This window comes from Tripterygium wilfordii, chromosome 15, assembly GCF_013401445.1.
Source record: "Tripterygium wilfordii isolate XIE 37 chromosome 15, ASM1340144v1, whole genome shotgun sequence".
Lineage (NCBI taxonomy): Eukaryota > Viridiplantae > Streptophyta > Magnoliopsida > Celastrales > Celastraceae > Tripterygium > Tripterygium wilfordii.
Genome location: NC_052246.1, coordinates 11,415,949 through 11,486,084, shown reverse-complemented (window position 1 = coordinate 11,486,084; position 70,136 = coordinate 11,415,949). Strand labels below are relative to the sequence as shown.

The 70,136-nt window shown below is 36.8% G+C and overlaps 9 protein-coding genes and 1 non-coding gene across 13 annotated transcripts; 5 read left to right on the top strand and 5 right to left on the bottom strand.

Annotated features, from left to right (window-relative positions):
- Nucleotides 1-1,746: 1,746 nt before the first annotated feature.
- On the bottom strand, nt 1,747-2,495 carry LOC120016446 (mini zinc finger protein 2). The gene has a single exon (XM_038869225.1). It carries the CDS (start codon nt 2,349-2,351, stop codon nt 2,058-2,060), a length of 294 nt encoding a protein of 97 aa, XP_038725153.1. The 5' UTR covers nt 2,352-2,495; the 3' UTR covers nt 1,747-2,057.
- A 5,529-nt stretch (nt 2,496-8,024) lies between these two features.
- LOC120016445 (myb-related protein 306-like) lies at nt 8,025-9,352 on the bottom strand. The gene is made up of 3 exons (XM_038869224.1): nt 9,180-9,352; nt 8,948-9,077; nt 8,025-8,852 (listed from the first exon to the last, which is right to left on the bottom strand). Exons 1-3 carry the CDS (start codon nt 9,310-9,312, stop codon nt 8,186-8,188), a joined length of 930 nt encoding a protein of 309 aa, XP_038725152.1. The 5' UTR covers nt 9,313-9,352; the 3' UTR covers nt 8,025-8,185.
- A 13,008-nt stretch (nt 9,353-22,360) lies between these two features.
- LOC120016442 lies at nt 22,361-25,921 on the top strand. Its single transcript, XM_038869222.1, has 6 exons — nt 22,361-22,588; nt 22,692-23,002; nt 23,087-24,147; nt 24,759-25,172; nt 25,265-25,497; nt 25,609-25,921. Exons 2-6 carry the CDS (start codon nt 22,884-22,886, stop codon nt 25,861-25,863), a joined length of 2,082 nt encoding a protein of 693 aa, XP_038725150.1. The 5' UTR covers nt 22,361-22,588; nt 22,692-22,883; the 3' UTR covers nt 25,864-25,921.
- A 496-nt stretch (nt 25,922-26,417) lies between these two features.
- Nucleotides 26,418-26,489, bottom strand: TRNAM-CAU. The gene has a single exon. It is a non-coding gene; the product is annotated as a tRNA-Met (tRNA).
- A 532-nt stretch (nt 26,490-27,021) lies between these two features.
- LOC119979895 lies at nt 27,022-27,873 on the bottom strand. The gene is made up of 2 exons (XM_038822516.1): nt 27,835-27,873; nt 27,022-27,750 (listed from the first exon to the last, which is right to left on the bottom strand). The coding sequence occupies exons 1-2, from the start codon at nt 27,871-27,873 to the stop codon at nt 27,022-27,024; spliced, it is 768 nt and encodes a 255-aa protein (XP_038678444.1).
- A 3,725-nt stretch (nt 27,874-31,598) lies between these two features.
- Nucleotides 31,599-37,501, top strand: LOC120016441 (DExH-box ATP-dependent RNA helicase DExH18, mitochondrial). Of its 3 annotated transcripts, none has more exons than XM_038869219.1 (4): nt 31,599-32,122; nt 32,215-34,679; nt 35,769-35,833; nt 37,050-37,501. In XM_038869219.1, exons 2-3 carry the CDS (start codon nt 32,269-32,271, stop codon nt 35,821-35,823), a joined length of 2,466 nt encoding a protein of 821 aa, XP_038725147.1. In that variant the 5' UTR covers nt 31,599-32,122; nt 32,215-32,268; the 3' UTR covers nt 35,824-35,833; nt 37,050-37,501. The 3 variants fall into 3 exon arrangements, with proteins under 3 accessions (XP_038725147.1, XP_038725149.1, XP_038725148.1); XM_038869221.1 differs by having other exon boundaries at nt 37,043-37,501; XM_038869220.1 differs by having other exon boundaries at nt 31,599-34,679.
- LOC120016440 lies at nt 37,435-44,483 on the bottom strand. Of its 2 annotated transcripts, none has more exons than XM_038869218.1 (13): nt 44,239-44,483; nt 43,433-43,926; nt 43,188-43,254; nt 42,374-42,778; nt 40,850-40,980; nt 40,665-40,773; nt 40,395-40,540; nt 40,187-40,260; nt 39,950-40,067; nt 39,658-39,794; nt 38,390-39,495; nt 38,018-38,286; nt 37,435-37,873 (listed from the first exon to the last, which is right to left on the bottom strand). In XM_038869218.1, exons 1-13 carry the CDS (start codon nt 44,245-44,247, stop codon nt 37,807-37,809), a joined length of 3,132 nt encoding a protein of 1,043 aa, XP_038725146.1. In that variant the 5' UTR covers nt 44,248-44,483; the 3' UTR covers nt 37,435-37,806. The 2 variants fall into 2 exon arrangements, with proteins under 2 accessions (XP_038725146.1, XP_038725145.1); XM_038869217.1 differs by having other exon boundaries at nt 39,658-39,806; nt 44,239-44,482.
- A 2,943-nt stretch (nt 44,484-47,426) lies between these two features.
- Nucleotides 47,427-47,933, top strand: LOC119979894. Its single transcript, XM_038822515.1, has one exon. The coding sequence runs from the start codon at nt 47,427-47,429 to the stop codon at nt 47,931-47,933; it is 507 nt and encodes a 168-aa protein (XP_038678443.1).
- A 3,959-nt stretch (nt 47,934-51,892) lies between these two features.
- On the top strand, nt 51,893-54,271 carry LOC120015951 (40S ribosomal protein S9-2-like). Its single transcript, XM_038868480.1, has 3 exons — nt 51,893-52,029; nt 52,709-53,090; nt 53,821-54,271. The coding sequence occupies exons 1-3, from the start codon at nt 52,002-52,004 to the stop codon at nt 54,002-54,004; spliced, it is 594 nt and encodes a 197-aa protein (XP_038724408.1). The 5' UTR covers nt 51,893-52,001; the 3' UTR covers nt 54,005-54,271.
- Nucleotides 54,272-63,634: 9,363 nt separating this feature from the next.
- Nucleotides 63,635-70,073, top strand: LOC120016211 (ABC transporter B family member 19). The gene is made up of 10 exons (XM_038868869.1): nt 63,635-64,200; nt 64,300-64,354; nt 64,468-64,643; nt 64,898-65,098; nt 65,313-65,572; nt 65,671-65,987; nt 66,085-66,308; nt 66,413-67,232; nt 67,325-67,566; nt 68,628-70,073. The coding sequence occupies exons 1-10, from the start codon at nt 63,952-63,954 to the stop codon at nt 69,834-69,836; spliced, it is 3,753 nt and encodes a 1,250-aa protein (XP_038724797.1). The 5' UTR covers nt 63,635-63,951; the 3' UTR covers nt 69,837-70,073.
- Nucleotides 70,074-70,136: the final 63 nt, after the last annotated feature.

Genomic DNA, 70,136 nt, shown 5'->3' with positions numbered 1-70,136 from the left:
TGTTCAAAAAGAGTCCAATATATATGTAAATGCTCAAGACCTCGTCTTACCCTCTTCTGATAACTCTTCTATAAAGCTCGTTAATTTATCCCTACCTATCTGAATGATCGGTCTCAACTCGGGGGAAAAACGGTAATAGACAAAAAAAAAAAAAAAAACCATCTATTCTGATTATATATTTATTCGAGAAATTGCTTAACTAATTCCATATGTCTAATAAAAAGAAAAACTTTCTTCTTCTAACATTGCAGAATCTATCAGTTGAGGGAGTTAAATGATCTTTCTCGATTGCTAGTGCAAACAAATAAGCATCTCTTTTTTGTTAGATGTATCGACTTTTGAAGTTAACGTAGTTTTGCATATAACAACAAGAAGTGTAGAAAGATGTTTTTTAAGAATTGAATATTGTCAAGATGGATTTGCGTAATCAAATGAGTCATCATTTTTTAAATGATTGTTTTGTATGTTTTTATAGAAAAAGAAAAGTTACTTGGAACTATTACTAATCATGTTGTAATAGAGTATTTTCAGAATATGAAAACCTGTAGAGAACAATTGTGATAAATAAAAATGTAATGTTTTATTGTTTGAAAATATTACTAGTGATCATTTTCGTGCCATATGAATAATCCCAAAAAAAAATTCTCCGCTACTTAGTTGTGCTCCTGTGAGTTCAAATCCTAGAACTAATGCCCTTCCCCTAATAATATGCTAAATCTTTCATAAAAAAAAAGAAAAAAAAACAGTTTTTATTATAAACCAAAAGCTGTTTGTCAAACATTCAAAATCATTGCCTGAATAGATCAATATAGCCTGTATAGGTGATCAGTGACCTTCTCTAAGGAATATATATATATATATATAGTTTCTATCAAGTGCAGGTTAGGCCTGACAATAATTAACAAATTAATCTATATATAAACATTGTACGCATATATTTTTGAATTGACAACCACCCAATTCACTGCAACCTATACCTGAAATTTGTTTTCTCCACATTCCAAAACCTAACTTGAAACAAGATTCACATGCATGGCATTATAAATATCTATTGTAATTTGGTTTCATGAAGACAAAATTAACTAACAAAAATATCAACAATTAATTGTATTCCTAGCACAGCATGATGTATGATATATATATATACCTTTTAGATTAAGTGTTATTTAATTCTTGCTTTAGTTGTTGGTCTCCATTTAACAAGTTAAATCAAAAGAGACGTATGATTGAATTATAGCCCGTTTAAAGCTTTAATCACTCTTTAATGGCGTCTCTCTTTTTTAAAAAATTTCCACAATAACAACCAACATGATTAGATATGTGGGCCTGTACTAATCTTGAGTTAACACAAAATGATCCTTCATTGAAGATATAACCACCACAATTAGGACCATGAGATAGATTTATCTTTTGTTGAAAAACAAAAGATTGTATTATACATATATACAATGAGGTTACGCATAGATATACCTTTTTCCCCACTACAATTATGAAGCTTCTTTAATGGCATATATATATATAGAGTTAATCAATTAATTATATATCACAGAGGCTTTTAAGTCACTTGATCAAATCATGATCATCATAAAATATATTCTTGTTCTTGCTTCCTATGCTTTCAAAGAGAATTTGGATCAAGAACCTCTAGTTCTTTTGCTTTTTTTAAGAAGATGATTTTTAATAAATTACTTTCAAAAGGATTTGCACATGAAGCTGAAAAATAGCATCATAAATTAATTAATTTCATTACAATCAAACATAAAATATAATTACCATATTTCATCATCATAATTCAATTCCTTTGCTCCACTAATGATCTGGATAGATATAGCCTAACACCACTGAATTTCAACTCAATCATCAACTTAATTTGATCACAAATCGCAATTTCATCTGTCTTTCTTAATTACCCCGGCTGCCGGGGATTAATCTTCGCCATCAAACCCTAAAAACTATTACTGTAAAACAAACTCACAAATAATTAAAGTCAAAAACGTTATAAATATATATAGACTTCCAGTTGAAAGAAAACATTAATTAAAAGGTAGTTCCTTTAATTAATTCCCATTTGAATTAGGAGAAGAGCATTCACAAACCACTTCAGTCTCTACTTCCCTTCTATGGAAGTTCCTGTGACAATCACAAGCAGCACAGGTGAGTGCACCATTTGTTCCTTCTTCTCCACTTGCCATGAATTCTCTGCACCCATCAACAGCATATCCTCCGACACCAGCCGCATGATTCTTTTGGCACTCCCCATATCTCACAGTCCTGATTGTGATTGAGGATGATGTTGTTGATGCATTTCTTGATGGTTCTTCTCTCCTCACTACCACTTGACGCTTCCTCATCTTGTAACAATTAACCCCGAATTGATCTTCTTGATCTCTCCTTGAAAACCCTCAAATACTTTTCCTAAATTCTCAACCTTTATTGATAACCCTGAATCAGAAATTGGCATAAAGTAGAGAGAGAGAGAGAGAGAGAGAGAGAGAGACTTGTATTTGGTTTTGAGTGAATTCCAAGCCCTAATCCTGAGTATATATTTATAGAGTGTAAACCAAGTCCTTCAATGCTTAATTTTTTTTATGTTTTGGACTTTTAACCTAACTCAATCTATAACTTTTGACTCTAGTTAGTTAATCACACACATGAGTGATCAACTAACCTCTTGATGTAGAGGGAGGCAATTCAAGTGCTGAAATTGTAACTTTGTTATATGTAGTTTCAAATCAAATGTATCTATCATTATTTTGACTATAGTATTTAATTTGTAATTGTTATTATTCACTGATCGCTCTAGTACAATAATTTGAATTATTGTACTAGTAATAATCACTAGAATGGTCACTAGGAACAAACACCCAACTGGCTTATTAATTACAAGTCATTAGAATATTAAAGGAAATGATTCCCTGCAAAAACCCTAAAAATGATAAGAGAGCTTTTGTTTTCAACTAAAACTGTGATTGGTTTAAAATGGAATGACCAGCTAAGCTGACATTAAATCTAGACCTAATATATACTGTGGCCCTAATTTGCTGATGATAAGGGGGAAAAAAAAAAAAGAAGCTCTTGTGGGGCACATTGATACGATGCCAACATCATTTGTCTACCAATTCACCTAAAACTGTGTATGTATAAATGTATATATGTGAGTGTATATATATATATATATATGATTTTCTAAGCTTACCAAACCCATACGGATCAAATGTCTATGACATTAGAGGACTTTGAAAGGTAGATAATTAATTTGGACTAACAAAGACAAAAATAAACAAAGCTCGAAAAATAGAGTATCAAAATCAAAAAGGGTGCATCTACATGTATTTGTTTTATTTCTTTTTGTTTCCGTGCCTATTGCAGCCAACAATACTATTACACTAATACTACTTAATCTCATAATTAAGTATGTTATCTAACACGAGACAAAACGTTAAGTATGTTACTTTTGAATAATTAAATTTTTTTTTGAGGCTCTAGGAAGAAAGTTGGCAAAAATATCCTCTTTTTTTGGCGAAAATATCCACTAGCAATTGGACTTGATCTCATGGACAATTCTCTTTTCTCTTCTTTTTGTCTGGCAAATATTCATTAACAAAAGAAGATGTAGATTGGGAATAAAATATAACCCATACATGATTTTCCCCCAAACAACCAAATGCATCTCTCAAAGAAAACCCAAGAGGATAAGTATAAAGACATAGGGAATGTAACACAAGGCAACGGCCCTTCTGACCTAGATCTAGGTCACCCGTGCCCAAATTAACGTAAATCTCCAATTGGTGAATCTCCAACCATATAGTGCAGTAGACTTGCTAAAAATGATTCATTGACATTAGGCATAGTAGAACTAGGTTGCATATATACCCATCGGCCGTTCATCGATATCCACCATTGTTGGATGCGATGGGTCATCAAAACATATCTGAAGCTAGATACACTGCAAACATACCCAAGAATACCCTTCTTTGAAGAACTTGTTACTAGAATGGCGAAATCGCATCTTCCCGAACATAAGCCTTCAAACACAAGTAGAGTTCCAACAAAACATGCTTATCGGTCAGAAAATTGTTTCATCGAGAAACTATAGGGATATACCCTCCGAAAATAAGCTAGAGAAATACGGAAAATAAATCATTTAGCTGAGAAACTATAATAAACTAGAAAAGAAGCTTGAAAAGAGTCAAGATCTATGTAGGAGGAGGTAGTCAGATCATCGACAATTCATTTGAACTTACCAAACATTAGACCCATGGAAAATATCTTTGATATTAATTAATATCTGCTAATACATCTGGCAGTACAAAAATAGTTATATAATATCGTGCCCCGTTAAAGTCTTGTCTGGTTGCATAAATAACCTTTTAATTATTTATTGAATGAGGTGTGTGAGTCTAACCAATTAGACCAAATATATAATACCCGTCCCTCTACACTCTTAACACTTTATCTGTTTTGGGTTAGTTTATCATGGCCCACATAATTTTGTCTTCCTAGGTCTAGGAACAGTCTATACTAGTTTGAATATAGGGAAAGCATGTACTAGTTTAGAAGTTTGGCCTCTATATATTTTGTACTTCACATCTTCCGTGGATGATGTGGGACAAGAGAATTAGCCTCATCGTCACTCTGTAACTCGCCTAACACCACCAAGCTTAACACCGTGGAGACTTGTTGTCTCGTCCACTAGAGCTGGGTGCTAGAGACTCTCCCTTAAGTACCCAAGTCCTTGTACACGCCTATAGATGTTTGTGGGTGCACACACCTTAAACCCTGGGACCTCAGTTCCGATACCATCTATAACAATCTTCCCCTCTGTACTAGTAACACTTTGTTCGTTTTGGTTAACCCATACCGGTCTGCACGACTTTGTCTTCCTAGGCCCAACGCCAGCTATACTAGTTTGAGCTTAGAAAACGTGTTTATTGTTAGTTTGAAAGTTTGACATGTTATATTATATACTTCACATATTCCCTCGGGTGATGTGGGACAAGAGACTTAACCTTATCGCCACATGGTACCTCGCTCAGTACCACGAAACTTGACATTATAAAGATTTGTGGCCCCGTCCACTCGAGTCGGGTGCTAAAAGTTATGCTTTGATTAAGAGAATCAAAAATCCGTATTTGTAAATTATATGATGATTAGCGCACTAACATGTTTGGAGTTTTTATAAAGTAACAATTTTGTTGAAAATAATGTTCAAAATCTTGTTTTGTTGGTGAGGAAAAAAAATCCATATATTACTTATAACTCCAAGACCCGAGGATTTGCCTCCCGAACAGGCCTGGCCCATGACTTTTTTCCCCTTCTCCCTTGCTTGGTTTTCTTTTATTTATGTATGTACTCGCACGTATATTCCCAGCGATAAAGAATACGCCTTTTTTTTTTGAATTATCGTGGAGAAATATGTTTATTATTAGAATCGAATTTTAGACACGTATATGTCTAATTCAATCGATTGGCAACCAAACCATCTCTTATATATAAAAGCTTTTACATCTTATAAAAACGAGCTTCGAACAGTATTAGAAACATTTCACTCAGACATTTGACGTGAAAAAAGACCAAAAAACAAGTGTACCAATATGACCCCAAATGGGATTCAAATTGATATACGTTAAATCTAATCGAGGAAAGTTTGTGTTGATTGATGCAACATGACTTTACACTAGTGCCCATTCTGGAGGGCCATCACAAAATTAATCCAATGATTCATCACATTCTTTCCTTGAAAAAGGAAATCTGCATGGACCACATTCATATAGTTTATTGACATGATCTTGCAAAATTTAAGATATATTGTTTCTTTATTTCATCCTCTTTTTCTTTGTCTCTCTAAAAATATCTACCATGGCATAAGGTACTGATTTCAAAATTTACTGTTTTTGGTCTGGTTGGTTTAGAACTCATGTTTAGGGTTTATCATGGGTCATGTAGAGATGGTAGTCAAAATATTCAAAAGTCGGTTGATCGATAAACTGACTATGGTTATGGGTCAAAATTAAACATCAACAATTTTTTTAACAAATATGGATCTAAACTAAACTAAGTCCAACGATAAGAAACATACCCAACCCAAAGGACCCAAAACTAGCCCAAACCCAAATAGTGAAATCAAGGCTCAAGCAAGAGTCAAGTCGACAGCCGAGTCAAGCACGAACACGAAGCACCTCTCTCACTCTCTATACAATATGTGCCCTAGATTGAAATCAAATCACAGTATGTTCTTTTTTAAAAAAAATCCTTGAGTTTATCTTTCTTTTTTGAGTCAAGTATTTGTCTTACAATTACTTTGTTACAACAACAAGTGTATCAATATCAGTATTGCATACAGTGTAATCCATTAAACAAAAGGGTCGGATGTACCCATCAACCAACTAACAATGTCAGCTGACAACCATTACCCAACCCATAAAATCGGGCCGATAATGATTTTACATTTGAATCAAGATCAATTGAATTATCGATCAATAATCAACGACCCGACCCATATATGGTAAACGACACTCAAGTTCATGTTCTCCACCGTACCTACGTCAACTCCATTAAATGTTTCTCATTATTGTCAATACACTAAATCACCTTTCAAAATCTTTGTGCAGATGAACAGCAAGCATTGTGTGCTGTTTCTTGTTTCTATGTCCTTGGACCTCTCATTAACTTGGAAGCCACCATCATATATAATTTCTAGTTTTGTATGCCTTTATAGGTGTAATGGTAGTAGATTGAATTTAGAAGATGGGTTTGGGGAGGGGAGCACAAGACAACCAATCCTAAGCTGGCGACCAACTGCGACAACAATGTTTGGCGCATCTCAGGTAGTGGTAGTCGATAAGCTTGTTTTCATCATGGAAAAAAAAAAATTAACATGAATGGACTAGTCATATGATTACAAAACAAAAACAAGAAATTGAATTGAGGCCCTAGCTATCATATAACATGTCTGGAAGTCAAGCTTGTGTAGTCTGAGATCATGCATTCCAGCAACGACAGCTTCACTTCAGACCTCATATGTATCTCGTGTCATTAGGTTTACGTATTTGCAATAAATGATGCATGCTTCATGCCTGTGACTTGACCTATTAGGTGAGCCCTTATTGCAAAACAACTTCTCTCACAAACCATCATAGATTATAAAACAATATAGAGAAGTAATCGTTAAAAGAAAGAGAGAAGAAGATCATAAGATTTATGAGGTCCGACAATGTGGTTACATTCTCGGGGTTTGTAGCTGTTTTCAATATAAAAATTTTCTTAGTACATTCGACAAGGGTTTTCAACCCTTATATATCAACTACCTAAATACTCGAAAAATACAATTTTACCTACGCTCCTCCCTCGCACAATTTCTCCTTTCCTCAAAGGTTTTAGATACTAGATAATATTTTTAATATGAGCTATTGTTTCACATCTTTCAACTAAAAACAAAACCCCAAATCACTACGTTGACAGGCTATAATTCATCAAGATATTTGCGTTTTTGTTATAGAAGAAATTAACATGCAGGGATTAGTCATTTGATTACTTAACAAACACAAACAAAAACAAAAACAAAAAATCGAATTGATACCTTAGCTATTATAGTACATGTTTGGGAGTCAAGATAGTGTCGTCTCCGACAATGCATCCCAGGCTTCCATCATGAATTGCCACACCTCATACCTAATATATATGTCATGTCACTAAATATATACATATATTGGCACTAAATGATATATGTCTGTCTGTGATGTGGCTTGTTTTATGAGGTGGGATCTTGACTTTTGTGACTCTCTACAGTGGGTTTGGTTATGCTTTGATATGGAGATATGATGTAATGTGAGGACAGGTGGCAAGCATTTAATGCACTAAGATTGTACACGTGTTAATCTTGCCCACATTTTTCTTCTTTTTGACCTACAGAAGTCCACAAAGAAAAGTAAAAAAAAAAGTCAAATAAATAGCTCATGGTGCTCATCAATTTCGCTAACAATCCAAAAAATATTAGCAATATTAGTAAAGTAATTAATTTATTGATCTCCATCAAATATTAATATGATTCATCGTATTAACACTTCCATTCTACTGCTATTGATTAATCATTACCATCTCATCAATGAAGCGACTATAATAATTAATTAGCTTAATCTTCATCATCTAATCCCCCAAAGAATCCCAAATAAAAGCAAAAATCTCTTCAAAAAAGATCAACATTCTCATCTAACTTAATATCACTGAAGCAATCTTTCCCTTGTGAGCCTGTTCCTTCATCAAACAGCCACTTCTCTAGCAATGACAGTGGTTCTTGTGAATGTGGTGGCTTGCTTTCATCTTGGAAAATAGTAATACTGGCCTCATCAGGAGACAGAGATTGTGAAAGATCAGAATTTGAAGAATCAAAAGACTCAAACCCAAATAGTGACTCAAAAGCCTCTGATGATTCCATCTCATTTTTCTCCTCCCTGCCATAATCCATCTTGGGTTTGTTCTTGTTGTTGTGTGAATGCTGTTCATCAGTGAGAATTGATGATCCACCAGATGATTTTGGAGAATCTCTCATCCAGCCTTGAAGCAACTTTGCTATGTTTTCAGTGCTTGAAATATATGTTGATGCTTGATGTCCTCCTGGTTGTTTCAAGTCAGGGGACAAGGCCTCACAGAGTGCTTGTTTAGCCATTTCAATATCAGTTTGGAGCCTCCTCTCCCATTGTCCTCTAGAAACTGAATCTGGGTTCGTTAATGATGATCCATCTCTAGACTGGCCTTCTTGGATCTTCTTCAGCTTCTTCTTCAAATGGGTATTCCAGTAATTTTTAATGTCATTGTCTGTTCTCTGTGGAAGGTAGGAAGCTATTGCAGCCCATCTGTAACACATTCATTGCCCTCAAAATTAATTAACTCTGCAGAAAAACAGTAAATATTGAATCACAATTTGGTGATGAAAGATTGGATTCTGTACCTGTTACCCAAAAGGGCTTGGAGATGGATTATCATTTTCTCTTCTTGTTCTGTAAAACTCCCTCTTTTGATGCCTGGCCTTAGGTAATTAGTCCATCTAAGCCTGCAACTCTTGCTGCATCTAAGCAACCCTGCAAAGTAAAACCCAAAAGACTTAATAAATTGTTCAAAGAAGAAAAGAGAAAAAAAAAAAAACCCCCATAAAAGCTGAGAGATTTAAATAAATTAATTACCTGTAATAGTGGGTACAGCTCTCCAATTGCCAGGACCATGTTGCTGAATATAAGAAACCAGAATGATATCTTCTTCAGGAGTCCAAGGCCCTTTTTTGACACCAATCTTGTCACAACAAGGTGGCCTGCCCATTTTTTCTTTTTTTTTTCAACAAGGAGGGTATTCTCTTCTCTTCTCTGCTTCTCTTTGTATTTTCAAACTTTGGAAAAAGAAGGTTAGACTAGCATATGCAAAGCAAGGGTCAGTGGGTCTTCATATATAGAAAAAAATAGAGAGAGAAGGGACGCTGACCCAATCGAGGATTGATGAGGAAAAGAGTCAAAAGATGACAGCAAGAGCATTTACTGATAAGAGGAAAGAAAACCCAAAGTCAACTCAGGCTGGTGCTGCCATTGCCTATACCTCTCGAAACCGCGTGGGCATTCAATGTGGGGAGGGGGGGCGGGGAGCAATACTATCAAGGTGTGCAGATTTAATGCTGCCATGAATAATGTGCTCTTTCAGCTAATCTTGGTGAAAAAAAAGGCAAGCTGGTCCTTTTGACTTCTGTAGGTTTCTCTCAAAGAATTTATGACTGGTTAATGATGGTGAAAATTAGTTTTGGGTTCAATCATGTTTAGGAGCAGATAATAATCAAGTGTATGACTATGATCAACTAATGTACTTCATTTTCTCAAAGATCAAGTGATAAAATTGTAAGTTTTTCGAAGAAAGTAGATAGATACACCCATGGCCATGGCGTTTCAGTCAATTATATGCAGTAAAGCATTGATTGATGCTTACACGGTAACATTGAATGCAAGAGCATTTGTAGCCTGTGCATATCTTTATTTTCGCAGCAGCAGCAGCAGCAGCTACTGTGGCACTCGTTGAGCTACGACTGGTGATATTGACTAAATGACAAATTCTCTTATTTATACGTACTTAAATTGCGCAATTAAAATACATACCTATATTTTTATCATTGATTTTAAACATGGGGAGCCCAAAGTAATGAACCTCACTTATCATTTCATTCATTCACACCCTTAAAAAGTGATACATATTTTAAGTGTGCACAAAAGAATTTATGTTGACTACATAACTATGCAAAAAAAGTCAGATTTTCATTTGTGTGAATGTTCAAGTATAGCAAAGTATACAATTATGTGATGTGTGGGGGAGGTGTTGAGTTCGATTCTCATTAGAAACAATATTTTTATAGTCAAGGGCTAAGTTTTGGCCCAACTACTTTGTTGTCAAGTGGAAAGCTTTGTGCCGAGGGTCTGACAATCCGATCCCACCTTTGTACACGAAGGCCTGACAGTGCGAGTTTATGCTCATATCGGATGTCCAATAGACTAATTTATATGATATTGTTATCGGTTACAAACCGGGTGATGTGTGTCAAAGATTTTGCGATTCTTTTTCACTAATAAAAGCTCAAACTTTGTGTTGGTTTTGTTTCCCTAAAAATTGTCGCCACATATAGAGACTATTCCTGCCTTTATCAATTTTTTTATTTTATTTTATTTTATAGATAATATTTATTAAAATTTTCAGTCTAATACACATAAACAATATTATCTGTTTTGGGTTGTCCAGTTCTCATTGATAGATCGGGTCTGCACAACTTTGCCTTCCCAGGAAGTCGCTCATCCCAATAATAATCTCACAGACCCGCACAACTTTGCCTTCTCAGGAAGTCACTCATCCCAATGGCAATCTCGCAGAAGCATGCTTAACTGCGTAGTTACTACAAGATGTTGTGCTCTAAAAAAACGCGTTGGTGATGGTTAGGAACTGCAATGTAATAACTTACTATATGTGTTCTAACAATATTTGTTGTCTAGGGAGATGAATGGACACTAGAGTAGAGCACGCATGAGAAAAGGAGCAAGAAATGCCGGACTCTTAAAATTAGGCCCTTATTAATGGGCTTGAGCCCTAAATTTATCATCCTTAAATTATGCGTTTAGGGAGCAATGATGAAATGGTCCGTTTCTTGCTGAATAAATTAGTCCCACCGCATGTTAAATGGGCTCTACGGGGCCCTTTTCAGTAAATGAAATATATATTTAATTTAATGACCAAATTGAACATGGATCTCTTATTCTTACAAATTAAATACTCACGTAAGAGAAATAATTGACATTTTTCCCCTTCACACACGACGTACCTAAATAATGCTACATTAAATTTCATGGGGCCCCATACACTTCTTAGTCCCAACGATTAAAACTGCCATATTGGTTGTCTCAAAGAAAAACGAAACCGACTCACCGAGAGAGGCCCACCAAACACATGGACCCCATTCAGGATACGTTTTACGTTCGAAGTTTGGTAAGAGGCCATGTGCCCCTCTCTCTCCTCCAGTCATCCATGTGTAGCTACTTAATGCCTTCACCTACCGAATGGGCCTTAACCCTTAAGCATATTGTCGTCCTTTTGCCATATTTGTCGGGTCAGATCGGGTTGGGTGTTAGATCATTCACAGCAGACATTTTTAACAAAAATTACAAATGTATAGTTTTTACACTCTTTTTATAAATTTTCAGTTTCTCAAAAAGTAAATCCACACATAAACACTCTAAACCATTTAAATATTTATTTTTACAATCATTTTAATTAATTTAAAGTTAATACATTTTACTACTATTATAGCCTAATGGTTAATTAACATCAATATTAATATTATAATAATGTATAAGTTAATTAATATTAAATAAATTGTTGCCTCACCTTTTTGCAATTTGTCTTTCAGAAGAGAGAAGATGCTCATCAATATTTAATCAATAAATTTGGTTCAATTTGCTACATGGACACCATATACTTCTAGTTTCAATGTAACGAACACTTGATTTGACGTTGGGTTTACTGTCACTGATATGGGCTTCATTTTCAAAAAAGAACGAAATTGAAACTCCAAATTTGGAGTCCAGTTTGAGTTTGGCGTCATTGCTGTGGATGCCCTTAAGAACTTGGATTCGGGCAATCAATCTAATATACGTGTTTCATTCATCACGCTCTCTCAAATTCTAGATTCTTTTTGTTTGAAAATCATGAATAACTCAGATAACACTCATGTGTATGGTATCTCATAGAGATCTTGAGTTGAGCTTTCCCAACCCCTCCCCTGTAATAAAAAGAAAAATTCTAGAAATTTTTTTTAAGGGTCCCGTTAAAAAAAGAATAAAACAGAGGTGCCATACTTATCGGTTGTTTTTTTTTTTGGCCCCATTATCACAACTGGTGGCATTTGCATTAAACAAAGAATTAATAATACATGTGGTAATTGCAATTAATTGGGCCAAGTTAGGTTTACATTAAGCCCAGGGACTTGTTGGTTTGTGAAAGCCCAAAATAGTCCATGCCAGCCAGACCCTCAAGGCTACGTTCCAACATCCATTGTTAAACGAAGCTCTCATTCATTCTACCTAGGCCCAGCCCAAAAGTAGCTTGAATTGAAACCCAAGTGAGATTATACATATTTGGGCCCAAAATCTCTCATTCATTCACACTGCTATTTTGTTAAATACAACACCATGGGTTTAATACACTACAACATCGAAACCACAACTTCATAGCCAACTTCAATTAGCACATGAAACATTTGAGATGAATTGAATAGTCGTGACAGAAGATATGAGAACATAACATGAGAGAGGGATGTGGGTTTTTGAGAATTTAAGCTAGATAACCCATGACAACCAACTTTCAATTGGCATACGAAACCTGTAAGATGAGCTGACTAATCATTAGAGAAGAAATGATAACATAACATGAGAGTAGGTGGTTGTCCGAGAATTCAAGTTAGATAAGCTATAAATTACTAAACTCAATGCAACAGAAAAATTCAATTATTGACAATTAGTAAGTTATAGCGTTATATTTAACAAAAATAACGATATATAGTTGCCCCTTAATAATAATAAAACTTGAGAATTAGGCTCCAATTTGTAGTCAATTAATAGTGACAGTTTTTTTTTGAAAGGAAGTCTGTATTTTTATTAAACACTAATTGACAGAAGATTTATCATTACAACTTTCTTGAGCCAAGTAGGCTCAAAAATTAATAGTGAAAGTTGTGGTTTAAAGTGTTGATAATCTCAATTATCTCTAATTTAAATCTTCTGCAAGAACATATAGAAGAGAGGGTGTAATTTGACCAGGTTAAGGTCAAAAAAGGAGGGTACGACTTCATCCCAATAGTCAATAGAACATCTTTGGAGGTGTCGACTCTTGGAGGTCAAAAGAACTTTCCAATCCCTCTAACCCTCCAAGACAATGTCACATTAAACATTAAAGATCAACATTATACAGTAAACCCCAGATACGTGAATTACTCTCTCCGTCCTACACGCATTAGCCAATTAGAAGATCTCAAAGTTGGAAGAGTGGAATAATCTTCTTATCATTTCAATATGTCGTGATAGACTAATTATATACAGAGAATAATGAAATATTTTACAGAGTGATTTTAGGAACTAATCATTGACTTTTTTTTTACAATTAGACTCCTATAATCTTGCTGAATCTTTGAATTGACTTCTTGCTTGATATTATACAGCTATGATCTTCTTGCTTGATATTATTGACTTCTTGCTTGATATTATACAGCTGTGATTTGACACTCCCCCTCAAGTTGGTGCATATATGTCTTTAATGCCCAACTTGCTAAGTGAGCTGTGAAAGATTCTGCCTGTAACTGCTTTGGTGAGAATATCTGCAAGTTGATCTTCAGATTTGACAAATGGTACCTCAATGATCTTGGCCTCGAGTTTCTCCTTAATGAAATGTCTGTCAATCTCAACATGCTTGGTCCTATCATGTTGCACTGGATTATGTGAGATGTCTATTGCAGCCTTGTTATCACAATACAATTGCATTGCTCCTTTTTGTTTGAACCCCAATTCTCTCATCAAATTTCTTATCCAGAGTAGTTCACATATTCCATGTGCCATACTCCTATATTCTGCTTCAGCACTTGACCTAGCCACCACGTTCTGTTTCTTACTACGCCATGAGACTAAATTGCCTCCCACGAAAGTAAAGTAACCAGATGTTGATCTTCTATCAGTAACTGAACCGGCCCAATCTGCATCTGTATACCCTTTCACATCAAGATGAACATGTTTTGAGAACATCAATCCTTTCCCCGGGGCAGATTTAAGATATCTCAGAATTCGAATCACAACATCCATGTGAGCCTCTCTCAGTGCATGCATAAATTGACTTACGACGCTAACAGGATATGCTATGTCAGGTCTTGTATGTGATAAGTAAATCAACTTACCAACAAGACGTTGATATCGTTCTTTATTGGTAGGTACTTGTTCAGCATCTTCATGAAGTTTAAGATTCACCTCCATTGGAGTCTCTATTGGTTGGCAGGCTAACATTCCAGTTTCGGTTAGAAGGTCAAGGACATATTTTCGTTGTGATAGAAATATTCCTTGCTTTGAACGTGCCACTTCAATGCCCAAGAAATACTTTAGTTCGCCGAGATCTTTCATCTCAAACTCAGCTGCTAAATAATGTTGCAACGCTTCCTTCTCTTCTGGGTCATTCCCTGTAACTACCATGTCATCAACATACACAATGAGTGCAGTTATCTTACCTTTCTTATGTTTCAAGAAGAGAGTGTGGTCAGAATTGCATTGTTTGTAGCCAAAATTCTTCATTGATTTGCTGAACCTTCCAAACCATGCTCGGGGTGATTGCTTCAATCCATAAAGAGACTTTTTGAGTTTGCATACCATGTTGCTCTGACTTGGCTTCATCTTGCATCCGGGAGGAGGGTCCATATAGACTTCTTCTTCTAGGTCTCCATGTAAAAAAGCATTTTTTACATCAAATTGATGTAAAGGCCAATCTAGGTTGGCTGCCAATGAGATAAGTACCCGAATTGTGTTGATTTTAGCTACAGGTGCAAACGTCTCCCAATAGTCAATTCCATATGTCTGAGTATACCCCTTCGCCACCAGTCTTGCTTTGTATCGTTCAATTGCTCCATCTGCTCTAAATTTGATTGTATAGATCCATCTGCAGCCTACTGTTTGCTTCCCTTCTGGCAAATGAGTCATCTCCCAAGTAGAATTCTTTTGGAGAGACTCCATTTCGTCATTCATGGCTTGAGTCCACTTGGGATCCTTAAGAGCTTCCTGCACATTACTTGGAATAGATACAGTGGATAATTGACACACAAATGATGCATATGACGGGGATAACCTATGAAGAGACACATGATTAGCAATAGGGTATTTAACACTTGAAGTTGGATCAGGTTCATATTGCTGTTTAGGAATTCCTCGGTTTGAACGAGGAGGCAATTTATAACTTGAATGACTTGACTCAGGTAGGGAATCAGAGTTAGATTGTTCAAGTACCTGTGTAGGGTTTTCAGGACTGGACTGATTGACTGGCAATGGTACTATAGGAGAAGTTGTATTTAGGACACTATCTGGATTCGTAGCTGGTTGTTCTGGCATTGTTGTAGGATTGGCATGGTTTGGGTCAATCTCCTCTTGAATTTGATTTTCTGGTCCTTGCTCTTCGTCCCTCATGGTTTGACCTACTTGAAGTTGTTCTTCCACAGGATTAGTTGACCCATCAATATTACCATCGGGACACTGGGAAACATGGACAACTTGGTTTTGAGTATCTTCTGCAAAGATAGAGTTCTCCCCCTGCAGAGGATGCTCAGAAGTGTTCCTTGAGTAATAAAATTCACTTTCATTGAAAGTAACATCAGATGTAACATATAAGGTTTGTGTAGGTGGATGGAAACACTTGTAGCCTTTTTGAGTGGTAGCATAGCCTACAAAGACACAACGTAATGCACATGGGTCCAGTTTGCTACGTTGGTGAGTATGTAACTGAATGTAAGCAACACACCCGAAAATCCGTGGTTCAAGGTTTGGTGTAGGTGGCACTGTGAGAAGGTTGGTCAATGTTTGAAATGGAGTTTGATATTGGAGAGTACTGGATGGTATCCGATTGATGAGGTAAGCTGCAGAACAAAGAGCCTCCCCCCAAAATTTGTGGGGCATATAAGCCTCGAATAAAGATGCACGAGTAACTTCTAGGAGATGGCGGTTCTTTCGTTCTGCTACACCATTCTGCTGTGGCGTATAAGCACATGTGGTTTGGTGAACAATCCCTTGTTGGTTAAAAAACAAAGAAAGATCATTGTTGACATACTCTCTGCCATTATCTGACCGTAGTGTTATGATCTTCCTGTCAAACTGTGTAGCAACATACTGATGAAATTGTTTGAATTTTGCAGTAACTTCGCTTTTCTGTTTCATGGGAAATACCCATGTCATCCTGGTGCAGTCATCTATAAAAGTCACAAACCACTTAAAGCCACTAATAGTGAGAACTCTTGATGGTCCCCAAACATCTGAATGGACAACCATGAAAGGTATAGAACTTTTATTTAATCTCAATGGGTAAGAAACACGATGACTTTTGGCGAAAATGCAAGTTTCACAATGAAAGTCTGATAAATCAAATTGAGAAAATAAATCTGGAAATAAAAGTTTTAGGTAACCAAAGGAAGCATGTCCTAGTCGCTTGTGCCATAACCAAATCTGCTTTATTCTGTCTGACTCTATACCTCTTACATGATGCACACGACTCAATCTGCTACTGCAATCATCTGATAGGTCCAAATAATACAACTTTCCCTTCCTAGTACCACATCCAATCACGGCCCTGGTGAGTAGATCCTGAAAAAGACAATAAGATGGCCAAAAACACACAGTGCAATTAAGGGAATCAATAATCTGAGGAACAGATAACAAATTATAGTCTAGGGAAGGGACAACCAAGATGTGATCTAGGTTTAATGAAGGCGTAAGAGAGAGGGACCCTTCTTCCAAAACTTGGGAAGTGGTTCCATTTGCACTAGTAACATGAGTTTGAGATGATGATTTTGTGGAGTGTAATCCAATTGAGCTAGATGTCATATGGTCAGTAGCACCAGTGTCAATAATCCATGATCTATTATAAGTAAGTGAAGAAGTACCTGAGGTCGCCAAAGCCTTGGATTCAGATGTACCTGATGGAAGTTCAGAGTCTTTCTCCTGGGATGGTCCAGCAGAGACGAATGAAGCCCGACTTGGTTCCTTCTTTCGGCCTTTATGAACCCATCCTTCTGGATAACCAATAATCTCGTAACATCCTTTAATTGTGTGATTTTCAAGACCACATTTTGCACACTTCATTGGAGTTCTGTTACGAGTAGCACCTGAATTCTGAGAGCGAGATTGCTTATACCTTGTGGTAGCCAAGGCTACGGTTTCAGATGTGGAATCTGCTTCAGACATAGTGCCTTGACGATTACTCTCTCTTTTAATATGTGCATATACTGCCCCGAGTTCAGGTTTAGGCTCCATCCTTAAAATTTCTCCTCGGATTTGATCAAAATTATTGTCCAAACCTGCAAGAAAAATATAAACTCGAAGACGGTCAATCTCCTTGCGTCTTATTTCCATATCTTCTGGGTGTTGCATGTTGCTGGGGCTTAACTGATCAAGTTCCTGAAATATCTCTGTGAGATCACTATAGTATGTTGCAACTGATCTACCATTCTGTTTCATCATAAATGATTGTCGATGTAGATCATAAATCTTTGCCTCATCAGAACCATCAGAGTATGTTTTCTTGATGGCATCCCATACTTGCTTGGCTGTATCATAACGAATGAATCGTTTCATCTGACTGGGGTGCATGGCATCAACTAGCCAACTCTTAATTTGACAATCTGATGCACGCCACTTGTTGTATGCTGGATCTGTAGCTGCAGGTTGGATAGTATCACCGGTTAGGTGACCATGTTTTTCTCGTCCAGCAATTTTCATCTCCATGACTTGGTGCCATAGAGAATAGTTATTTTCATCTAACTTTATGCCAGTTGAGAAGTTGGAATTGTCTCCTTGTATGGTGACAATATGAGGGATTGAATTTGATTTGGGAGAGACATCTTCACTTGTCATGATGATGACTCAAGAATGAGAAGATAATGAGTTTCAACAGACTGTGTTTGGTGATGAATGAATGAGTAGGGTTTGATTAAGAGACGGCCAGTATCGACTCCTCTGATACCATCTCAAAGTTGGAAGAGTGGAATAATCTTCTTATCATTTCAATATGTCGTGATAGACTAATTATATACAGAGAATAATGAAATATTTTACAGAGTGATTTTAGGAACTAATCATTGACTTTTTTTTTACAATTAGACTCCTATAATCTTGCTGAATCTTTGAATTGACTTCTTGCTTGATATTATACAGCTATGATCTTCTTGCTTGATATTATTGACTTCTTGCTTGATATTATACAGCTGTGATCTTCTTGCTTGATATTGTTGACTTCTTGCTTGATATTATACAGCTGTGATTTGACAGAAGACCTTCGGTCCATGAAGATGACTCTAAAAAAATTTGTTAGACGTGTAAGTTAAACCTAAAGTGTCTTACCATTAGCAATAGTTAATCGATCTGGTTAACTAACCCAGCCTACTCGCTTGGAATTCATTCCCACTTAATTTGCTTAAGAAACGTGTGTATATTTGACCATTTTTTTAATTGTACATACTTGTGGGACCCAACAACACCCCCATATTTGGTCCCACACGGTTTTAATGGTGCGGCCGCTATGTGTTAATCCCATGGTGGGAATTTGGTGATGCCACCATATGGTATGAAGACAGTCGGTGTTAAAAGATAATAAAAGAAAAGGAGTTTATAAAATGGAAGATATGTAATTTCCATATCCTATATAGCCATATATGATAATGCACATTGCAGATGCAATTAGGACACTTCTGCTATTATTGATAATATATATATCAAAAGGATTTCACGATATCATGGATATATTTGTTAGAATTCCACGTGGATTAGATGTATGGATATAATACCCTTAATAAGGACAAGTCCATCCTTTCGTTGTTAACTAGGTCTTTTCCCAAGTTTGATGAGTTGGGTTTAGCCTACTTGATGAGTTTGGGAGGAACAAACACGTGAGGATAATCTAATGTATCAACGGGAATCGGAGCCTTAAAACGGACAATATAATTGATTGTTTGGTTTGTGAATTTCTAATATGATATCGAAGCAATTCGATCCAATTGGACATGTCTTCTACTCCATTTGTTGGGTCTCACATAACTCAACCCATAAGTTTGGGCGAGTGTTAGATCCCACGTCGATTAGATGTGTGGATATAATACCCTTAATAAGGACAAGCCCCATCCCTTGCTAGTTAACTAGACCTTTAAAAAACCAATTTCCTGATAAAAACCCTAAACCAATTTCTTAACTGATAAAAAAAAACCAATTTCCTGACTGATAAACAACGCACAGTGAAAAATCCTCCAAATAAGAGTACACCAACAAATGTGTAAACATAAATGATAAATTAGAACTAAAGAACACACAACAACCAACACCAAAGATGACACATTGGGTTTGTTGTATTGCAATAATTTAGTTCATGTTTTCTTCAACTAGTTTGTCTAAGACAAGTTAGGAGACACAAGTCACCCCTAAGTTTGGCCCAAAAATCAGCACTATTTTTTTAAAAAAATTCAATCTCATGATAAATAATTTATTTTGTTTTCAAACACAATTCCTTCATAAAGACTTGTCTAATTTCTTATTAACTTAATTAAATCCTTGGTGGGTTCCTAAGTCAATCTCTCTGAAAATGACCACTACTACTAAACAAAACAGACAATGCATGTACCCACCAAAATGTCTCCTTGAACATTCAAATTAAGCCAAAAATATTATTCTTTGTAGGGCCGTATATATACATACACACACACGATAGTTCTCACATGCGAACCTTCATCTATGAACGTCCGCATCTGATGGCTAAAACAAGGGAGTCTCAGAGTGGGGTCTAGTTTGTGATTTCTGTATTAACATTGATTTGTGTGAAAAAATATTGAAGTCTGTAAATGGATGTTCGCATATGAGTCTCACTCTCTATATATATATGTATTTATATGTGAGCTGTGCATTTTGAATCATATAATATTGAATGACTTGACATTAGGAGGGCATGAATATAATTAACTAAGAACAAAAAGGTCAAATTGTGATTAATTATCATGTAAGGAGTGGTGAAAGCGAAGTGTCCTTAATTAAGTGGGTTGTGTACAAGTAATCACATGTTAATAACATGCACATACTTTTGCTTTTTTCATATTTCTTGTGTGGCTCAACTTGGTGAAAGGGGTATGAACGAATGGTTTTACTTCAAGTATGAGCATATAAATGAAAGTATTATAAATTTGGGTATTAACATTTGATTTATTAATGCGGTTGAGTTTAATTATAATCAATAATTTATGTTTAGGATCCACAAGTTTTGGCGAAACTTTTGTATTGAAAACTTGAAGTAATGGTAAAACGCTCACTTTCATGATAAGATGAGAAATTGACATATTTCCAATGTTTGAACTTTGAAGAGTTTGCTTACGCAAGAAGGAGGTAAAATAATTTATTTTGGAGCTTATAAAATAAGTTAGTCTATAAGCTTCAAAATAAGTTGTATCAACCGATCCAGATATACTAGTTTATAAGTTTCGATAAGATAATATTTTATATGTAACATTATAAACATTTTAAAATAATAATATTAATTTTATTTATATAAAAATATTTTGTAATAAGCTAGCCTCAATTATAACTTTCACAAAAAATTTGATAATTTATATGTTAACTTATTTTTCATAGTTTATAAGTTTTGCCAAACATAGCTTAGGTGTTTTGTTTTGTTTTTCCCCATTTTTGGTTATGTGAATTTCATGGTCATGTTAGGTTATGGTTTCTTATAGGACCTCACTTTTCTTTCAATCTTATAATTTTTCAAACATATATGGTTTGTTTATGATAATAAGATATTTCATATAATGTCCACTTAGTTCATATAAATATATAATGTCCACTTAGTTCATATAAATAAGGATTCGAGAGCTCTAATATAGTGGAATAGATAATTTTATTTAGGAATCTATTTTATTACCATAATCTTTTCTCTTTTTTTTTTTGGATATTACTTTATGTCCAACTACTCAATTTCCAATTGGAGAAAGAAAATCCGGATTCAAAAATTGCTTTTAATGATTTTAAAAATTGTAATTTTAGGTAGATCAAAGCATAAAGAAGGTTGATCACATGCTTCCCTTTGATATTATACCAAATTCAAACCATACCCAATTGGATTCTTTCATAATTTGACTCTTATATGAAAACAAGGAAAGAGTTGTTGAAGAACAAGAAAATAAATCTTCGTTATTAACAGATCAAACAAACATGGCCTCTAATAAGAGACGCTAATAAGTCCCATTACATACATAGGAATGGAAAATATATCATCTTAATTCGAAATTTTTTAGCTATTATTTGTTAGTTTAAAATTTTCATCAAGCTTTTCCAAAGTTGTGTTTTAGAGCCTATAATAGGACCCTAATTAGGCAAATAAAAAATGCCTAGCAAATGCAATGGTGAACTTTTGCTTGGACATGGGAGGCAAAAAGAGATATTTTATTGGCCCATTAAAAAATTTTGTGCTCCAACAAGGCCTATTTGTTGGCCTCTTTTTAATTGCTCCAACATGGGGGCATGGAACATACAATGCCTCATGTTGGCCCAAAATGGGGCCCCCATCTCACACATAAATATATTTTTACCTTTAAATTAATATTAGGTCACACCTTTATTACTCAAAAATCATGCCACAAATTTACATGATTGTATAAATATGAAAAGCCATCTTATTTTCATTTTCAACCATATCAACAAAACACGTTTCTAATATAACCACATCATCAAAACACAAATCCTCATACATTATCCATTTTCCAAGAAAAAAACCACCATTGTGATTGAAAATGCAATGGTTGTAATTTAGGAGGGCATTTGCTATCCCTTTTAATGGGTCATGGGAAAATTAAGACTCTTAAGAATTAGGGTTTGTTGTAACACACGTTTTAACCATTGAGGCTTAAACCTAATTTCCAATGTAGCTTCCTCCTTCCTTCTTATGTCAATTTCTTTCTCATTTTTTCTTCCAAAACCCAAGTTCACAGCGACCTCAATTGGGCTAACACCCATTTAGGGTTAGTTTGTGTCAAACCAACCTAAAAGGCTAAGACTTTCCCCCACAAAAAGAAAAATCATGAAACACAAAAAACATAAAAATAAGGAAACCAAAGACGTAAATGTTCAATTTAACCCAATTTTGTTCTTATTCTCTCTCTTGCAATGACAAAATGCAGACACTTCAACTGATCAAAACCTCTTTCCCCTCTCACTATATCTAATCACATAACGGCCTCTTCAGAATTTCCAGACTCTTAAGCAACCCCCAAAAGATGAGTTCCAAAGCACAACCAAGTCGCTGGCATGTAGTTTTCTCTCCTTAATTTCTGCTCCAAAATCTCTTAATCAATCTCACCCTAATTAGGTGGGATTTCAATGCATATCGTTGAATATTGTTTTGGTTTTCAGGTGACATGTCCATTTACAAACCCGTGAAGAAGAATTCAACGCAGGAATCAGAGATTCATGAACCTTTTTGCTCTGTTTCTTGTTCTGGGTTTTGCTTCGATTTGAATAAACCAGAGTCGATGGGTTAGAAGAATAGAATCTATAGATACCTTAAACGAGTTTTCACTAAGCAACCTTTTTGGGTCGGTGAATATGTGTCGTGTTTCTGCGTTTGTCTATCAAAAGATGTCTCTTTTTGCTTGCTCCGTCGGGGTCTCTGTCAATGCTCTGTTGTTCATTCTGCTCGGTCTCATCAAAAAAATCATGTACAGGTACTGGAATTAACAATCAATTTGTATATTTGATAGTAATAATTTGATTTTTTCTTAATTGGGTTTTTTTCTTTTTGTGTTGAGATTTCATGGTGACGACCTTTTGGGGGAGACAAATTCAAATTGCTTAGAAAATGGTTCTGAAGAAACCGGAACAGAGGAAGCAGAACCAGAAGTTCATAAACTTGAGGATTCAAAAGAGAGTGATGAAGTCCATGTAAACGAGACACCCAAATTCGTCTTCAAGTTTCTATTTCCAAATTATGAGGAATTCTGCACAAAAATCAATACCGGAAATGGTGATTCTGTTGTCTCGGATTCGGTGTCAGAGAAGCCCATGGAGGGAGCAAATGAAGTTGCTACCAGTACTGGGACCAATGGCTTCTTTTCTGATAAGAAATTTGTGCAACAACAAGAATCAGAAGAAAAAGCCAATGGTGACGATATAAAAGAGAATTCTGTTAACTGTGAAGAATCTGTGACAGAGAAGAAGGAGGAGGCTAAAATAGCACAAAAGGAATCTCTTTCTCTTTCAGGGGAGGACGATGCCGCCTATGAAGAGAAAAACTGTTCTTGTAATGATGATATCTCGGAAACTAATCAGTTTCTATTACAGGAGGATTTCATTGCATCTGATTTCGACTCGGATTCGCCAACTTCAAGCCAATTTATTGGTTCAAGCAGTGATGGGTTCCTGTCCGATACGGAATTCGAAGAATCTTCTGAGCTTGATGAGTTTTGTGGAGTAGATAGAGATGTAATGGAGGAGCTTAATAAGCTAGAAGAAGAGTCTTGTGTTGAAGATAAAGGCAAAGGCAGTACCGAGAATTCGAAGGAGTTAGAGTTTCAGAAATCATCGGCTAGTGATTCTGAGGATTCTAATGATCTTGAAACATTGTGGGAACACCAAGATTTGATAGAAAAGCTTAAAATGGAGCTTAAAAAGGTTAGAGCTACTGGTCTTCCTACAATACTTGAAGAATCTGAGAGTAGTCCAAAGATAATGGAAGATTTGAAGCCGTGGAAGATCGACGAGAAGATCAATCATGAAGATACAATGAGTGAGCTTCACAAATTCTACAAAAGTTACCGGGAACGTATGAGGAAGTTCGACATCTTGAATTACCAGAAGATGTATGCATTAGGTCAGTTCTTCAATTTCTTTTTTTCTGAACCCTTTTTGTTCATAATCATGTGTGTGCCATTAATGAACTCAAATCATAATTATGAGAAATCTCTTCCTACTAAACTAATCAATTGAGATGAATTAGCATTACCTACATTCTGTAGTCATTTAGAAGTTATAGACAAGGACCCACTAAATCTCAGTGTGTGAACCTAAGATATACCTCATAAAGTGTATTGCTTTCTGTTTTCTTAGTGTTTTCTTTTCCAAGAAAATAACTTTATACTTCCTGCACCAGCATATGATCACAAACAGGAAAATTTCTTCTGTCATTTCTTGTTCAGTGGGCTATCAAGAGTGCCTTCTGATGTGTATCCATGTTATTATTTGCACATATAGTTTGTCCAAGATCTCTTATAATGGCCTATAATTTAATACAGTTATCCTATAATGGCATCACTTTACCTAAATTTCATTATAAAAGCAAAGCATATGTGTTGAAGAAAGCTGTGATTGTATACATACATGTATATATAAATGTATGTTGGTGGTCTGTTGCATCCATACTGATTTGTTTCATGATATTTTATGTTTCATCTAATTCATCGTGCGTTTTGTGACCATCGATAGGCTTTCTTCAGTCAAAGGATCCGTTTCAAGCCATGTCGAGCCAAAAACCGTCAGCTCCTGCAATGAAATCGCTTCTGTCACAGAACTTCAAGCTATGCAAACCAAAAAAGTCTGATATTGATCCAACCATGGATTTCATTAAAGAATTGCATGGTGATTTGGAAGTGGTGTATGTTGGGCAGTTGTGTCTTTCATGGGAAATCCTTCATTGGCAATACGAGAAGGCGCTAGAGCTGTGGGAATCTGATCGATATGGTTTACGCAGATATAATGAGGTTGCAGGTGAATTTCAACAGTTTCAAGTACTTCTGCAAAGATTTATAGAGAATGAACATTTTGAAGGGCCAAGGGTACAGAATTATGTCAAGAATCGATGCGTCTTTCGTAATCTGCTTCAAGTTCCAGTTATAAGAGGTGAGAAATTTTTATGACATTGTTGGCAAGCAATATTTAAGACAAATAAAAAACACATTTTGGCTTATGGCAAGCGTATAATTTTGTTGCAGAGGACATGAAGGATAAGAAGGGAAGAAGAAAAGGAAGAGATAGCGACGCCATTTCAGGTGACATGCTAGTAGAGATAATGGAAGAAACTATAAGAATTTTTTGGCGATTTGTTCGAGCAGATAAAGATGCACATACTGTGATTCATAAGCCGCGAAAGGGAAGTAATCTAGTAGAACCACAAGACCCTGCAGAGTTAGAGCTTCTGTACGACGTCCGACGTAGTCTTCAAAAGGTATAAATGGAACATAGTACTAATAATGTTCAATTTTTCTTGCTCTCCATTTGGTGCTAAATAAACAATGCCTCACTCTAGTTTCAATGGTTTTTCTGCACAATTATGCAGAAGGAGAAGAAGCTTAAAGACATATTGAGAAGTGGAAACTGCATACTGAGGAGATTTCAAAAGCAAGAAGAGGACAGTTCAGATCAAGTCCTTTACTTCTTCTCACAAGTAGATATGAAATTAGTGTCGAGGGTTTTGAACATGTCGAAGATAACACCAGATCAACTTCTCTGGTGTCGCGGTAAATTAAGCAAGATCAGTTTTGTTAGCCGGAAAATGCATGTAGAACCATCATTCTTGCTATTCCCAGTTTGATAAATAGTGTTCAGCTTCAGTCTTTCTATATCGTTTATAGAGGAAAATTTTGGAATGAGGCGCTTCTTTTGTTTTTTGTTTTTTGTTTTTGGTAACGTGGAACCCACCTATCTACACACCACACAACTGACTGATAAATTCCGGACTACATGAACTATATTTCCTCCTAAAGTGATCACAAACTATAATTTGTTAAATGGGCAATAAATTCATGTTTGTATATACACTTCTCTCAGTTCTCTGTTATAGAGAGACCAAATACCAAATATTTATCTTAATGACTGTTGAATAAGGGATTAGGGAGTCTAGACAGACACAAAATTAATTAGTAGAAAAGTAAGTTTAGATATATAAAACACTCTTTTGAATTATTAAAAATTAAAATAGAATTACTGCTCCTAATGCCCTAAAGAGTAAATTCTATGTAGTGGACCAAGACTAACTTTCTTGACACTAAACGCTTTGGGCTAGCCCAGCATTATATATTTATAACAAGACATTAAATGGGCCTTAATCCGGCCCGTAGAAAAATATTGTAAAAAATTAAAACAGCGTATCAGAGGCAGGTTTCGATCCTGCGACCTGTGGGTTATGGGCCCACCACGCTTCCGCTGCGCCACTCTGATTTTGATGCTAATGGTTCCCGTACATTAAAATATATAATTTACCATAAAAAGCATAGGCATAGGGAAGGATACATATTGTTGACATTAACCATGTTGGGGCTGACCAACATTGGAAAACAAAGTTACGCACACAATCTCAATCTTTTTAACAGATTCTCCAGCACATGCAATGGAATCTCAGATTCTTTAAATACGAACAAAGTTCATACAAAAGAGATTTTTGGCCTGGACCTTCACCAGTATGTGTGGCAGATACAATACAACAATGCTACACATCCTAGCAACATTCATCCCAAAAACATCTCGACATTGTACACAATGTCGAGATGTTGTTGGGATCATTATCATTTTCCGATACAATACATACAATACAAGAATATCTGTACGTAACATTTTAGACAAGATATGTGATAGTAGCTCAAGCTTAAGCACATCAAGTTGAATTCAAGAGCTACTCATTTTCAGCTGCTTGTACATAGGCAGAAGCAATTAAAAATAAGCAATGTCAAGCTCAATCTCAAATATATATATTTTAAGTATAGCATTTGTTTGTAGAGTAAGAAGAAGACGTATCACTTGGCCATGGTGGTGAGTCAGAGTCCCAAGGCAGATCAAGCTTCCAGTCATTAGGTACGCTTGAAGGCAAACTGAAGGGGAATCCAATAGATCTAGGTGTCCCCCACTGGTTACTATCATGGGTTTCACTTTGGTTCTTTTTCAAGCCTCCTTGATCCTCTTCTCCTACACCACCCATATTTTCTTGCATATCTTGGTGCATATATACTGATTGAGGAACCCCTAACGGTTGATGAGGCCCTGCAAAATTTATGGTCTCCGAGCTGCCTTTACTGGTATCCCCAACTAAGGCCTGGTTTAGTAGTATACAAGAAACATCAAATGTACATTGGTCGGCCTCAGATTGCGAAAACATGAAACTATTGAGAAGTTCTCCGTTTGAGTTGGGAATTAGAGATGGTTTGTAGAATGTAGGATTAAGTGGTTTGTATGAGAGGACGTGTAAAGCAGAGAAAGTGGAAGTAGAGGCCTGTTGTAGTCCATTGTTACCGCAAAATGGGATGACTGATGCGATTCCAGTTGTGCAAGATATGTTTTCTGAACTGAACTGATGGCAATGTCCACCTTGATTAAGAGCGTCTGATATTGTAATTTCTGTAGGAAACGAGGACGCCCAAGAGTGTGAAAGTGCCTGTTGCGCCATTGAATTGGTTTTCTTGAATATCCTACAAATAGCCCAAGCATCCTGTTGTCCAAATCATCAGAATTTTTGTTCTTTATAGATATCAACTTGCTTAATTAGCTCGATTGGAAGCTGACGCTGCTGTACTTTCCTCTTAAGATAAAACCCAACAAGCTCTTCATCCATTGGACGAAATCGAAACCTAGGAAGTGTTGAAATTATACTGCTGATATAGTTTATCAAAATACTTATGTTAAATTAAAAATCAATGTTATTATCTTGAAACTTGATATGCACACGTGACATACAAATTAAATTGTAATTAAACAATCTTGCATAAACAGGAAGTTATAAACCGTTTTACAATTTAATTGCATGCATAAACTAAAAATTATAATATGATTATAAGCATACAAATGATTAGTGTATTTAGATCATACACGTGTGACAATCTTTAGTTTAATAGATGATTTCAAAAGTATACACAAAGCTTTGAAATTGCAATATTAGTTACAGTTGAATACATGTACGATAAACAAGACAAATTAAGGTTTCGTGTTTCAATTTTGCAGTTAACATAAACAATGCCACTTTAATAACAAATTGGATCAACCAGTTATGTCATACAATGAATCAAACCAAGTATATAAACACAATAAAGCCTAACCAGTTGATGAAACGAGATCGGATGATTTGATAGGAGCCGAAAAATAAGAACAAGCTAGGTATGGTATGATCTGAATCTCCTTAAAGTGAGTTTGCCCCCGCCTCTAGGTATCGACAGCAACTCGGGACAATCACTTCCTAAGATACAATGCTCCACAGCCACAGGTAAGCGACACTTCAATACCGGTGGCACAATCGAACCAATGTAAGAACGTACTCTCAAACTCAAAATTTTTGGAACAAGAACTTGGACTAAAGAACAAAGGAAATATGGAATGCAGCGTGTAGGGAAGAGAGAGTTTTCGCAGGTATATTCAAAAGTCTGTATTTGCATCTAGGAAGGGGGCTCCATTTATAATCATAGAGCCTAAGTGGTTGGTCCACGTAATCTGGTTAGTGGAGGATTATGTGGACTTGCTTGCCAACTACTTTGACCCAGGGAAATCTACTCGTGGACCAATTTTTGAGGACTTGTAACAGCATTCCCTTAGACTCATTCAAACAAGACCAAATCCAACAGGAAGCATTACATCGTCCACCTTATCTGCATCATTTTTGTCATCCATGTCTTCTCTTCCTTTCTCCCCTAAAACCTTCTCTTTATCAAACACTAAAACCTGTTTGACAATAAAAATCAAGTGGGGGTTTTCTTCTAATAACATGAAGTACTATTAATGCAACAGTGGAGCAGCTGTGAACCAGTACTAGTACTAGAAGAGAAGATGAACTATCAAGAAAGGAAAAAAAGAAATTATCTATATATATGTTAACACAATGGAAAAACCATTAATCCTTTTATGTTCTAATAGGATCTGAAGATAAAATGACAAATCAATCTTCCATCCATGTTCTGAATCTGATAATATTTTAGAGGACATTGATATAATAGTTCACCAATTGAAGGGGAAAAAAATTTTAAAAATGGAAAATGAAAAACATATGAAATACCATTTCTTATAGGAAATGTTAGTGCAAACCTTTGTGCTGCTAATCATCATGCAAAGATAAAATTGAACAGTTCAACAAACAGCCAAAAAAAAAAACAAGAGCAGCTCAACTAACTTGGGACTTGCAGGTTTGACTAGTGATGATTATATGCCCATAGGACTCTATGAGATCATATCTAAATTATGAGCTAATTATGGATTTGAATAAATTAATTAAAAGTTTTTAATTTGTGTATTAGTATATTGTAGTAGTATAAATCTTTTCCCTTAATGGAAACAACTTTCCAACAATACCAAGAGACAACTCCTTAATGAACTGAGGGGAGGACCGGTGCACTAATGCACTGGCTATTAACCTGTTCAGGGTTAACAACCTTCAGATCATGTGCCTCAAGATCTGAAGGTCCTAATCTATTCACTTTTAAATAATAAATATAAAAAATCAAACGCCTCACTTCTTCAGAGTTTTTCTTCCACAGGTAACAAATTAAAATCAAAATCTAATAACCGTTTTATTTTTTTGATTAATTAATTAAAAGTGAAGAGACTAGAACCGTCAAATCTTGAGACACAAGATCTGACGGTTGTTAACCCTTAACAGACGGAGGTCGCATAATTAGTAATCTCATGCTGCCATATTTAGTTTGTGAATATTGGTGTTCTAGCACAACATTATGAACACGGATGTAAAGACCCCAAAACATCTAACATTCCAAATGGATGAGGTTTAGAGTGTGGATAAAAAAATTGGGGTTGCGAAGCAATTTTCTTAAGATGCCCCACCGCCCTTAATAAGCCAATTGAAGATTGATGGGATATTGGAGACAAATACATATGATCATTAGCATTATCAAACATTTAAATATATAAAAGAATGCGATGAATAAAAAATTAAATTAAATAATATTAATTAATGTTGATTTTAACTTTAAATTAAGTCCATGCACAAATAGTCTCTTATGAAATTATTATCTTCCATACGTCACCATATATATATATATACACACACATAGAGGGGGGAATTTTAAATTAAAGGAACCTATCGAAGACAAAATAAGAATAAAAATAATAAGCATACATCACGATCATCGCATGCATGCATATACCATCGATTCTTAATTTATCCATTCAATTAATTAATTGGCCTATATATAAATATATATATATATAGAGAGGATTTCTAACATAGACCTCTCTCTCTCTATATATATATATGATTTCTCACTTCTATGTTTACACTATTCATTTAAAACATGTGGGACCTAAAACAGTGAACCCCACTTATCATCTCATTCGTTCACACCATTAAAATGTAACCCTTATTTTACATTAGACCCTTATGTGAGAAATCATATATATATATATATATATATAGACACACACATAAAGTATTGATTAGAAACAACATGATAGCCCCCAAATTATTGATCACGATCACATGTTTGGCTTTGGCCTTTTCTGTTTATTTCTTAATTTCCATTATTTTCCTTTTGTCTTTCTTATATATGTTCCTTGGTTTAGGTCACAATGGATAACTAATGCTTGAATATTTAAACATCTAAAACCAAGTTAGCCTTTGGGTCACAATGGTTAACTGCTGCATGCATGTGAGCTTGCATGACTACTTGGATGTTACATTGGATTTGGATGGAGAACTCTACAATTATAGTCTAAAATTCTGAAAAAATAATGTGGTGTAAAAAAAGTTGACATAGTTTGGTATGACGCACCTCTCAAATTGTTAATTTTCATTGGGAGATTTAGAGGGTATAAGGGTGGTGATCGACTTTCTTTTCTAATTTGTTTTAATAGTTAAAGTCTTCAGAAGTTGACGCCATACAAGTTTATCATTTAAAAACATTTTATAATACCTAAATTTCGGGCCGTTAGTCCCATGCGTACAAAATTTTTTCACCTGACGACATGATCAGTAGAGTTAAAACTCAGCTTGTGACCACAAACGCAAGCTTAAACCGAAACTCAAGAAAATGAAGTATGCGTGTTTGTGTAATAAAATGAAATTAAATTTATTCAGACATTCAATACCATTATTGAAATACAATTGCACCATTAAGACTCACTTCCACAAAAAAAAAAAAAATGTTAGATATATATGTAATTGATCATTTTAATCGATCACTATTTCTTTATTTGGACAAGCTGAGGGTGGGAATTGAACCTTTGACTTCATAGTTAGCTTAGTATTACTAAGGGCCCATTTTAAAGGCCCAATTTAAAGGCCCATTCTCAATAGTAGCTGGGCTATCCAAATGGTACGGGTGCTACCCGGCTCCAATTTCACCGAAATACAGCCGGGCGCCGGCATAATCGCCTCTCTGGTAGGGTTTCTGGGGTCGACAACCTCCTATTTCCCTCCACTTGTTCTCTCCTTTTCTTCTGAAATCAAGCACCTTCGCCGAACTCTCTCTGTCTCTCTCACAATTTCACCGAAAACGTATTAACTTAGCTTAGGTCGACTGACCGGACGACCGCTGTGAGATAGCTTTCTTAAGGATTGCTTTCCATGCCATGTGCTTCCGCCAATTCTTGAACAGGGGCTGCCCTATATAGTGAAGCCCGTTCCTCAACAAAGCTAATTAAGGGAAGTGGAGCCCTTTTTTGCCGAGAAGACAACGGAAAAACATCGATTTCAAAAGCCATTTTCAATTTCACCTGCACGTCTAGCATCTTTATTCACTGGGATCACCAGAACTAGAGTCACCAACCATATTACTAAACAGTGATACCTACTTACTTGTTCGACACCAGAATTTGATCCTGCTCTTCTGGGGAGGCTATTGGAATAACAATTTCGCATCCTTGTGAGTAATTATCTCTGTTCTAATTGGATTTTTAAAATAATTTTAGGCATTATTTTCTGAGTTTAGATGACTTGAACATTTAATTCCTACAGTTCAACAAAGATAAAGGGATAGTGGCTCTTCAATTTGATCTTTGTGGGTGTTCAATGGCGAGAGGGAATGCATCATCTCTTTTTAGAGTCTGTACAAAAAAGATAAATGTTTCTAGGGCAAGGGTTTTGATTCCGAATAGATACTTATGTTCTTTTGAACATCCAAACAATTGGGTATCTGGAAATTTCAAATTTAGTCTCAGACATGATGTGCCCAAGCGCCAATTTTCGACGAGCTTGCTCGATCTGTTTCGCCCTCAGTTCTCCTCGAGGAACCCCAAACTTCCAGAATCCATGCCAGTTGGTGTGAGTAAATGCTCGTCATCAATTGAAGATGATGATAATGTCTATAAAAGTGGTACAAGTGAGTCAGAAATTGAGGAGTTAGAACAAAATAATGGCATGGATTCTGAAGGTAGTGTTGGTATTGAGGAGGTGAATGGCAATGAGATGCCTGATGAGGTTGAGAATTTTGACGACAATGGTATTTGTGGCTCAGCAACAATTGAATCAGAATGCAGGGATGCAGGTCGTGATAGGATTGCACAGCGTAATCCTGTGGAACTTTATCAGGAGCTTCGTAATGCTGAAAATAGTGCAAAGGTCAATCCGTCAGATTGGCTGATTCTTAAAGATTTATTTGGATACTTTGCGAAATCAGGGTGGGCAGCCAATCAGGCTCTTGCAATTTACATTGGCATGTCATTTTTTCCCACTGCTGTCCATAAGTTCCGGGCTTTTTTCTTAAAGAGATTTTCGGCTGATATTGCCAATTACTTGGTGTCGCTTGGCGTAACTGATGCGGCTGTTAGATTCCTTTTCCCCATATTTGTTGAATTTTGTATAGAAGAATTTCCTGATGAGATTAAGCGGTTCCGTGGTATGATACAGTCAGCTGACCTCACAAAGCCACAGACGTGGTTTCCGTTTGCAAGGGCAATGAAACGCAAGATTATTTATCATTGTGGTCCGACAAATAGTGGTAAAACTTACAATGCTTTGCAGCGGTTTATGGAAGCAAAGAAGGGCATCTATTGCAGTCCTTTAAGGCTCTTGGCTATGGAAGTTTTTGACAAGGTGAATGCACTTGGGGTTTACTGTAGTCTTCATACTGGTCAGGAGGTGAAATATGTTCCATTCTCCAACCATGTTTCTTGTACTGTGGAAATGGTTTCGACAGATGAGTTATATGATGTGGCTGTTATTGATGAAATTCAGATGATGGCAGACCCTTGTAGGGGTTATGCATGGACACGGGCATTGCTTGGCTTGAAAGCTGATGAGATTCATTTATGTGGAGATCCAAGTGTTCTTAATATTGTACGGAAGGTCTGTTCAGAAACTGGGGATGAGTTGTGTGAGAAACACTATGAGAGGTTCAAACCACTGGTGGTTGAAGCAAAGACATTGCTGGGAGATCTTCGAAATGTTAGATCTGGGGATTGTGTGGTTGCATTTTCAAGGCGAGAGATATTTGAAGTTAAATTGACAATTGAGAAACACACCAAACATCGTTGCTGTGTTATTTATGGTGCCTTGCCACCAGAGACTCGTAGGCAGCAAGCTAACTTGTTTAACAATCAAGATAATGAATTTGATGTGCTTGTTGCAAGCGATGCTGTGGGGATGGGTTTGAATCTTAATATTAGAAGAGTTGTTTTTTATAGCCTCTCTAAGTACAATGGTGACAGGATTGTTCCCGTTCCGGAATCACAGGTGAAGCAAATTGCCGGAAGAGCTGGTCGGAGAGGTAGCCTTTATCCTGATGGACTCACAACTGCCTTACATCTTGATGATCTTGACTACCTTATTGAGTGTTTGAAGCAACCTTTTGATGAAGTGAGGAAAGTTGGCCTCTTTCCTTTCTTCGAACAGGTTGAGCTATTCGCTGGGAAACTGCCAAATATGACTTTTACCCAACTGCTTGAAAAGTTTGGTGAAAATTGCCGTCTTGATGGGTCATACTTCTTGTGTCGACATGATCATATAAAGAAGGTAGCAAATATGTTGGAGAAGGTTCAGGGATTATCTTTAGAAGACCGTTTTAATTTTTGTTTTGCACCAGTTAATATTAGAGATCCCAAAGCGATGTACCATCTTCTAAGGTTTGCTTCAAGTTACAGTCGAAATGTTCCTGTTAGCATTGCTATGGGCATGCCCAAGGGATCTGCTCAGAATGATGCAGAACTCCTGGATCTTGAGACTAGACATCAAGTTTTGTCTATGTATATGTGGCTGTCTCATCACTTCAAGAGAGAAACTTTTCCATTTGTGAAGAAGGCTGAGATCATGGCAACTGACATTGCTGATTTGTTGGGTCAGTCTCTTCTCAAGGCTTGCTGGAAACCAGAATCAAGACAGACAGGGAGGTCGAAGCCTCAGCAGAAGAAAGAAGGAAATGAAAAGCCTCAGCAGAAGGAAGAAGGGTATGAGAGGCCAAGGTCACTCATCAAATTGCATGGGAAGTAAGTTTTTGTGAATTATGGTGTTACTTTACTATTTGTGCTACCTGTAATTGCTCTGCTTTTATAGCTTAGATAATTCTTTTTATTCAGCATCGATAAGAAAAAATACATGCCAAACCACTTGTTCAAACTCATTATTTTCTAAAGAATCTTAACATTCTATACCTGTTTGAAACAAATTCAAATTGTTTCATATGAAAAACTGGTTTGACTTTATGAAATCTTAGCATGGCTTTCGTTATTCTTCGAAAAAAAAAACATAGCACGGCTTTCATTATCATGGAAAGCTGGTAAAAAATTCTCATTTTCCTAGGGTACTTTGTTTTGTCATTTCTCGCGTAAGTCACTCATGAACAATTTCTGTTTAATGTTAACTTCCTGTGATTATTTTTACTCTTGTTCAGTTAGATCTCCAATGGCTTTACACACGTGAGTGTTTCTTAATCGTGGGAGAAAAGTATTAACATTCCATTTATGTTATCGTTGTCCATACCTATCATTCTATCAGAATGACATGAAAGATGTTCAAACTTCAAATAGTATGGGGAACATACAGCTTTGTTATGAAGAGCATGTAGCGTAGACTGTAGACATTAGGGACCATCTTGAAGGTAAGCACTAATAACTATGAAGACAAATATGACTAGATATTTTTCTTGTATTAATTGCTGCTTTTTTTAGTGCCGCATAGCATAAGCTAGGAGTAGATATTTGAAGTTGTTGCTGGTAGAAAGTTGTCAAGGTCCAAATGTAACTTGAGTAGTTATTAAGAGATGTTTTCTGATGCGCTTAGATTGATCCGTCTGTAATGAACAATAGATTTGGTGTTGGTGGAGGAACTGCATGACTGTTACTGGTGGTTATGAAACGTACTTTAAGATTATGACTGAGGTAAAGAATTATTCAGAAACTCGATTAGGGGGACAAAATTAATGCTGGCTTTCACATAGAGATGGTCATGGTACTCTTTGGTTGTCTATGATACAAGGATAGCCTCTAGTTCGTACATCTCTGTCTAAATATTGGACAATCTCTTGCTTCATTTTGTTATTAATTGTGGATACTAACAGTTTTCATTGCTTCTTGTAGGAAAAGGCAAGACAAAGCCTCAAGACAGGAGTTTGCAGAGAAGGTTGCAGTCTAGTAATTTGCAGGTGCATATTTAAGGCTCCAACTTCTATAAAATTGTAGCTATCACTTTTTATCTTGCGATCATTCTTTTCTCTAGTATCTTACCCGGGGGTCCCAAGTTGTTGAATGAGTGGGGGCAAATGTCGAGGTCTTGAATTAGAATCAGGGTTTTCTTTTGACTGCAATAGCTTTTCCGGATCTTAGGGAAAAGGCAAGCAAAGTAGAAGAATGCCCTTTGTTTGTCTATTTCTAATATAACTTTGTTTCCCGTGGATTTCCAGGCGCAGGGAGATTCGAAAGCCTAATTTTCTTTCCTTGTGTGTGTAGTAGTGAGGTTTATAGTGATGGTTCTGCCGTTTTGGGGTTTCAACTCTCTGCATATGGAAAAGAGTTTATTGTATTTTACTTAAAAGTTATTTCTTTCAGTCTCAAGACTAACAAAGAGCCGTTTCTCTTTCTTTTTTCCTATTTAATTTGTTATATTGTTTTCTTTTCTTTTCATTTAATCTGTTACTGATGTGCCTTGTATTCGTTTAATGGTTCTACCAAGCATGCTTACTTTTATTTTTTCTTTGTCTATTTTGAGCAAAAGGCTCCTGTCAATTTGTGCTATCTGGGATGGTGTTATACTTTTTCCAGCTCTTGCATCACTCAAAATAGCAGCACATATTGGGCAGAGAAGAAGGGTGGGGGTGGGGGGAGGGGGTTGTTCCTTTCTTTTAGAAGGACTCGTACTGTAATGGATTCCTTAGCTGCCTGTAGGTAGACCACCGTACCTGTATTTAGAGGCTTTGTCTTACATTTTCCTGCAAGAAGCAAAAGAGCCACTATGTTATGGGTTTATTTTGTGGTATAAGATAAATGATGACTTCTATCGTTCTATCTGATTGTTTTTTACTTGGAAATGGGTTTTATTTTGTGAGAAAAGATAAATGATCACAACTATGTGATGGTCTGCCGTTTATGTTATTTTGTTTTATGCCTTTGTGCTTAACTGATATGAAAACTATCTTGCTGATGATACTAGGGATTGCATGCACAACTTTTAGTCCATTGGAAACGTGCATTTACTCTCTTGAAATATTCATTTCTTTTCTTTCAATTTGAAACCATGCAAATTAAGATCTCACAGTTTACCTGATTTTGACTTTGCTTGATTGGGATCTGGTTTTTGCTGAAGTCCAATCTGCTGCAGTTGTTTGTATTTGGTCGTTTATATGAATTGATTTCAGCTTGCAGGTAAAGTTTGGAGGGGGTTAGAAACTCATGAGCAGGATTATACTTGGTACTTTCACAGTCAGTTTGTTGCAAACCGCTGATAATATCGAAGACATCAACCATGGTTGTGCAGTTAAGCTGAGACCCGTAGGGTTGCTCTTTGCTGTGTATGACAAAGAGTTCGCCACAGCTTAAAGCGGCCCACATTTATGCGCTTCCTGGAGAAGATCCAACAATTGTGATTTTTGTTTAATTTAGTTTGGGGGAAGTGAAAGATTTTGTTTTATTTAAAGTTTTAGAAGTATGTAATGCTGTTAGCACTTGTGAGGATCCACTATCTGCAGTCCTTCGTGAATCAATTTGTATTTGGGAGAGTAATTCTGGCTATGTTTGTTTTACAAGCATGGCAACGAAATGGGTTTCTCATTCCCATTGTAGTGTCTCTGTAACTAAGGGAAACAAAAATTCCAGCTTGCAGTATGGCTAAGCGCAGTCTATCAACACATGTATATTCCTTTGACTGGAAAATCAGAATGTCACGCGTAGAAAAAAAAGTGATAAAATGGTAGAAAGGTACCTCAGGCATTCATCTAATTTTCGCACAACAAAAGTTTTTGAGTATGAATTTTTTGTTGGTGTTTCTACAATCACAGTGGTGCCCCATCAGAATAACTGCTTCGCCCAGCCACCATCCATTCCTTCTTTCCTCTTTCAATCTCTTCTACTTTGTATGTGCTGCACAATATACACATTATTATTCCTTCTTATCCTGCAACTTTTAGCTTCTGGTTGCACAGAAACTTAAGACTGAAGGGAGATCCACCCATCTTACTGGTTGTTTCTTCCTGGAAGGACCATAAAAGTAGAGTCAAGAGGAGAATACTAAAGTTGATACCCAAGAATAGTTCATTAATTTGAACAACTTCACTGATACAAACTGCGAAAACACACTGATGATTGGGGAATCAGTTATGTAGGTCATGGGTTACCTTCGTGAATGATCAGAATCAAGAGGCGGAAACTCATCACTGGAGATATGGCAGATAGGCTGATGATATGTGTACAGTGGGACTATATCGATTTTATCTACTTTCTTATCACAGATCACACATTTGTGCTCATAATGGCCAGATAAGCTTGTTACTTGTAATTTACAATCAGCACACCATAGCAAGTGTTGGCATGGAAAGTTGGCCCACAAAATCTTCCGCTGGTTGCATCCAAAGCACTTTCCCTGCACAACGTTTTCCTTGTAGCACTGCAAACAGCCACAAATCCACAATATCAATTACTGATATGACTGACAAATAATATGCATGACAGAATGCTCCATGAATAAAGAATTTAGTTTGTTCCCTCACTTTATAGAAATCAAATTCACGAGTGAAGAAAGATGACTTGTTTCTTCTTCTGGCAAGAGCCTCGAGAATCACGTGACTATAATGATGATCAAGATTTGCCTCTTTGTTATGCAGCCACTTGTTAGCAGGAAAGACGGTATCTGGTTTCAAGAATTGCAGAAACCCAGAGGGCACACTGGGTGATGCATCCTTCTGAACTGATTTCTCTTTAAGGACCTCAAGATGGAGATTCTCTTTGATGCTGCTACCAATGAATTCAACATTTTCATCACATATTAATACATGGTCCTGAGGACTTTTGGAATTAGAAGACTTGCAATCTTCATTGTCATCAATCAACATAGTACGGGAAGGTGGGCTGCAATTTGCGAGCGGTTGCCGATGTATGGTAGGATGCTTAGGCTCAAGTATCATGTGATTCGAAGGTCCACGCTTTCCTGTGTCTACATATTTCACATGGCAAAGGTCGGACAAGGATCTCATAAAATCACTAAGCTTCGAGTAGCCAAGAGAAGCATGATCTAGTTCTAGCCCACACTCAGCCTTGAAATCAGCCTTTACAGATGAGAGAGCATATTCTCCTTCCCTTTTTGATACCTTCTCTAGAAAGAGAGGAAGCCACTTCTTGAAAGTTCTCAACCATATAGGGATGCTTTTATCTACTGAGCTGCGGCTAAAGTGCGTTTCGAATTCATTTGAGCATGTCTTTGGATCAATATTGAGTAACGTATCAACCCAAGACAATCGCTCAGATGCACCTTCATTTGTAGTCTTCTTGTTGGGCATATCAGTTGCAGTCTTCTCAGTAGGAGTTTGTATATGTGATTCATACTGTTCATTTTGTTCTTGTTCCAGTTGTCGAGCTGATTGTCCAGGTGATCGCTTCTGCAACTCGGGGCATAATAGGCATTTTGGGATGGCGCTTTTGATCTCAACTTGCTTGCCCCCAATGGTAACATAGTGTGAATCAACGGCAGCTGAAACAGATTTCTCATGTTTAAAGGTGATGAAGCCAAATCCTCGAGACTGTTTTCCGGTTTCATCTTCCATAACTACAGCATCTTCCACTGACCCAAAACTTTCTTCAAAAAGCTTGCCCAGTGAGTCTGCTTCACAAAAGCAAATGAAGAGAATCATGTTATCAAAGCCAATGAAGAAGATAGCATTGAAGGAGTTCACATCCATTAACTTATTAAGATTTGATGTGTTCAATAGTGTGATTTAAAATGCAAATGATGTAAAATTTGATGGGTTCTGAGTCTTCTGACCAGAATCCAGTGACGGAGGGAGGCCTCCCACAAAAATTTTTCTTTGTTGTTTCATTGCAGAAGCATGAATCAGATGTTCTCCTTGCATTGTTTGCTGAAGCTCCTCTTCACAATGGGCAAAAACGCATTTATCCCCTCTGATACATCCACTAGGAGATTCAAAGTATTTAGAGCATATCATTTTTCACATTCGAGAAAATTCTAGTTTTCAACAGGCAGTAGAAAATGATGAGTTTATTTGGCAAAAGACAAAAAAAAGATTCTTCACTATAGCATTGAACTAAGTGGTCACCTATCAACAGTCGTGCCTTTGACAACTGTGGATATGAGCTTTTCACAACTCTCTGAAATAACTTCATCACTCGCTAGCAAAGCATTACAATTCTTTTGAACAGGGAAAACACGATTCACTGCACGTAAGAACTAAAGACATAAGATCGAACGTTTTAAGCAGATAGGGTTTTAATAATCTTGAGTTTTCTTCTTTTTAATCACATTCAAATATTACAAGCATTAGAGTTCAACTTACTGTGTCTAATATTTGCTGGGCTTAGGATGAATCGCATGTCTTGAGAGACTGCCAGGTCTATTGGTCTCTGTCTACTGAGTATGACAACAATTGACACAAACAGACACCCAAAAAATGATGTCGATGATAGAGAATGATGAAATAAATTCCTACAGCCAGTCACTTACAACATTTAACAAGAAAACAATAACGATGTTGTGATACTAACCGCAGATTGAAGACCTCACGCTCTGCTCCCCATAGTAGAAGAAGCTCAGTGCAAACTAGATGGTCATTCTTTACTGCATAAAAAAGTGGGGTTTCTTTCATTTCTGATTTATAGTTGATACAATCTGGCTCTTCCAACAGAAGGATCTGTCAGCTCAGCAGAATGGGAAAACATCAAAACTTTATCAGTCCATTGGTTTCAACATCTGCTTCAGCAATGCCAATGCATGGTCACAAAATTGGAACTGCACCTAAAGAGTTCCGTTTGTACCTGAAGTGCCTCTGTATTGCCATTTTCAGCAGCAATGTGAAGTGCAGTTAAGCCCAGTTTGTTTTTCTGGCTCACACGAGCACCATGCTTCAGAAGGAGCCATAGGTTTCTAGGAATAAAAAGCAATTAGCGATGAGTTAAAAATACTTAAGATGACAGATATTGTGCACGAGAGAGACGGAGACCTTTTCTGTGGCGAGCATGATGCCTTCGATGACTTAAGACACCAGTGAAGAGCGGAGTTTCCTTCAGCATCAGCATCATTAATATCTATACTCGTCTTCAGAAGCAGCTCCACGATATCCCCATCTCCGGCCTACAAAACAAATTTCCGGTTAAAAAATGTTTCCACAATCACAAATGAGTACTAAGGTGGTATTTCGTTCCTTTTTACTGGCATTTGAAATTCAGTGGCCAGTAGGCTTACTTTCACTAAGGTGGTATTTCGTTCATTTTTACTAGCATATGAAATTCAGTGGCCAGTAGCTTACTTTCAGCAATATATTTTTATGAAAAATGGACTTCTACATTTCGTGGACAATAAATTTCCTTTTTTTTTTCAATTTTTCAGTCCATAAACAATATTTGAAAGGTCTCAACAAGGTGAATACTAAATCGATAATTGCTGGGAAACACACTGCATTTAAGGCACAAGGTAAAAGTGCAGATGAATATCCTTACGAAATCAGAGGTAAATGGTGAAATCATAATACATGCAAAATATGATTCAGCGTATTATTATCTCATATAAACATGACATGTTTGATAGTTGATATAGAATCCTTGTACAACTTTAGCAATCAACTAAGGAGATTGTAGCACCAAAACGAATGATAGTCAATACATTTCCAAAATATATGTGACTCAGGCATATATAATATAGTTATGTTTCCAGGATTTGTATCAAACACACAAATTTGAAGGACAAGATATATGTATACTATTGTCTTTAAAAATTTCTACATTCCTTAGTCCTTACAAGGGAGAGGAGCTACCCTACGTCTCTATCCTCACCAAAATTCCCTTAATCCCTCGATTATTAGTTGCTTATATGTACAATTTCCAAGAAGAATGGTTCATAAACTAATAACTAAGAAACTTATGTTCCTCAAATTACTGTAGAAAAGACCTTGACCTTATTTCAAATAAACACTTGATATCAAGTTGGACTATCTTCGGGCAAAGTATACATTGCCTTAGAATTTATTCTCCAAAAAATTAAATAAAAGTTAAAACAACAAAAAGATCGCTCTCATCATATAATTTTTAAGCTCTAAAAGAGAATGAAAACACTTACAAATATTCTGACCGTTTGAAATATTTCTCTTAAAAGATCTACACAATATCCGATCATTAAAATAAAATGGAAGAGCAAGATATTTGAACCATGGTTGGCCAATAATCGAGCAGAGCATCAGGCCCTTTTTATACGGACGTGCCTTTCGAATAGTTCAAAAATACAATCAACAAGAACGAAAAACGGAAAACAAATGTTCAGATAAAATGGAGCCCATGGGTTGCATTTTGTGGGCCTCCAAATTTTAGGAAGAAACCATTTTTGTAGGCCCATAAAACTCAATTTGCTAATCAAGTAGTACCAATTACGTCTACCGTTCTTAATTCATAGTCGATCCTCGCTGTGTAACAGATCTCATACTTTTTTATAACATAGTTGATTACTTTAGCCAAGAATGAAAAAGCATTCTCACCTGGACTGCAAGGATTAACGATGACGCGACTCTCTTGTCAGTTAACCCGCCACGGGCAACAGCGCCGAACAGCTGAAGCAACTCCATCTCACAGAGTAAAACCTTCCTCTTCTCGGCAGTCTCGTACTTGGTCCGGCCACAGTTCCGTTTGAGAGATGATACCGAAGACGACGTTGCTGTGCAGCCCAAGGCCAAGGCCTCCCTGATCACGCACTCGTAAACAGTGGTCTCCTCTTTCGAACCCGACTCGGCATCGTGTAACACTAAAATGGACTCATTGACTTCCTTCGCCGCTACCATCAAGAGAGCAGCTAAAGCTACTATTCGGCCACCCATGGCGCACGCATACGCCACGTCATCAATTGCTTTTGTTTTCGCAGTTAGAAGCTTTATCGCCGTCATATCCTGCAAGGCCAAATGACTAAATAGTCCTTCCTAACAAAATCCATTTTTAATGGCGCGTAACTTATTAAATTATTGTGTCGACAAGTATTTGGCTTCACAACTTCTTCAAGAAGGCTAGACATAAAGACTAATTGATTAAATTGACCCGACTTATGACTAAAAATAAAAAATTAAATTGGTTAGAAACATTCTCACACAAATGTATAAGCGTGTAAAATATGGACCACCTTTGGATTCCTTCTCTCTTAAATCAATGGTGAAAAATGTGGTCCGTATTTTACACGCTCATGACAAGAATTCTTGATCATGTGTTAGGCTAAATATTAAAACTTATAATTTTATTTTCTCTATTTCCACCTTTGGCCTCTTAACAGTTTCAACAGTTGAGAGAGATTTGAATGAGAAGAACCTTTTGTCCAAGCACAACGATCAAGTCTTCAATGGAGTGTTCGTCCGGATTCCAAATCACCTCCATCCTAAATTGAGGAAAGCAGAGTTTAAACACTATTCTGTATTCTAACAGCAAAATGAAACTTGAAAAAGCAAACATTTCCGTTTAAGGCCATTTCCTTCCTATTATTTAATCCAAAAGTGTAAATACTTTTGCACTTTCTGTTCTATGAAACGAAAGCGACGTATTTGTTTGGACCTTACCTCCAGCTAGACAAGGACAGCTCCAGAGGGAGCTGTGCGCGTCCATCTTTGGTCCTGAGGTCAGTACGGGCGCGCTTTCGGAGCAGAAGCTCCACGCACCGCGCTGAGTGCTGCTCTGCGGCAGCGTGCAGGGGCGACTTGCCTTGCTCGTCTGTCGAGTTCAGTAACGGTACCTCTCCTAGCTCGCCGTGGAGGATTGACGCGGCACACTCCACGGAGTCGAAAGCGCAGCAGAGAACAAGCAGCTTTGGCACAATGCTCTGGTCGATTGTTAAGTCAATAAGCTTTGACTCCGCGACGAGCTGCTGTTTGTCGTCTCGCAATACTAATTCTACTAGTCCTGGTTTCTTCTTAGTAACAACAGGTTCTTTTGTGGACTCGCTGATGATTTGGAGATGGCCGTACTTTTCAGGTGTCTCTTCGACGGAAAAATTAGGGTTTGCAGATATCGGAAACGATTTGGAGAGCCCGACGGAATCGAATCTTCTGATTTCCTGGATGAAGACAGATATTCAGTAAATGTACCGGAAGAAAACGATAAATACACAACAAGACGAGATAACGTGTTTTTCCGGTAAACTTCCCTCGATGAGCAGTAAAAATGCATTTCTATTTTCCCGAGAAAATCCATCTATAACTTCAGAGACAAAATTTTCAAAAGTCGCAAGAAAACCGTACTAGTAGTTGCTAATTTAAGATAAGAATGAATAAATCCGTTTGATCGCTCAGAAAACTCAAATTGAAGTCCAAACTGAAGCATTTATACTGAAATCAAAAGGCTAACTAGCTCAGAGTAGGACTCGCACCAGATCCATCTCAAATTCCTAATTCCGGCTTGAAGACCTAGTCATGTACAGATTTTCAACGAACGAAATCGAGACGATTCTTCTCTCGAAATCTGGCTCAACAATGTACTCAAAATATCCACAAACCGAACCGTGATTTCGAGATTTTCCTGAACTGTCGAAGATCAAGCACAATTTCGGCTTCAGTATCTAGGCCACAATGGAGGAAGCAGCACCGCCATTTGAGAGAGCGTTAATGAAACAGGGATATGTGAACAGAGAATAACATTCCTGAACAGCTTGAAAATGAAGTACCTTGGGGTGTTTATATAGAAAAACGGATTTAGAATATTTAATGAACTATGTTTAATAATGGTCCAGGCCCTCTTTCACCGAAATCACAACTTTTTGTTTGGCGATATTTTTAAAGTTATTTGGAAGAAAAAAAAATATGAGGAGAAATTTGTGCTATTAATGATAGGAATATAAATAAGTTTCATTTAACCGTTTTTAATTTTGAACGTTTGGTAGATAATTTTGACAGTAGCATATATTGTAGTTGAACGTTTGGTAGATAATTTTGACAATAACATTTATGGTAGCAGACATGGTTGCTGAAATGTTGATAGGTGTTTGGTTGTACCTTTGTCGGTAACATATATGCTGTTAAAATTATTGTGTAAATTAAGTGTGAGGATATTATCTATTTAAGTTGTAATAGATCCAAGTAAATAGTAAAATAAATAACAAATCATTTATAAAATTAAATAAATATACTACCAGCAATTTTTTTCAAATATTTTTAATTTAATAAATTATTAAATTATTAATTAATCCAAACTAAAAATGTAGGGTAAGAAATGTGGAAAGAAAATGAGGGTATTAAAGTCATTTCAATATCAAGTAGGGTTAAAAAGGAAAATGGTTGTAAAAAATAATAGAATTGTCCATTTATGGGTTATGTTTGGTGAACAATTTTTGACAGTAGCATTAATGTTAATATTAATTCTGGTAGTCTAAATGTTGGTAAAAAAAAGAAAATGATTGCAAAAAATAATAGAATTGTCCATTTATGGGGTCTGTTTGGTGTACAATTTTGACAGTAGCATTAATTTTAGTATTAATTATGTAGCCTAAATGCTAGTAAAAAATGTTGCAAATATGATGCATAAAATGTTAGTAGTGTTTGGTTGTACTTTTATTGGTTGAATTTATGTTGTTGAAATTATTGTGATAAATTACGTGTATGGGTATTATGAGGAAAATTTAACATTTAAAACAAGGTTAAAAATGAAAAATCACATACAATTTTTCACAAAATTGTACCAAAATAATTGAATCTTAGAACAATTGTAAAACATCCTTGAGGAGTTAAAATTGTATGGGAGTTTGGGGCACGAAATTGTTGTATGAAAGAAATCATAAATCATATGGTTTACCTTGATCATGTGAATTGCATGCATTCCAATATCATCATTTATATTCTCAAGTCAAAACATGATAATATTGGTTGGAAACAATATTTACAAGCAACTTATTGTCCAAAAGTGCAAGTGTGCATGTTTATCTACGATGGAACATGTATTTTCCAATTTAGATGGGGTAGGGAGATATAATTTAGCATAATGCCTTAGACAAAAAATTATTCTATGCCGACTTAAAATGCATACCACTTTTTAATGAAGTGGTGAGTGAAATGACAAGTGTGATCCACTACTTAGGTCCTACATATTTCAAATCAATTGTAAAAACAAAAGTCCGCATTTTAAATGCGTACTTTAAATCCGCATTGGAGAATTCCTGATGCGTTAGAGCAACTCCAACGCATCCCTTAAAATGGAGGAAAAGTCATTTTGAGGGATAACTGTTCACCAATAAGTCAATGAAATTTTCAGTCATAACGGTGCATTTTCTTTAAGTTTTAATCATATTAAGCATGTAAGAATGCTCATATGAAATTTCAAAACAAATGGGGTACATATGATTACTCAAACAAGTAAAATCACTATACTCAAAACAGTTAAATTTTGATATTGCTCTAATTTTCACAATTTTCTGTAACTAGTAATTTTTTGTTATGATCTCTGATTTTCATTCATAATACATCAATTTCGTAGGATTTTTAATCCTCCACATTCCACAAGACTCTCATCTTTAGGTGAGGCTCTCACTGTTTTTAACCAAAAAAAAGACTAATTTCCTTTCAAATAAGGCAAAACTCGAGATTTCAAAAAAAAAATTATTTTTTTGTCCTCAACACCTATAATAATACATCCAAACATTCTACAAATATATTCAGATTTTTCTAGAATTTCAAATCTGGAAAAAAAACCAAGTAAAAAGTTCAAAAAGAAAAATGAAGAGAAAGAAAAAGATTCATGATTAAAAGTAAGAGCGAGAGAATAGGTGATGTGAGTTTCGGAGAGAGAGATAAGATATAGGTGAGGTAGGAGATGAGAGGAAGGTGTTTTAGGGTTATGTTTTATATAAGAGTTTTTTTGTCTAAATAAATTTCAAGATTTATTGGTGTAGTCTGTGAAGATCAGTTCAGAAGCTCAGGTTCTAGTTTAAGCACTACGGCTAGTTTTTCAAATTCAATAAATCCTAGTTTTTCTAGGAAGTTATAGTATTTCCTCATTTCTATACTCTGACCTATTCTTTAGGCAGAATCTGTTTAGATTCAAATCCCATTTTGGGTCAGCATAGTTGTTGTTTTCAGTTAGAGTATGCTCATGTAAAAGGCTATAAGTAGCCAATATTTCTACATAAATGAATAAGCCGTATTTGCTCCATTTTCACTAAAGCTTTTCAAACCCTGAGTCAAAACTAACATCTGGTATCGGAGCCTTGACGGGGGTCTGATTAAAGAAGTCATAGTCTTCTAAAGGTGCTTACCGCAGTGAGCTAGTATGGCAACAGAAGGAGGATCAAGCTTTGTGCAACCCTCGATTCCAAAGTTCGATGGTCATTATGATCATTGGGCTATGCTAATGGAAAATTTCCTAAGGTCTAAGGAATACTGGAGCTTGGTCGAGAATGGTATCACTCAACATTTAGAAGGAGTCCAACTGACAGAGGCGCAGCTCAAAGGTGTCGAGGAACAAAAATTGAAAGATCTAAAAACCAAGAACTATCTGTTCCAGGCTATAGATCGATCAATTTTGGAGACTATCTTGAAGAAGGACACTGCAAAGGATATCTGAGATTCAATGAAGAAAAAGTATCAAGGTACTGCTAGAGTGAAGAGGGCTCAACTACAAGCTCTTCGTAAAGAGTTTGAGATGCTGCAAATGAAGGTTAGTGAGTCTGTAAACGATTACTTTGCTCGAACATTAACTGTTGCTAATAAAATGCGTATGTATGGAGAAAAGATGAATGATGTTGTGGTCATTGAGAAGATTCTCAGATCAATGACTGCAAAATTCGATTATGTTGTCTGTTCTATTGAAGAATCAAATGAGGTGGATGAATTGTCAATAGATGAATTGCAAAGTAGTTTATTGGTGCATGAACAAAGAATGGTAGGACATGCTGTAGAAGAACATGCTCTTAAGGTGAGTCAAGATCAGTTCTCTCCAAGAAAGGGCAGGGGACGTGGAATTGTTACAAGTTTTAGAGGCCGAGGGCGAGGTAGAGGAAGTCCTGGAAAAGCTGCAGTTGAGTGCTTTCATTGCCACGAGTTGGGACATTTTCAATATGAATGTCCTCAAAGGTAGAAGCAATTCAAGGTGAATTATACTAAAACAGAAGAAGAGGAAATGGTGTTAATGGCTTGTGTTGAGTTGAAAGAAGAAGCACCTTGCAAGATCACAGTAGCTGAGAAAGAAGAAGATCAGAAGCAAGTTTGGTACCTCGACTTTGGATGTAGTAATCATATGACTTGTGATAAAACCTTTTTCACATCATTTGATGATACATTTAGAGAAAAGGTCAAGCTTGGCAATAATACAAGTTTGGTTGTCATAGGAAAGGGGGACATTAAAGTTGAAGTAAATGGAGCAATGCACAGAATTACAGATGTCTTCTATGTGCCACAACTTACCAACAACTTGTTCAGTATGGGACAACTCCAAGAAAGGGGTTTTGCAATCTTACTCCATGGGAACAGGTGTCAGATTCATCATCCAGAGAAGGGAATGATCATTCAGACTGACATGGCAGCTAACAGAATGTTTCCTCTTCATACCAGGAAGCCATCTCTCTCACAGAAGTGTTTTCACTCTTCTTCAATGGATAGCAGCTGGTTGTGGCATTATAGGTATGGACATCTGAGTTTTAGTGGGCTGAAGACTCTACATCAGAGGCAAATGGTGACTGGATTGCCTCAACTGGAAGAACCTTCATCAGTATGTCAAGAGTGTGTAACTGGAAAGCATCATAGAGATCCATTCCCTCAGAAAAGCCAGTGGAAATCAACTCACATTTTACAGCTTGTGCACTCAGATATAGGGGGACCAATCAATCCTGTCTCAAACAGTGGTAAGAAATATTACTTAACTTTTACTGATGACTATAGTAGGAAAAGTTGGGTTTATTGTCTTACTGATAAAGATGAAACATTTAGCATGTTTAAGAAATTTAAAGCTTTAGTTGAGAAGGAAACTGGTATGTCAATTAAGATACTGCGCACTGATAGGGGAGGTGAGGATACCTCTAGAGAATTTAACAGTTTCTGTGAATATCAGGGTATCAAAAGGCAGTTGACAACATCATACTCACCCCAACAGAATGGCATTTCTGAGAGGAAGAATAGAACAATTCTTAACATGGTGCGCAACATGCTTGCTAAAATGAAAGTGCCAAAGACCTTCTGGCCAGATGTAGTCAAATGGTGTTGTCACATTCTTAACAGATGTCCCACACTCTCAGTGAAGAATATGACTCCAGAAGAAGCATGAAGTGGAGTCAAACCTGGTGTCACTCATTTTAGAGTCTTTGGATGTCTGGCATATGCTCATGTTCCATATCAGTTAAGAGGAAAGCTAGAAGATAAAAGTATTCCTTGTGTTATGTTGGGAGTTAGTGATGAATCTAAAGCATACAAACTCTAAAATCCAGTAACAAAGAAGATTATTGTGAGTCGAGATGTCATTTTTGATGAAGAAAAAGGATGGGACTGGCCTGATCATGAAGCAGTCACTTTGTCATTAGATCTGGATAGTCTGGATAATAAACAAGGTGATATCTCAATGTCTCAAAGTTCTGTGGAGGAAACAACTGAAGAGGAAGAAGTAGAAGAAGTGCAAGGTGATAGTTTAGTTGATCAGCATGTTAGAGCACCTAGAGAAAGGAGAGCTCCCACTTGGCTGACTCACTATGTAAGTGGGGAGGAATTAACTGAAGATGAGAGTAGTGCTAATCTGGTGTTTTTTGTAGACAGTGATCCAATGACTTTTAAGGATGCTGTTCTGCAAGAAAAATGGAGGCAAGCTATGAATGCTGAGATAGAAGCAATTGTCAAGAATGATTCATGGGAACTGACTGTGTTGCCACCTGGTGGAAAATCTATAGGTGTGAAATGGATTTACAAGACCAAGCTCAAGGAAAATGGTGAAGTGGATAAGTATAAAGCAAGACTCGTGGCAAAGGGATATGCACAAGAGTATGGGGTCGATTATGCAGAAGTTTTTGCACCGGTTGCTAGGCATGACACCATCAGACTGATCATCTCTTTGGCTGCACAAAATGGTTGGAGTCTGTTTCAGCTTGATGTCAAATCAGCATTTCTGCATGGTAAGCTAGATGAAGAGGTGTTTGTTGATCAGCCGCTTGGTTTTGTCAAAAGGGGTGAAGAGCATAAGGTCTACAGACTAAGAAAGGCACTTTATGGATTAAAACAGGCCCCCAGAGCCTGGTATAGTCGAATAGAAGGATATTTTTTGAAGCAATGGTTCTACAAATGTCCTTTTGAACACACTTTATTCACTAAAAGGGGCAAAGGAGATGACATTCTAGTAGTCTGTTTATATGTTGATGATTTAATCTATACAGGCAACAACGCAGATTTGTTCTCTGAATTTAAAGAGGCAATGATGAAGGAATTTGAGATGACAGATTTGGGGAAGCTACACTATTTTCTGGGACTGGAAGTTAAACAAGGCTCTGATGGCATTTTTGTTGGTCAACAGAAGTATGCGTCGAGATCTTGGAAAGGTTTCATATGAGCAGCCGCAATTCTGTGACTAATCCAATTGTTCCTGGCACGAGGTTGACTAAGGATGGGAATGGAGAGAAGGTTGATGAGACTTACTTCAAACAGATTGTTGGTAGTTTGCAGTAAGTCTGATTAGTAGGTTCATGGCTTCACCAAATGAGTCCCATCTTCTTGCAGCAAAAAGAGTGCTGAGATATGTTAAGGGAACATCATATTTTGGTCTGTTTTACAAGAAAAGGAAGGATGTCAAGCTGATAGGATTCAGTGATAGTGATTATGGTGGTGATATTGAAGATCGAAAGAGCACTTCTGGATATGCATTTATGTTTGGATTTGCAGCAGTTGCTTGGTCCTCAAAGAAGTAACCTGTAGTTACATTGTCAACCACAGAGGCTGAATTCATTGCTGCAGCATCGTGTGCGTGTCAGGCAGTATGGATGAGGAGGATTCTAGAGGAGTTGAATTTTGCTCAAACCAATGCAACTCAGATTTTTTGTGATAACAGCTCCACTATTAAGTTATCCAAAAATCCTGTGATGCATGGAAGAAGCAAACACATAGACATTAGATTTCATTTCCTTCGAGATCTTGCAAAAGAGAAGGTGATTGAGCTGGAGTATTGTTCAACTCAAGAGCATATTGTAGACATCTTTACTAAGCCTTTACTAAGCCATTGAAGACTGACATGTTTGTGAAGTTGCGTAAAATGCTGGGAGTCTGTTCTAAGTCTGTGATAAACTGAATACTGGAGAATTCAGTTTAGGGGAGGATGTGAAGATCAGTTCAGAAGCTCAGGTTCTAGTTCAAGCACTACGGCCTGTTTTTGAAATTCAATAAATCCTAGTTTTTCTAGGAAGTTATAGTATTTCCTCATTTCTAGGCTCTGACCTATTCTTTAGGCAGAATCTGTTTAGATTCAAATCCCATTTTGTTAGGCTGCTTAATGGGTCAGCATAGTTGTTGTTTTCAGTTAGAGTATGCTCAAGTAAAAGGCTATAAGTAGCCAATATTTCTACATAAATGAATAAGCCGTATTTGCTCCATTTTCACTAAAGCTTTTCAAATACTGAGTCAAAACTAACATAGTCAAAATTCAAGTGGAGTTAATTGAATAAAATCTTTGAGTAAGGGATCTCTAAGGAGATTTATTTTATTGCATCCTATTTTTTTCTTTCTTTAGATGTTGATTTGAATAATGGAGACACCATATCAATTAATCAACATTCTATAGCAAAAAAAAACTAGAAGAAACAAACAACTTTTTAATTTGTAGACAAATCTCGAATTTGGATGAAAAACTCTCCTGTAACACCTTCATTAGTCCTAACTCCTAACACTATCTATGGCTTCTTCATACATATTCTTAATTATATAACTAATCGAAATTAATATTTTTGAAAAGGTCGGTAGCTAGACTTTTTATTGTGAAACTGGGCCACTGGGCCATGTAGATTTTCAGGGTTTCGGCTTATCAGGCTTTAATTCTAGCCCAGCTATGACCTTCAAGTCGTGGGCCGGCCATTAGGGTTTTAGGGTTCCGCCTATAAAACGGGACATCATCACGTTCCGCCTTCTTGCGTTTCTTCCCTGCATCAGTGCTCTCGCTACTTGAGGAGAAGCGGACAGAGCCATGGTGCACGTTAATTTCTACAGAAACTGTAAGATATCCCCCTTCGTTCTTTGCATCTGTCGATTTAAGTTTCGATTGTTCCTCTCTCTGTGTATATCTTTTATACATGCGTAGAAATGTTATTTGCACTGTGTGTTGATGGAATTGTTGTTCCCATCGTTGATAACGTGATCTAGCTTTTAAGATGTATGAATCTTGTGGCTTTAATTTCGTCTGAATCGCTACGCTTAAGTCAGAAGATTATTTATTTATTTTTGTAGTCTTAACATTGTTTATTTTTCATTTTTTCATAGAAATGTGACTTGTATGTTCATATGACTCCGTCTGAATAGCTTCAAATATATCTATGTTTTTTGTTGAACATATTTCTTGATCGATTTTTGTCCAATTTATTGTACGCATGAAAGTTTAACCCAAATGTCTTGTGAGGAAAATTGGATCTTACTGTGACCTTTTGTCTGCATTTAATATTTTTAGCCAAGTATTTGGTGAGTAGTTTTAAAGAAGTCGCCTGGCTACTTGATGTATATTTGATTGATCAGACGACCAAATACAAATGGAAGAAGTCGTAATTTGATATGCCTTTTATTGTATTCTCGAAAATATGTGTTTAAAATGCTTTATCCTGAAGTTTAAGACATGTTTCAAATGTTTCTTCTTTTTAGTTTGCTTTATGGACAATAATATGTGATATTGCTTGTTTTCAGATGGGAAGACTTTTAAGAAGCCACGTCGTCCTTATGAGAAGGAACGTCTGGATGCAGAGCTGAAGCTTGTTGGAGAGTATGGGCTTCGTTGTAAGAGGGAGTTGTGGAGGGTGCAGTATGCACTGAGCCGTATCCGTAATGCTGCAAGAATGCTTCTTACCCTGGATGAGAAAAATACACGCCGTATCTTTGAGGGTGAAGCTCTTCTTCGCAGGATGAACAGATTTGGGCTCCTGGATGAAAGTCAAAACAAGCTTGATTATGTCTTGGCCCTTACTGTTGAGAACTTCCTTGAGCGCCGCCTTCAAACACTTGTGTTCAAGTCTGGCATGGCAAAGTCAATTCACCATGCCCGTGTGCTCATTAGGCAACGGCATATCAGGTACAACCCGTGGTTGACTACATCTTATATTTGTTATTTTGCATGTATGTTTTGTCACTGATGCAAGTAATTGCCATGTTAGTCAACTTTTCTGTACATCTGATCTCACTTCTCTGACTATAAATGTTCTTGCTAATTGCTTCCTTAGTAATTTAGTACCCATTAGTTGGTGCCGTGGTGGTAGTATGTCGGGCTGTTGGCTTGTGTTCATCAGCTATGTGGTCTCTACCAATGCATTAGTTAATTCTAAATGGCTCCATTAATGTGAAAATTTTCATTTTAGCTGATTACTATGCTGATGATATTCTTGAATTGACAGACTTTTTTTCGTACTATGGCATCTTAGACTGTATGTTGGAAATTGGATTTGGTTAATTCCATAGCGGATATTTTACTTTTCTTTAGGAATTTTAGCACATTATATTTTGAAAGGTTGTATCCTTATTTTTTGTTCTTTCGTCCGATGATGAGGTTAACAAGCATGCTACCTGTTCTGTGGTTGGGCCTTGGGTGTTGAAATAAGATAGTATTTTTATTATTGGTTGGGTGAATGTTTTTGGTCTTGGGGATTGTATCAGGGTCTTTGAACCTTAAACTGACATCCGATGTTAAAATGTGTTTTTGTTTCGCCCAAAATGTGATTTGTATAAAAAAAAATATCAGAGAAAAATAGATGTGAGTTTGTATGAGACAAGCTGTTGCTTATTGAATTTACTCTGTTCGTTGTCAGGGTGGGGAGACAGGTTGTCAACATACCATCTTTCATGGTCAGGGTTGATTCCCAGAAGCACATTGACTTCTCTTTGACAAGTCCATTTGGAGGTGGCCGCGCAGGTAGAGTGAAGCGAAAGAACATGAAGGCTGCTGCCAAGAAAGCTGCGGGAGGAGACGGTGATGAAGAGGATGAGGAATAAACATGAAGGCTACTGCCAATCAAACATGAGGCTAGTAACAACAGGCCTAGCAAAACATGGTTTTATTTTAGGCTTGCTATCACTAGAACAAGTTTTTTTGTTTGGTTTTGTGGTGACTGCCATTTTAATTTTGTAGTGGATATTATCACATATCATGTCTGTTTTTTATGGATTTGGATTAGAACTCTGCTGTTTGGGCCAAGTATGCTACCTATTGTTGATGACATTTGATTTCTGTAAGAAAAACCCATGCATTCTTTGTCGTGATGATCCTTTTTGCTCTTGGGAACTTATTATTTTGGGGATTTATCGAGGCAATTGGGAATTTGTTGCCTTAATTTTATCCATTGATGAAAGGTCTGAAAACTGAACATTGTCATCGAAAACTGTTTTTACTCTGCATTTGCATGGATAATGGTCGAAAACAGTGGATTCACTTAAAACAAAATAAGAATCTTTCTTGTGACAGAAGATGAACAGAAAAAGAATCTAATGTTGATAATAAAATCAATGAATCTCGAACAACGCTTGTCAAATGTAAGAGTAACAATGGAAATACCTTCAACGTTAGTCTTCGAATGTTTCCAGAACGCTTAATCAGAGTGGAACGACTCAAATATTAAATCGGAATCGTTGTTTTTTGGAGAAAATCTTCTGGTTAGGTTTTCGTTTGGGAGAGATGAAATGAAACTGCATCCGTGAGATGAAAACGTAACCGACACGCAAAACATAGGGAAGTTCACCGTATCCCGCTTTTTTTATTATTTTTTTTCAATTTTACACAATCAACAATTGAGTCAGCATGCCACATGTAGTTGGGTTCTTTTGGGCTACTACTACTTGGGCCAATCATCACTACCGTAATTTTATAGTTGACTCTCACGTATTTGTTTATACTTGAGGACTTTGAGGGTTTTACTACCATACCAATTCCTTCTTCTGTACTCTCTAGAAAAAACGAATGCAAGTGAGCCAATTTGTAGACATTTTGTGAGCCATCGAAATCTAGTGTTTGTTGTAGTACTGGTGTGGTAGCAGAGTTGTGTCGATAGTGGCCTTAGAGGCCTGACCCTGCTGACAGTTTCAAGCTGTAACATATGTGTAGACTTGGGTCCTATCCACAGCGTGCCGAGCTTGAAACAATTATGGCACTGGACGTAAGGAAAAAAAGCCCATAAACTGGACCCATGAAACAATCAGGCCTGGTTTTCATTTGGGCCGGGTTTAAGATTGCAAAAGAAACTTGACTTGGCTCATACTGCATTTTTACAAGGGTTGATGCAATTTTTTGTCATGAGTTACAAACGTTTTAATTTTATTGAAAATTGTTTGGATGTGCATATACAGGTAGATTTCCCACTATTAAGAAGAGATATGCATGTAACAAACAATTTTCACTTGAGTTTGATAAGGATGCAAGGGCATCCTCGATAGGATCCGTCATTTCCTTTTCGACACGTCAAAATGTACGCAGTGATAAATGAGCATGGTTGAACGCTTCCTGTGAGCCTTGTATATCCGGACTAATTATGTGTTGCACAATATAAAGAACAGAGATATCACCTTGAAAGTTTTTTGTGAATCTCGCAACAGGAGTTGCCGACTTTCCAGCTCGACTAATATGGATTGAGGTGGAATCTTTCATTCTGATATGATTTCAGCTGCTGGTGGTGGTGTAGAGATTGAATGGCTGCTATTGGATGCAAGAATGGATGGTGCATTTGGAGAAGAATTGTAAGAGAGAATGGCAGGAGTATCTACACAAGGGAGAGAGAGGAAGATTAGATAGCCGTTTGTAACGGCTAAAAATATGGAATATTAAGTTTATCTAAATTTGAAAAAATTAGAACGTCTTTGGGATCCTGCCAGTATTACACTATTACCGTTATTTTGTTTGCAAATTTCTTATTTGAATCTGAATTGAAAGGCACAACTCGGCTTGGTTCTAAGAGCATGTCCAACACATGACTCAAAATAGGGAAAAACCATTTTTTGGTCATGCTTTTTCACTTTAATGGCTTCCAATCGATAACTTAAAAGCTTACTCATTTTCAATTTTGCATTTTTGCTAACTCAAATCTCGGGTATGTGTGGTCTTACTTATATAATATTTTAACCATTTTTTCTCTCTCTTATCTATAGCTCCCGCGAACTAACTCTCTTCGTTGCTGCTCCCGCGATACACTCCAACTGACAACTACCGTTCGCGAGAGAGAATGAGGTTTGGATCTGAGTCGACGGAAGAACGAGAGAGACTGGGGTTTAGATCTGAGTCAACGGAAGAAGATCCATTACCGAAGACCTTCTCTGAAGACGAAACAGCTAGTATATCATTCTCATAGGTCCCATCTACTTGCTCTGTCGATCTTCTACAGGTTTGTCTTCTACCTCTTCTCATAATCTTTTTGTTTTGAGTGGTTCACCTTCTTCAATCGTGTTGGGTATGGATCAATTTTGTTTTTTTTATAAGCAGCAAGATGAATTAAAAGAAGGCAAAAACAGTACAACAGGGCATCTATTTGGATGGCTTGAAAAAGCAGGAGAAAACAAACTAGATAGAGAAAATAAAGCTAGAACCAAATTAGAAAATCAGAGCTTCTCCTGGTGCCTTCTTTTGCTAGCAGATCTGCTAAGTTATTCCTTCCCCTTAGAGTGTGCTACAAGGAGATGCTTGGTACTTTATGTTTTGCAGGATAATTGAGTTTGCTATTTGGCCGAGTTTCCATGGAGGATCACATTCTTCTACAGCCCATTTGACTGCATTGAGGGAGTCAGACTCAATAATGACACTCCTCCCAATTAGCGTGGAACTTGAGGCTGTTAATTCCAGTGCTTTGTAGATTGTCTTCAGCTCCGCTTCATTTGATTCGCACACCCCAATACTACATGAGAATAAGCAAGCCATTGACCCGAAAGAGTCCCTCAGAACTCCTCCTATTCCAACCCTGCCTGGTTTTCCAAGGGCTGACCCATCAACATTCCATTTCAGTATGCCACCATGAGGAGGAATCCATTGTATTTGGGGTTGATATCTTCCAGATCTTTGATTACTCCAATTTTTGACACATTCAACATTGTGTTGAAGTTGTAGGCTAGAGTATATGAAATATGGATCCAAAGATATTGCCCACCTTTGCAGCCGGACAAAGATCATAGGCAGCAACCAGACCCAATCCACCACCTTTCCTCTAAAGATTACATCGTTTCTTTCTTTCCATATTGACCAGACCACTACGTAAAACAATAATGCCCATAGTCTTTTCTGCAAAGCACCTTTGTCTACCATGCTACACCATTGCTCAAACAATATCCCTATGCTACTGGCAGGGCACCAGGCCAAACCCCACCACTCCACTAGACTATACCATAGGTTAGAAGGCCCTATACATTGGCAGAATAGATGGTCTACAGTCTCCTGGGCAGAAGAATAGAATGGACGGACATTACCCGATGCTGGTATGATTCCCTTGCTTGTCAAGTTGTCTCTGGAGGGTAGTTTCTTAAGCAACAAGATCCACACAAAGATTTCCACCCTCGAAGGTGCAAGGCTCTTCCATACTGCATTGTATGAGGGCTGGCCCAGTTGAGGAGGGTTTTGCTCGAGAGGTTCAACTAACTTTGCATAGAGTGACTTGACTGTAAAATCTCCATTCGGGGTATACAACCAAATTATTCTATCTTTCTTGTTAGGGCACAATACAATTTTGTGTGGGTACTGTATGTGGGTCTCCCACCAATTTCGGGTCATTTCTTGGTGAACATAATCTGCCATAATCTCTTTGATCCCTTCATTTATGTGTCAGAATAAAGAGAGATTTGGTAGGAAAGTGGAAGAGACTTTTTTTATATGATAATCAAAGGGAGTGGTAAAGCTGCTGGAATTCTTTGGAAAAGTCCGGTTCTCTTTGTCTTCAAGCTTTCATTCCTCAATCCACACTTTCGTTCCTTCATATACCTCCCCACCAATAGATAGAGACAAATGGGAATAACCGAACCACGTCTATAAAATGTCAGTACCATGTATTATGGAGTTGTTTGGTCAACACAGAGATTGCATTTTACTGATCCCAAAGGCTTAGGTTGTCCATTGAAATAATGTGTTAAATTTGTTCGATTATTGTGTGTGATGTATTACACCTAAGAGTGAACAATGTTTCTCAACCCTGTGTTATAATGGACAATAAGTGGAGGGTTTTGGTCTTCAGGTTAATTGTTCAAGAGTCTACAATGCTGGTGTTTTGTTATTGCTATTGATTGTTCAAGAGTATACAATGTTGGTGTTTTCCTTTGATGCATCTTTCTTTGTCTTGCATAATCACGATAAAGTCTTTCATGACCTTCAGCTCGGCCACGATGAATTACAGCATGACCTGACATAGAACCACGGCGTGTAGCTGGACGATCTTCTTCCTCCTCCACGATTAAAGTTGCGAGCAAAGAAAAATCGTCTTTGACAGTATCATCCTCCTCGAGTAACATATTAACCAAATGATTACGGCAAGATATATGGAGAGTTAAAATTTGCAAGAAAACAGAGTGTATAAGTGAGACTAGAATTGAAAGTGAAGTGAAGGTAATATGGGAAAGTAGCTTATTTATAGCCAAAATGTAAATGTGTTGTGGTAGCTTAAATGTGTGGTGCAGAATAAATCATAGAATGATATCTAAAATGTGTAGTGGTTATTAAGTGAAATATGTGGTCGTGAATCAATGTTTGAATGGTATTTGAAATATGTGGCTGTGAATAAATCATGGAATGATAATTGAAATGTGTGGTGGTAATTAAATGAAATATGTGGCGGTGAATAAATCATGGAATGGTAGCTGAAATGCATGGTGGTGATTAAATTTTTGGTATCCAAAATATGTGGTGTTGATTAATTAACACTTTAATTACTATTTATAAAAATAATAATTTTGAAATAATAATACAAAAATATATTCATATAGAATATCAATATTAATTTTTTTAATTTATAATAATATATAATGATGACATTATTAAAATTAAAACAAAATTAGTTGCATTTGTTATAATAAGTTAAAGTTGAAGGTAGTTAAAAGTAGTTACGTTGAAAAATATTAAAATATTTGATGTGATGTTAAAATTGGGTATGTGAATGGAAGGATGTTAGAAAACTGATAACCTAAAACTGTTTTTTACTTAAAATAGGGGAAACTGTGTTACCAAAAATGAGTAATGGGTTGGACTTGCTCTAAAGAGCTGGCCTCTGGGATTCTAATGGGTTATGGATAGAAGCAATTTATCATCTTCTCTTTCAAAAGCCCACCAAACTTTGTTTGATATCCTAATAAAGCTCATAAAGAAAGAGGCCCCGGATCCACTTTTTTGGGCCTGAAAAACAGTCCACTTTCTCCTATTAGTAGTCCAGTATACTCTCAAGTTGGGCCTCCTCTTATTGCTTGAACACTATTTACTAACTTAGTTTAGCTTATATTTAGAAAAAATAAATTAATTTATAAGTTGTCAAAAATAAATTCTTATAAACTGCAAAATAAATTATCAGATGTTTTCCGATATTTTTAAAGTTGACATTAACTTATGCATGATATTTTTACCCTAACGTATTTTTAAAATAAACTCGTTGGTGAAGTTTATATTTTTTCCGATCATATATAATGCGATTGATAAAGAGATCTACGCTAGCTTATGCTTTGGCAACCAGAACCATAATACAGACTAAGACGAGCAACACAACCTTGTGAAACTCATTTACATTCATGAGAGTGCCAATAATGGGAAAATGATTTACTGGAATGATTTCAGCAATTCCACATGATCTACACCATTGAATGCATTGAGTGTAGTGTTATCAAATCAATGTATTGTTGCATTGGATGGTGGAGATTAGGTGAAATTGTTTGAATAATTTCAGCCCTAATCCCCCAATAATGAGGACTGAGGTGACCACATGTCAAAAAGCAAACCTTATTTCGCGCTTCAAATCATAATTATGATATTACTACTTGAGGACCCCCCATTTGGTGGACCCAACATTGGTCAAGCTTGGTCCACCAAACTTCTACATGCACATAAGAAAAAAAAAATAATATCAAAACAAATCAAATCAAATCAATATACATAAAATTATTCTAAGGAATGGGAGGTGATTGGGTCGACAATTGGTTGGGTAAGACTTATGCAGGTGAAAGAGTAAAGAAAGATTAAACCAACATTCAATCAAAACAAATACATTGGAATCCACCATAGATGAGAGAAAACTCTCTAGGGTTTCAATATATTTCTTAAAATCAATGATAATGACCACTAGGATCGACTACAACCCTAAAATAATGAAAAACTTAAAAGTGTATAATTACGACAATTTCCAATCCTTCTAACCGGTTTTATTGTAAATTAAGCAAACTACATAAACCATTCCTATATCATAGGTATATGTGTGTCCAAGGTTCAATTCTAACCGAAAACATATTTTTATACCTTATGGAAAATGATAAAGATTCCAAGCAACATCCATCCTAAAAACATTCAAACAATATGTGACACTCATTCATTGGATGTGTAGCAATGTTGTTGCGATACTTCTCACCGTGCTCGGCCCATGCTTAGGACCCCAGTCAGACCTGTCGTATTCTGGGAGTGCGGTCTGATGTGGATCTAGCTCAGGAGTCACAAAGTGGCTGTTGGGTTGGAGAATCCCGCTAAAAAAAGGAAATAAAAAATCATTCATATCAAAACACCCCATAAATGTGGCCCATAATCTTTTAATACTCTAGACTCCCCAAGTCCAAGCTATTATTCGTGCTGTCCATGACTAGCTTTCTGCTGCCTAGTACTTTAGTCATCTTTATTAATTTACTCTTGTTTTATTATTTTATATAAAAAAATTTTAAAAAAGAAAAGAAATAAAGATGACCTAATAACCACATATATCTAGAAGCACATCACATGCTCGAATAGTACTTAGCATAAATAAATAAGGACTCAAATAGTTCACCAAAACAGATCTATTGTCCCAAAAAGGACCTACATTAATACACCCAAAACCCAATTCGTCTAACTTAATTACAATTATTTAGGCTCTAAATATTAGATAACTAGTGCTTAATTTTTTTTTAAAAAAAAATTATGACATTATTCCCTATTTTGGGGGAGCCATAAAGGGACCAAATGAACACAACACAAGTACAATAAGTGATATGGATAGATAGAGTGACATAGCATGCACAAATATATAAAATAATTTATCATGATTAATTATGATCATGATTCATGATTACATGATTAATCATTGTCATTTGTTTAGGCTTGCTACAAACAAGGGCATATATCACTTTAAAGGCATGTAACGTTAAACTTTGTGGGGTTGTAGCTAAATTTCTTTTTTCAACCGAGAACGGTAACATAAAAATTTTTCATATGAGCCTAACTTGGGTAGTCAGGCTCGTGTGCACAGAAATTTCTCACCTGATAACATGGTAAGTTTGGCCAAAACACAGCGTGTGACTAAAAAAGATATTACTCCCAATGTGAATCAAACTCAGAACTTTCCAAATTCATATTATTTGGCTCCGTAAAAATTCGTTAATTAAACTATCACCTAAGTGGTTGATTGGAGCTAAACTGACCAAATCATTAACACTAATTGTACCACGGACTATTGCACTCCACTTCAAAGATTAGATGATAGAAATACCGTTGAGAAATATGTTTTCATATTGAAATCGAACTTTGAACACACATATGTCTAACCCAACAAATTGTCAACCCAACCAACCACCTCTTATTAGTAGAAAACTACAATTTTTATTTAAAAATGAATGTTAAAATAAATATAACTAAGAAAAAATAGCACCGAGCGAGCACCTTTCGTTGCGAAGGACCCTCTTTAACTGTTGAACTATTATTTGTGGTTGTCTCCCTCAAACTCAAGGCCTCAACCATACATTGAATCATTCACATTTATCCCTTCAACTCTCACAAAGGTCCCCTTATCTACTAACTAAAGTTTAATGAGTGATTCGTGAATCACGTGTCATGTTTTGTCAATTTTAATGTTAGTAACCAAAGAACCACAAGAAGTTTCGCTTTCAACCCCAAAATTCAAGGATTTTAAGGATTTTGTCTTTTTCGATGGTTAAAAAAATTGAACAATGTTTTCGACCAATAATTCATGGCAATATATATCAACATTGTTTTCCCCATAATTAACTTAACACACCGACACCGAGCCATTGGTTAGAGTGATAAACATGGTGTATATTATCTTGATGATCAGTGTTCGAATCCCTCTCTCTCGTTTAAAAAAAATAAATAAAATATGCATCGTAGTCGTTAGAAAATTAGCATGCTAATAATAATAATAAAACAAAAAAAAAAAACACAAATTGGTTATGAAAACACACTCAAACAAGTAATGTATATTTGAAAAATCAATTGCACCCTGGATGTGACTTTGATCGTAATAGAATGTGACTTTGATATATATGTCGCCTTCATTTATATATATGTATATGTATATATATTGAGTCATTGACATATATACATATTTTTTTTGTCTATATATATAGAGACGAAATACTACATATAAGTTGATGATAAATAAAGGAAGTGATTGAATTTAAGCTTCATTCGATTGAATCTATCACCCCCACCCCACCAACTCCTAATATACATGCCATATTTTGGTTGGCAACTTTGTGTTTGGCAAAACCCTCTTGAAGTTTCATGTCAAAAGAATTAATTTCAATTTTCAAATCACATGATTTGTTGATGATTAGTTGCTAAAATACCTTGTAATCCCTCAAAAGTAATCATTTTTAATGACTATTAATTAAACAATAATGACAAAAAAGAGGAAAGAAATCACTTATAATTAGAGCAATCACTTTCATGGCTGCCACTGCATTTAACTATAACGGTATAGAATAGTAACCCTAGACTCAACTGTGCTGTGCCCATCAAAGATTCTACATATCCTCTTGGCTCTTGTGCACAAATAGGAAAGTTGAGGGTTATGTTAATGGAATTAATTCAGTTTTTATGGGGCCTGTGAATTTAATTATTTTTTTTTCAATTTTTAAAGTTAAAAAAAATATCTATAGAAAGAATAAGGACTGCAATTTACTACACATGTAGTGTCAGGGAAGGATGTTTTTATTTATCAAAAAAGAAGAAAAGAAAAAAAAAAGGTTTTTCTATAAAACATTGAATATATGACAGAAAAAAATTACAAAAAAAAAAAACCCAAGTTCACATTGGAGAGGATCATTATTAATAAAGTCTTGCCCATTAAAAATGATTTTATCCTAAAAAAGGCATACTTGAATAATATTTATCCAATATTTTTTGTTACAATATTTATTAAAATAAAAATATATAATTTGAATTTATTAAGACAGTGTAAAAAAAGTCTCTATATATGTAAAGATTAATTGCAGAAATTTTAATATACAGAAAGAAACTTTAAGAATAATAGGACAATAAATATAATTAAATAAGTATACTAAAACAATTTTAATTAAGAAACTAAAATTTGTGCTAACCTACCACCTTTTAGAGGCTTAGACAATCAGAATTCAGAAATAGGTAGAGTGGAGCTACACCTTCCCTTATAAAATCCTCTTTTGAACTTCATTTCTTCACCTCCTTTGACCATTGGTCTAACACACACAGAAGCTCTCACTACCTGTCTCTCTCTCAAGATACACAGTCCCTGGTTCTTGAGTTGATAACCATAAACGACAATTTGAGTTATTGAAGACCCACAAATAGACAGAGGTAAAAAAAGAGAGAGTACCCAGATCTCCTACTTTGATATTGTTCAATCAAAGCTTAGATCTTTTTCTATAATGGCAGCAAACCCAAAAGCAGAACGTTAGGATTTTTAGTGGAACACACCCAACTGATTCCCCCCCCCCCCCACACCATTTTCTCCTTTGAAGAACTTGTGTTGAGTGGTATAATGGCGGAGACTCCAGAGGCGAAAGCATCGATACCAGAGGCAGAGAAGCAAAAAGAGCAGAGCTTGCCATTTTTTCAGCTGTTCTCATATGCAGATAAGTATGACTGGCTACTGATGACTTGTGGCACTGTGGGAGCTATTATTCATGGTTCTTCAATGCCAGTGTTTTTCTTGTTATTTGGGCAAATGGTTAATGGGTTTGGAAATAACCAATCTGATTTGCAAAAGCTGACCAGTGAAGTTTTGAAGGTACGAATCACTTATATCTATCACGTTTGCCTTATCAAATCTAATCCAGATCTAAGATCTATTGTTTTCTTATTCCTTTTTATGTTGTGTTTGATGCAGTACTCTGTATATTTTGTGTATCTTGGTCTGGTGGTTTGTGTGACAGCCTATGCAGGTGAGCAGTTGATTCTTATCTCTCCTAGTCTTCTCAAACTTCATTTATAACGTTGTTCTTATCTGAATTTGCAAAAGCTGAAGCTGTGTAGTCCAATTTTTTTCCTTAACCAGAAACTGCATGCTGGATGTACACTGGAGAGCGGCAAGTGAGCACTCTAAGAAAGAAGTATTTGGAGGCAGTGTTGAAACAGGATGTGGGGTTCTTTGACACTGATGCAAGAACTGGTGATATTGTTTTTAGTGTCTCAACAGACACACTTCTTGTCCAAGATGCCATTAGCGAGAAGGTGCCGTTCTTTTTCTTTAATTTAATATTTCATTGAGTCAAAATTGGTGCTGGTGGTGTCTTTTAATATGAGAATGCACATCTGGGTTGTTGATTTTCATTTACTCCAAAGGGTCCCATGGCTAATTAGTTCTTATTTTTATGACTTCACATTCTTCCAAATCTGGATTACATGGGTTATCTAAAACTCTGTGACCCTTGATGTAGATTGATTTTAATTTTTGTAGACTCACCAACTGTTTTTGGGTAATCTAGGTGGGTAACTTCATACACTATTTGTCAACTTTTTTGGCGGGGTTGGTGGTTGGTTTTGTATCAGCTTGGAGGCTGGCATTGCTTAGTGTGGCAATCATACCAGGAATTGCATTTGCTGGGGGCTTGTATGCCTATACCATTACAGGCCTCACCTCCAAGAGTCGAGAATCGTACGGCTTTGCCGGTATGATCGCTGAGCAGGTGAGTATCATTTGTCTAACAATTTCGCTGAGTTGTTGATTAATGCTTTGTTAAATTGTTTATATATACTAATTTTTTAGCCTCATATGTTCCATATTGTTGTTTATCATAATAGTCACTATAAAGCTTCACTCTTTTGATTAGTTTATTTTCTATCAAACAAATAGCTTTGAAGGAAATTAAGGCAATCTGATTGTGTTTCCTTGATGCTTAGGCAATGGCGCAAGTTCGAACAGTATACTCATATGTAGGAGAGAGCAAGGCCTTGAATGCCTATTCAAATGCCATACAAAACACTCTCAAGCTTGGTTACAAGGCTGGGATGGCTAAAGGTCTGGGGCTAGGATGTACCTTTGGAATTGCCTGCATGTCTTGGGCTCTTGTTTTCTGGTATGCTGGTGTTTTCATCAGAAACGGACAGACCGATGGAGGGAGGGCTTTCACAGCTGTTTTCTCTGCCATTGTTGGCGGCCTGTAAGATCTCCTGCTAAAATGACATGCCTTTAGTCCTTCGTGTCAATAAACTTGTACTTGTCCTGCTTATAACTTTACGGTTGATTACTTGCTAACAGGAGCTTGGGTCAGTCAATTTCAAGTCTTGGACCATTCAGCAAAGGCAAGGCAGCTGGATACAAGTTGATGGAGATTATTAAGCAAAAGCCCTCCATAATTCAAGATCATTCCGATGGCAAGTGCTTGCCGGAGGTTCAAGGCAATATAGAGTTCAAGAATGTGACATTCAGTTACCCATCAAGGCCTGATGTTATGATCTTTAGAGACTTTTCCATCTTTTTCCCCGCCGGAAAGACTGTTGCAGTTGTTGGTGGTAGCGGGTCAGGAAAAAGCACTGTCGTGTCTCTAATGGAGAGGTTTTATGATCCTAATCAGGGTAACTAAGAAATCTTTCTATGTCGTTCCATGTCCAAAACCGAGCTAATGGCCTTTCATGGTTGGTTGGATTAACATTTTCACATTGTCTTGAGCAGGACAGGTTTTGCTGGATAATGTGGACATTAAGACACTGGAGTTGAAGTGGTTACGTGATCAGATTGGCCTGGTGAATCAGGAACCTGCACTCTTTGCCACAACCATACTTGAGAACATACTCTATGGAAAGCCTGATGCAACGATGGCTGAAGTAGAGGCTGCTACTTCTGCAGCAAATGCTCATAGCTTCATTACATTGCTCCCTAATGGATACAACACTCAGGTTGGTCTATATAGGCCAATTAGTCCAACTTTGATTTTTCTTTATACAACTATAAGGCATGTTATGAACGTTGTTATGGAATTTACATTTCACTTGAAAATCAGGTGGGTGAGCGAGGAGTGCAGCTCTCTGGTGGTCAGAAACAGAGAATTGCAATTGCTAGAGCAATGTTGAAAAATCCTAAGATCCTCCTGCTCGACGAAGCCACTAGTGCACTTGATGCAGGCTCTGAAAGTATCGTGCAAGAAGCATTAGACCGTCTAATGGTCGGGAGAACAACCGTAGTCGTTGCTCATCGGCTCTCAACCATAAGAAATGTTGACACAATTGCAGTCATACAGCAGGGGCAAGTAGTTGAGACAGGAAACCATGAAGAACTTGTTGCTAAAGCAGGAGCCTATGCTTCATTGATGAGATTCCAAGAAATGGTTGGTAACCGAGACTTTGCAAACCCATCAACACGACGCTCACGCTCATCACGCCTTAGCCACTCCCTATCGACCAAGTCTCTAAGTCTCCGTTCAGGCAGCTTAAGAAACTTGAGCTACTCATATAGTACTGGTGCCGATGGGAGGATTGAAATGGTGTCAAATGCTGAAACAGACAGGAAAACTCGTGCACCAGATGGCTATTTCTTCCGCCTTCTCAAGCTAAACGCTCCTGAATGGCCTTATTCAATAATGGGTGCCATTGGTTCTGTACTGTCTGGTTTTATCGGCCCAACTTTTGCCTTTGTGATGAGCAACATGATTGAAGTGTTCTACTATAGAAACCCTGCCGTCATGGAAAGGAAAGTTAAGGAATTTGTTTTCATTTACATTGGAGTTGGCATCTATGCCGTCGCCGCATATTTGATTCAACATTACTTCTTCAGTATCATGGGAGAAAACCTCACTACAAGAGTCAGAAGAATGATGCTTGCAGGTACATATTTAACTGAACATTCTGAATTCATCACATAATTTTGTATTGGGTGTCAGTTTTTCCATTGATTTACAATCTTTTTTGTTTGACAGCAATATTAAGGAATGAAGTCGGATGGTTCGATGAGGAGGAGCACAACTCAAGCTTGGTTGCAGCTAAATTAGCAAATGATGCTGCTGATATGAAATCTGCAATACCAGATAGGATATCTGTGATTTTGCAAAACATTACCTCCCTTATCACTGCATTCATGATTGGTTTCGTGGTGGAGTGGAGGGTCACTATTGTTATCCTTGCTACCTTCCCCATTCTAGTCCTCGCCAATTTTTCCCAGGTAAGCCCCATACTCTTCTGTTTTCTTTACTTGTTCTGATTTCTTTCTGCATATGCTTGCGATCTCCTGGAATCTAGCTTGGCCTAAAGCTTAGCATTAGACGACAAATGCAACAAATAAAAATGGGTCTCTAGCTAGACGCTAGTCTGGTTCACTGCACGTTCTACCTTCAGATTTTAATTCCTCAAAAGTCACGTAAAAGCCAATATAATACAGGACCCATCAATAGCAGAGATTCCATAGTCTCAGTCCATCATTTTCAAATGCCCGCTAATTTTCGAGGTTATTGACTTCGTTTGTATTTTTTTGTCTGGAAGCCATTCAAAGTTTTTAACTTGTTTATTACCTTCCACTATTTTTTGTTTGTTTTTCTCTTGGGACTTTTATCGAACACCGACAATGCACCAAGCAGCGTAAGGTCGGTTCCGCGTCTGTCGAGAAAGACTCGAAATTAAAAGGCCATTTGTTTGTTTCTTCTTATTTTGGTTTTTGAGTTCTTCTTGTTTCATATAAAAAAACAAGATGCCACCGGCATGCGAGAGCTTCAAGGGATTCTTGTGGCCCGTGATCGCATATTATTTGACACATTTGGCAGTCAACAGTGGCATGGCAGACCCTTTATTCCCGAATCCCGATTGTCGTTATAGGAAGTGTCTGGAGTCTAGACTGTGGGTTTCTTTGTGAACAGTTGCTTCGTACTTTGTCAACCTTCTTTGCTCTTCTTTAACACGCGGACAACGTACGTACTCTGTCCTTGCTCTGCAGATGAAAATCGTTTTAACCACCGAAAAAAACGAACTTTAACGCGATTTTTAGGCAGTAATGTGAACCAAACATACAATTTGAACTATGCTAATTGGGTATCCCTGCTTCACTTACCAAATCTGACCGACTCTTCTAACTCATACGAAGATCGATGAAGTGTAGAAAACCCAAGAAGAAATGTTGATCAAATTGAGTGAAGCAAAAGCAACAACTGCTGGTGCTTGGAACTAACTTTGATGGGTGTTGATTATTTTTTAGTTTCTGAGTTTGATTCTGTTAAATTCTTTGTTGCACAGCAACTTTCGCTCAAGGGTTTTGCTGGAGACACTGCAAAGGCTCATGCCAAGTGTAGCATGATTGCTGGTGAGGGAGTTAGCAACATCAGGACTGTTGCAGCCTTCAATGCCCAAGACAAGATCCTCTCCCTGTTCTGTAATGAGCTTAGAGTCCCACTTCGCCGTAGTCTACGACGAAGCCAAATAGCTGGCATTCTCTTTGGCCTCTCCCAATTTTCTCTAAATGCCTCTGAAGCTCTCATTTTATGGTGGGGTGTACACCTCGTTAGGCAAGGTGTCACGACATTCGCAAAAGTTCTCAAGGTTTTTGTTGTCTTGGTTATTACAGCTAATTCAGTGGCAGAAACTGTTAGCATTGCTCCAGAGATTATTAGGGGTGGAGAGGCTGTTGATTCTGTGTTATCAATTTTGGATCGTTCGACCAAGATTGACCCAGATGATCCTGAAGCCGAGGATGTTGAATCCGTTCGTGGGGAAATTGAACTTAGACATGTTGATTTTGCATATCCTTCACGGCCTGATGTTATGGTGTTCAAGGATTTCAATCTTAGAATCCGAGCTGGCAAAAGCCAAGCACTAGTTGGGGCTAGTGGGTCTGGAAAGAGTTCTGTGATTGCTTTGATTGAGAGGTTCTATGATCCAACGGCCGGGAGAGTCATGATCGATGGAAAAGACATTCGCAGATTGAACTTGAAGTCTCTTAGGCGTAAAATTGGGTTAGTGCAACAAGAGCCAGCATTGTTTGCAGCTAGCATTTTTGACAACATTGCCTACGGAAAAGATGGTGCAACCGAAGCAGAAGTCGAAGAAGCTGCTCGTGCAGCCAACGTTCACGGGTTTGTGAGTGCATTGCCTGATGGTTACAAGACACCAGTTGGTGAAAGGGGGGTTCAGCTCTCTGGTGGTCAAAAACAAAGAATTGCCATAGCCAGGTCAATTCTCAAGGACCCAGCAATTCTGTTGCTAGATGAAGCCACAAGTGCACTTGATGCTGAGTCCGAGTGTGTGCTACAAGAAGCACTTGAGAGGCTAATGAGGGGTCGAACCACGGTCCTCGTGGCTCATCGTTTATCGACCATAAGAGGAGTGGATTGCATCGGAGTTGTTCAAGATGGGCGCATTGTTGAGCAAGGCAGTCACTCTGAATTAGTCAGCCAACCGGATGGGGCATATTCTAGACTCTTGCTGTTACAGCATCAGCACATATGAGAGGGAAACAACATGGCCTTGTTTGTTAATTATGTTTGGGGTCCCCATTAACCTTTGAAGTTCCCATTTTCAATGATAGTTGTAGATATGGTTTTTTTCTGAAGAATGTTATCTTAAGAACAAGTATCCCATCTCTAAAGGGCTGCAAGTGTCTAAATTACTGAGCTTTACAAGCCTTTTGTTGTCTGTCTATCTGTTTGGTTCTTTTCATTGGTTATGGACAGTCTCTTTCTGCAATTGATATTTTATAGTATCAGAAAGGCAAACCCTAGAAGCAACCTTTCCAGGCTTGAATGACAG

Coding starts and splice junctions, on each gene's coding strand:
- LOC120016211 (XM_038868869.1), top strand. CDS start 63,952: ATGGCGGAGACTCCAGAGGCGAAAGCATCGATACCAGAGGCAGAGAAG. Junction 65,573..65,670: donor TCTGCCATTGTTGGCGGCCT/GTAAGATCTCCT, acceptor ACTTGCTAACAG/GAGCTTGGGTCAGTCAATTT. Junction 67,233..67,324: donor CAGAAGAATGATGCTTGCAG/GTACATATTTAA, acceptor TTTGTTTGACAG/CAATATTAAGGAATGAAGTC.
- LOC119979895 (XM_038822516.1), bottom strand. CDS start 27,873: ATGGATGAAGAGCTTGTTGGGTTTTATCTTAAGAGGAAA. Junction 27,751..27,834: donor GGTTTTATCTTAAGAGGAAA/GTACAGCAGCGT, acceptor TTTGGACAACAG/GATGCTTGGGCTATTTGTAG.
- LOC120016440 (XM_038869217.1), bottom strand. Junction 42,779..43,187: donor TCGTTGTGCTTGGACAAAAG/GTTCTTCTCATT, acceptor TTGGCCTTGCAG/GATATGACGGCGATAAAGCT. Junction 40,068..40,186: donor CCCAGCAAATATTAGACACA/GTAAGTTGAACT, acceptor TCTTACGTGCAG/TGAATCGTGTTTTCCCTGTT.
- LOC120016446 (XM_038869225.1), bottom strand. CDS start 2,351: ATGAGGAAGCGTCAAGTGGTAGTGAGGAGAGAAGAACCATCAAGAAAT.
- LOC120015951 (XM_038868480.1), top strand. CDS start 52,002: ATGGTGCACGTTAATTTCTACAGAAACT. Junction 52,030..52,708: donor CGTTAATTTCTACAGAAACT/GTAAGATATCCC, acceptor GCTTGTTTTCAG/ATGGGAAGACTTTTAAGAAG. Junction 53,091..53,820: donor ATTAGGCAACGGCATATCAG/GTACAACCCGTG, acceptor GTTCGTTGTCAG/GGTGGGGAGACAGGTTGTCA.
- LOC120016445 (XM_038869224.1), bottom strand. CDS start 9,312: ATGGGCAGGCCACCTTGTTGTGACAAGATTGGTGTCAAAAAAGGGCCT. Junction 9,078..9,179: donor AGCTGTACCCACTATTACAG/GTAATTAATTTA, acceptor TTTACTTTGCAG/GGTTGCTTAGATGCAGCAAG. Junction 8,853..8,947: donor CAAGCCCTTTTGGGTAACAG/GTACAGAATCCA, acceptor AATGTGTTACAG/ATGGGCTGCAATAGCTTCCT.
- LOC119979894 (XM_038822515.1), top strand. CDS start 47,427: ATGAAGAAAAAGTATCAAGGTACTGCTAGAGTGAAGAGGGCTCAACTA.
- LOC120016441 (XM_038869219.1), top strand. CDS start 32,269: ATGGCGAGAGGGAATGCATCATCTCTTTTTAGAGTCTGTACAAAAAAG. Junction 34,680..35,768: donor CTCATCAAATTGCATGGGAA/GTAAGTTTTTGT, acceptor TGCTTCTTGTAG/GAAAAGGCAAGACAAAGCCT.
- LOC120016442 (XM_038869222.1), top strand. CDS start 22,884: ATGTGTCGTGTTTCTGCGTTTGTCTATCAAAAGATGTCTCTTTTTGCT. Junction 23,003..23,086: donor ATCAAAAAAATCATGTACAG/GTACTGGAATTA, acceptor TTTTGTGTTGAG/ATTTCATGGTGACGACCTTT. Junction 25,173..25,264: donor TCAAGTTCCAGTTATAAGAG/GTGAGAAATTTT, acceptor ATTTTGTTGCAG/AGGACATGAAGGATAAGAAG.